Source organism: Physcomitrium patens, chromosome 22 (genome assembly GCF_059467195.1).
Source record: "Physcomitrium patens ecotype Gransden chromosome 22, ASM5946719v1, whole genome shotgun sequence".
Classification (NCBI taxonomy): Eukaryota; Viridiplantae; Streptophyta; class Bryopsida; order Funariales; family Funariaceae; genus Physcomitrium; species Physcomitrium patens.
The window spans coordinates 10,280,828-10,352,916 of NC_143431.1; the positions used below are offsets into that span (position 1 = coordinate 10,280,828).

The 72,089-nt window shown below is 31.7% G+C and overlaps 3 protein-coding genes across 11 annotated transcripts; 1 reads left to right on the plus strand and 2 right to left on the minus strand.

Annotated features, from left to right (window-relative positions):
• The first annotated feature begins 16,957 nt into the window (after window positions 1-16,957).
• LOC112274868 (uncharacterized) lies at window positions 16,958-18,080 on the plus strand. 2 transcript variants are annotated; one of them, XM_024504692.3, is made up of 2 exons: window positions 16,958-17,250; window positions 17,391-18,080. In XM_024504692.3, exon 2 carries the CDS (start codon window positions 17,475-17,477, stop codon window positions 17,805-17,807), a length of 333 nt encoding a protein of 110 aa, XP_024360460.1. In that variant the 5' UTR covers window positions 16,958-17,250; window positions 17,391-17,474; the 3' UTR covers window positions 17,808-18,080. The 2 variants fall into 2 exon arrangements, with proteins under 2 accessions (XP_024360460.1, XP_024360462.1); XM_024504694.3 differs by having other exon boundaries at window positions 17,030-17,255.
• A 5,398-nt stretch (window positions 18,081-23,478) lies between these two features.
• On the minus strand, window positions 23,479-26,088 carry LOC112274926 (uncharacterized). Of its 2 annotated transcripts, XM_024504784.3 has the most exons (3): window positions 25,403-26,088; window positions 25,189-25,254; window positions 23,479-24,993 (listed from the first exon to the last, which is right to left on the minus strand). In XM_024504784.3, the coding sequence occupies exon 3, from the start codon at window positions 24,967-24,969 to the stop codon at window positions 23,749-23,751; it is 1,221 nt and encodes a 406-aa protein (XP_024360552.1). In that variant the 5' UTR covers window positions 24,970-24,993; window positions 25,189-25,254; window positions 25,403-26,088; the 3' UTR covers window positions 23,479-23,748. The 2 variants fall into 2 exon arrangements, with proteins under 2 accessions (XP_024360552.1, XP_024360551.1); XM_024504783.3 differs by lacking the exon at window positions 25,403-26,088 and having other exon boundaries at window positions 25,189-25,312.
• Window positions 26,089-48,047: 21,959 nt separating this feature from the next.
• LOC112274774 (autophagy-related protein 11) lies at window positions 48,048-56,886 on the minus strand. 7 transcript variants are annotated; one of them, XM_090246004.1, is made up of 12 exons: window positions 56,690-56,886; window positions 55,118-55,204; window positions 53,484-54,639; window positions 52,872-53,289; window positions 52,286-52,589; window positions 51,580-51,911; window positions 51,019-51,394; window positions 50,593-50,670; window positions 50,092-50,390; window positions 49,697-49,920; window positions 49,323-49,533; window positions 48,048-48,791 (listed from the first exon to the last, which is right to left on the minus strand). In XM_090246004.1, exons 3-12 carry the CDS (start codon window positions 54,383-54,385, stop codon window positions 48,396-48,398), a joined length of 3,540 nt encoding a protein of 1,179 aa, XP_090102130.1. In that variant the 5' UTR covers window positions 54,386-54,639; window positions 55,118-55,204; window positions 56,690-56,886; the 3' UTR covers window positions 48,048-48,395. The 7 variants fall into 7 exon arrangements, with proteins under 7 accessions (XP_090102130.1, XP_090102132.1, XP_090102129.1 ...); XM_090246006.1 differs by having other exon boundaries at window positions 56,707-56,789; XM_090246003.1 differs by lacking the exon at window positions 56,690-56,886 and adding an exon at window positions 55,604-55,741.
• Window positions 56,887-72,089: the final 15,203 nt, after the last annotated feature.

Consider the following 72,089-nt stretch of genomic DNA (forward strand, 5'->3'; position numbering starts at 1 on the left):
CATTCCATGCCCTGGCAGCTGCTCATTACACCTCTGAAAACAACACGCGCTGACCCCTTGCGAAGAAGATGGCTTGAAATTGTTGGCAAGCATGAGTGAGGCTTACTCTCTTTCTTTTATTCAAAATCGGTATTGAAATTAGGGTGGACTTTGGACAATTGGTAAAAGGAGCAAGTAGGAGGAAAATATTGGTATATTGTGTTGTAAAGTGAGTACAAAATCCAAGGAGGATTCCACTAAAAGATGTCATTTGTATTAAGGGAAGAAGTTGATGGTTCTACCTATGTTGTTGTCGAGTTAGGTGAAGGTTACAATTAGTCATACATCATGACATTGGTCTTTATGGTTGTTTTTGTATTTATTAATTTATCACATATCAATTAATTAATTGTACATCATGACATTTGTCTATATATTTGTTTTTATGTATAACAATGTGTTAAATTTGTATGGAAATTTTAGTATTATATGTATTAAAATTAAATATGGTAAAATTAGACTACCTTCTTTTTATTTGTCAAGTTTTTGCTTTTCTTTTGCATTAAGTCTTTTTTCTTTTTAATAATATTTATAAATCATTAAAATTTTATATATTAAATTATATATAAAAGAATGTTAAATAGATCCAATCTTTTAGTAAATCATCACAAATTGACACATGGATTATTTAGATCTTATTCATCATTAAAACCATCATCCATATTTGGATTAGCATAATCATGATTTTTAATAAATATAGTTGATACAATCATGAAATATGACCAATAGCAACAATTACCAATAGCTACCATTAATGGCTATTTTCATTTATCTTGCCTCGTTTCATCAATAAGTCTTAATATACTCAATCTTCTATTTGTTAATCATATACTATAGTTTTTTTTTTTTTTTTTTTTTTTTTTTTGATATTATGTGTAGTATAGAAAAGAGAGAGGAAATTGTATATTCTATATTTATTTGTATTTTTTAATAGAAAATAAGGTGCACATATTTGCATCACTATAGGGATATTTTGAAAATATAGAAGAGATGAAAGATAATATAGATATATTTGCATATAGTCAAGGATGTATTGTTTACAAATGTTGCTCTAAGAAAGATCACATTGATTTCAAGTGTGATAGGATAAGAGTTAATTGTAAGCAAAATAATCATATTTATTGACAGAATAGTGCAAGTCGATTGATTGGATGTCTATTTGAGTTGCATGCCTATTATTTGCAAGATAGCATACAATGATACTTAAGATTTGGAATATTCTTCATAATCATGGATCTTTTGCTTTTCTTTTAGGTCATTTATTTGCTCAACATCTTCAACCAATAAAGATGTTAGGGACATAGTCCTTAGACCTTTCTAGAGACAAGTTTCTAAAACCTTCTAGAAAGAAGTCTCTAAAACTTCCAGAAGATTTCTTGAATATTTTCTTAGAATATTCTTTAAAGATTCTCTAAAGATTCTTTGAAGATTCCCTAAAGATTCCCTTAGAAGGCTCTAGAAGATTCTTAGAATATTCTAGTAGATTCTAAGAAGTTACTTGAGAAGCTTCCTAGCTCTTGGGTAGTTGCTCGAGAAGCTTCATAGTTCTTAGGAAGCTTCTTGATGCGCTTCCTTAGAACCATAGGCCAGTAGTATATATAGGAGTCGAGGCTGAAGAGTTCTTCAGTCTCGACAACACATCTCTTGGAGTTCTAGCTCACCTTTCTGGTGTTGTTCTTGTACTCATCTGTTTAATCTAGTTCTGCCACTTCTTCTTGAACTTCTTATTAGATTTCAAGTCTGTATTTTGTGTCCGTGACAGTTTGTCGAGACTACACTAACTTGAGATATCAGAGCTAGTTCTTTCTTAGTAGAGTGTGGATTACCCCTCTTCTTGAAGGTATTCTAGCGCTTTAGGGGTTGCGGATTACCTTCCTCTAAACTGATATTTTCTCAATCACAATATCAGAGCTTAGTTCTTTGAGGCAGAGAGTGGACTATCCCTTTCCTTGGAGATACTTGAGCGTTCTAAGGGTTGCGGATTACCCTCTCTTGGACTGATATTAATTCCTTCTTTTTGTTTAGCATAGCTAGTAGAAAAGACTGTTAACATCGATTTCAGAGCTTTGCCTTCTTGATAGAGTGCGGATTACCCCTCTTCTCGAAAGCATTGAGGCATTTTTAGAGGTTGCGGATTACCCTCCTCTAAAACTGAAATCGTTTAGTGTTTTTTTTTTCCTTTTCTCCGAGTAGGTTTTAGTGACAGGTAGTACTACAATTTTCTCTAAGAGACTTAGCAATTTCTTCTTCTCTCAAAATTTTAATCCATCTATTCTCTAAATATGGAAGTAGACCAGGTCATAGACAGTGCATCTCCACAAGTAGACAATAGAGTGGCAACTCTTGCAGATCTTCAAGCTCTTATGAATAGTGTACAAAAGGAGATTGCATTTCTTCGCAATCCAAGTAAAGAACCTCAAATTGATCTAGTGACCGAAGAAGCTAGATGCGAAATTTATAGCCTACAACAAGAGATTATTCGACTGAGAGAAGCAAGACATGTGTCACATACGACCCCTATAGATACTTCAAGGATTAGTACGAAAGAACCAAAAGCGAGTATGCCAGACAAGTTTGACGGAACAAGAGCCAACTTTCGAGGTTTTGTGCAACAAGTACGGCTTTACCTACGCCTATACCCTTCTCGTTATCCGAATGGATTTACCCATGTTGCTTTCATAGGTACTCTTCTATCAGGAAATGCTCGCTCTTGGTTTGCTCCACTATTGGAGAAGGATTCTCCAATATTGTACGACCTAGAGGCTTTCATAGAGAGACTTACTGCTGCGTTTGGAGATAGCGATCGAGAAAGAGTGGCTGAAAGAAAGATACAAAATCTGCGACAAGGATCACGTTCTGCTGCAATCTATGCTGCAGAATTTCAACAGCTTACATGTGATCTTGATTGGAATGATAAGGCGTTCATGACACGATTTCGATATGGACTGAGAGATGATGTCAAGAACTTATTGATCACCATGCCTAAGGTGGATACTTTAGAAGAACTTATATCTCAGGCAATTATTTGTGACAATCGCCTCTTTGAATTACGACAAGAATGACGATCAGGTTGGAGAAATGATGGAGCATTTGCTACATTTTCAAAAGGTCCAGAGAATCACTCCACAAATCATGAACCCATGCAAATTGATGCGGTACGTTTCAAACCCCTCACAGCTGAGGAAAGGAAGCGACGGTTTGAACAAAACTTGTGTTTATATTGCGGAGAAGCGGGCCATAAAGCTGTAGATTTTCGGAAGAAACAAAAGCCTCAAACAACAAGACTCAGGAGTACAAGCATGCAGGAAAACAAGGACGCCCAGCCACAATAGGGACCGTGCGGCTGGACATCTCAACATCCAAAATTAATCAAGGTCCCTTTCTCTCAGCTCAACCTTCAGATTGTTTTATGGTACCTTTACATCTGGGTATTCAAGAACTACAAGTCGATGCTTTATTAGACTCGGGTGCATCCGCTTGCTTTATAGATGAAGAGTTTGCCAAGCTTCACAATATTTCTCTTGTAAAGAAACTTAAGCCTGTCCATGTAGAAGTCATAAACGGACGACCATTGTCTTTGGGCAATGTTATCCATGAAAGTAAACCATTGAAGGTACGCTTGAAAACCATGAGAGCAATATTGTGTTTAATGTTATCAAGACCCCTTCATGTCCTATCATTTTGGGACTATCTTGGCTTGATAGATATAATCCATTGATAGATTGGAAGTTGCGGAAAGTGACATTTCCAACAGACTCCTTGAAGGTGGAATCTGCCAAGACAATGTCTAGAAACAAATCCTTGTTTATAGGTGCAAGGGCTTTCATGAAGGAAGCCAAGCAAAATACACCTCTTGTCATCTTCGCAACTCCGACTCGAGAAGATGCAACTCCGACTTTGGTTATTCCAAAGTAGTATGAAGAATTCAAAGTTGTCTTTGAAAAGAAGAATGCTGATATGCTGCCAGAGCATCGACCCTATGACTGTGCCATTGAATTGCAAGAAGGAGCACAACCCCCTTTTGGACCAATCTACAATTTGTCGCAGATGGAGTTGACTGAGTTGCAGAAGTACATTTATGAGAATCTAGCCAAGAACTTCATCCGTCATTCGAAGTCGCCAACTGGGGCACCAATCTTATTTGTGAAGAAGAAGGATGGCTCACTACGGATGTGCGTGGACTATCGAGGTCTCAACAAGGTGACAAAAAAGAATCGCTACCCACTGCCTTTGATCTCTGATCTTCTAGAACAACTTGGGCGTGCAAGGATCTTTACAAAGATTGACCTAAGGGGAGCTTACAACCTTGTGCGAATTAAGGAAGGAGATGAATGGAAGATAGCGTTCCGAACAAGGTATGGCCATTTTGAATACAATGTCATGCCATTTGGTCTTACTAATGCTCCAACGGTCTTTCAACACATGATGAATGACATCTTTTGAGAGCATCTAGACGATTTTGTTGTCATCTATCTAGATGATATTTTGATATTTTCTAAGAACGAGGAAGAACATGAGAAGCACGTTCGTCTGGTACTCAAAAAACTATGGGAGCGAGGACTCTATGCCAAATTGGAGAAGTGCTTATTTCACCAAACTGAGATGGAGTTTTTGGGATTCATCGCGACTATGGAAGGATTGAAGATGGATCCAAAGAAGGTGGAAGCAATCATGTCTTGGGAAGTTCCGAAGACGGTTAGGGACGTACAATGTTTTCTTGGATTTGCTAACTACTATCGGATCTTCATCAAGAATTATTCTCAAGTTGCTGCCCCCCTCACTCGGTTAACATGTAAGGACAAGCTCGAATGGGGACCTATCGTAGAAAAAGCATTTCAAGATTTGAAGATGGTATTTACTACAGCTCCAATCTTGGTACATCCGGACTTTACAAAGGCCTTTTATTTGGAGACAGATACATCGGATTTTGCTTTGGGAGCTGTACTTTCACAGATGGGCGTAGATGAGAAGCTCTATCCAGTTACGTTCTATTCTTGAAAATTCTCTGCTGCTGAGATCAACTATGAGATCCACGATAAGGAACTCCTTGCTATAGTAGATTCTTTCCAAGAGTGGCGCCACTTTCTCGAAGGAACTGCACATCCAGTGACCGTATATACGGATCACAAGAATTTGGAGTATTTTATGTCGACTCGAGTTTTGAATCGGCGTCAAGCCCGGTGGAGTATGTCGCTATCCAGGTTCGACTTTGTTATTACTTATCGGCTTGGGAAGCAACAAGGGTTGTCCGATGCATTATCAAGGAGATCATATCTCGCGCCAAAGGCTGGAGATGCAGCATTTGATCAACAGTGCACGACATTGTTGAAGCCAGAGAAATTTCGACTCAAAGCAGCTATTGTACTAATTGATGCTGACTTCCTCGACCAGGTACGGGCCGCAACCATTGAAGATTCTCTAGCCCTTGATATCAAGCAACATGCTAGTGATGATAAATTCAAGATGGAAGGAGATCTAGTATATTTCGAAGAGCGGTTGTATATCCCAAAATGTCAAGGACAAGAACTCGATGAAAGCTAAAGAGTAAGTGAGACTTTTCTCAAAAAGAAATAGGACAAAATAGAAATATGTATATTAAGAAAGAAACTGGAATGGCTATTGCCAGAATACAAGAAAACTAGAGACCCTTGAAACTAGACTAGAAGCAAGAAAGGAGTTGACAAGAGTGAAGAGGGCTTCACTCTTGCCTCTATATATACTATCTAACTAGAAGCCACGTGGCGATGTTCTATAAGACCTCCAATATATGTTGACTTTCTAGGCCACATGCCTTTGATTGCAAGGCAAGTTTTCTATGGATGGACCACGTAGTTAGCTTGTTCTTTAAGCTTCCAACATGTGTGGCACATGGCTAACTTGTTGACCAAGTTTTTAACCTAAAAGTCAACTATAGACTCCTATAAAGTCAAAGCAGCGTCTATGAAGCTTCTAAGAAGCTTCTCTAGAAGATATTACACAATTAACGTATTTTTATCTACTTTTACATACTTTTATCTATTCATATAGGTAATTATATGTATGTCCGTGACATTACCCCCCCTTCTAGGGACGAGTTCCACGAGGAGCGGTGATTATATATTGAGAAAATCTAATATGCGGCGAATTATATTTGCTACATACTCTGATCTTTGTTCTCTTCGAAGATAGTTGATGGGTCCTCTTAGCCATCGATAGTGTCCCATTCCAGGGCGAGAAGACCACCTTGTTATTTGATCACTGTTGAGGCCTTCATAACTTTCTTCAAATAATACATTTGAAACACCATCAGGAGTCGTTCCTATCTCCAATAATATCACCAAACATCGAGAATCTCTTCCAAGGTCGTGATACCAAACGCGTTGTATCTCACCATCTATTCGAGGAAGAACATGTCGTTCTTGAGGATCTTCATCTCGGTTGCGTCGTCTTGAAGGTTGTGACAATCGCAATGTCTCATCCGGTAAGTCAGCAAACGAAGGTTCTTGAGTTGAATCCGCTCGTTGTTGGCTCTCCATCTAATTAGCGTCACAAATGCAAAGAAGTTACAAACAAGGATAGGAAATTGAATGTTATCTTGCCTCAATCTTGTCTCTTTTATAAGAGAGGTTTTCATCTTGGTTTTGATGGATGTCGTTGATGAAAAACTTTGACTTTAGCTGATGCATTTGCTAGATTCCTGGATGGCTCCCATGTGCGCTCACTAATATCATATCCGCGCCAATGAACAAGATATTCTAGCTTATTTCGGCGCCGCCTTGAGTCTAATATCTCTTCCACCTCAAATTCTTCATTATTATCTACTTCTATAGAAGGCGGTGGCATTTGTCTTCTTCCTTGTATATCCACTGTCTTATATGGTTCAAGAAGAGACACATGGAATACAGGATGGATCTTCATTGACTCCGGTAGATGTAACCGATATGCAACTAGGTTGATCTGTTCAGAAACAGAAAAGGGGCCAAGCCTACGATAGTCCAATTTGTCACAAGGTCGAGTGGTCTTGATATTGCGACGAAGTAGCCATACCTTATCACCCACGTTGAGTTGTGGTTGCTCTTTACGATATACATCTGCATTTATCTTTTGTCGTTCTTGAGCTTTCTTCAACTGCGCCTTCATTATTGCATGTAACTCTGACAACCGATTTGCCATATCTTCTGCTGCAGGATTATCAACTTTTGAAAAATCAAAAGTATCAAGTCGTGGATGATAGCCATAATTGGCAAAGAAAGGTGTTTGTTGCGTGGAGGAATGTACCGTATTATTATAAGCAAACTCTGCCAATGGCAGAAGGTTTGTCCAATCATCTTGTTGGTAGTTGATGGTACACCTTAAATACTATTCCAAGACTTGGTTTACGCGCTCTGTTTGTCTATCAGTTTGAGGATGGAAAGCTGAAGATAGCTTTATGTCCACTTTTAAAATCTTGAAAAGAGTCCTCCAGAATCTCGACACAAATTGAGTTCCCCTATCCGATATGATATCTTTAGGTAATCCATGATAGCGATAGATATTATCAATGAAAAGCTTAGCTGTTTCTTCACATGTGATAGATTTTGTACATGGCATAAAATGTGCCATCTTGGTGAAACGATCTACTATCACAAATATAGAATCATAAGATCTTGAGTTTGGAAGATCTGTGATGAAATCCATAGAAACAGAAGACCATGGTTGTTCTGGTATAGGTAATGGCTGAAGAAGTCCGTAAGGTCGATGTCGAGGAATTTTTGATCTTGAACAAATATCACATGATTGTACAAAGTCTTTGACTGACTTCCACATTTGTGGCCACCAAAAATCTCTTGATATGAGTTCCAGAGTCTTATTATATCCAAAGTGCCCTGCTGCTGGAAAGTCATGACGTGCTTGAAGAACACGCAAACGTGCTTTTCCTTCTGGAACATATATTCATCCTTCAAAATATAATAGATTATTCTTGAACTCGAACTTAGAAGAATCATGAGACTTGGAAGAATTATTCTCGATATCATGAACAAGAGGGTCTGAGGACATACTGGACTGGATTTGCTTGAGAAAAGTTGAATCAACAGTCAATGTTGATTTCACTGCTCGGAGATGAAATTGCTCCGGTTTCAAGAGGACCGTTCTTTGTTGCTCAAAAGCTGCATCTCCTTCTTTTGGTGCAAAATAAGAACGTCTAGACAGGGCATCGGACAAACCTTGTTGTTTTCCTGGCCGATAAGTGATAATGAAGTCGAATCTTGACAAAGACATACTCCAACGAGCTTGACGACGATTCAACACGCGTGCTGACATGAAATACTCGAGGTTCTTGTGATCTGTATACACAGTGACTGGACTAGAAGCGCCTTCTAGATAATGACGCCATTCTTGAAAGGAATCTACGATCGCAAGAAGTTCTTTATCGTGGATCTCATAATTGATCTCAGCTGCTGAGAATTTTCTTGAATGAAAAGCTATCGGATGAAGTTTGTCATCTGTTCCCATTTGTGATAAAACTGCACCCAAGGCAAAATCCGATGCGTCTGTTTCCATAAAAAATACCTTGGAAAAGTCAACACGATATAAGACTGGTGCAGAGACAAACGATGTCTTCAAGGCTTCAAATGCTGCTTCCGCTTCTTGATTCCATTGGAATTTATCTTTACTAGTCAAGCGTGTAAGTGGAGCTGCAACTCGTGAGAAGTCTTTGATGAAGATCCGATAGTAATTGGCAAATCCCAAGAAACATTGGACATCTCTTACAGTCTTTGGAATCTTCCAATCCATGATTGTTTGGACTTTCTTAGAATCCATCATAAGACCATCATTTGAAATGATGTATCCTAAAAAGTCAACTTGAGTAGTGTGAAATACACACTTTTCTATCTTGGCGTACAATCTTGTATCTCTAAGTTTTTGTAATACTTGACGAACATGTATTTCATGTTCTTCAACATTCTTAGAATAAATCAGGATATCGTCTAAGTAGCAGACGACAAAATTGTCTAAGAATTCGCGAAATACATCATTCATGAGATGTTGAAAAGCAGCTGGTGCATTCGTGAGTCCAAAAGGCATGACATTGTATTCAAAGTGTCCGTACCTGGTTCGAAACGCAGTCTTCCATTCATCTCCTTCTTTGATCCGTACTAGATTATATGCTCTTCTTAGATCTATTTTTGTATAGATCTTAGCTTGATTTAACTGGTCAAGGAGTCCTGATATCAAAGGTAATGGATACCTGTTCTTGATTGTGATCTTGTTGAGTCCTCGATAGTCAACACACATTCGTAAAGATCCATCTTTTTTCTTTACGAATAAAATTGGAGCTCCTGCTGGAGATTTTGAATGACGTATGAAATTCTTCGCTAAATTCTCGTCAATATATGTCTTGAGTTCAGCCAACTCATCTTGCGATAAACTGTAAATTGGTCCAAATGGTGGCTGAGTTCCTTCCTTGAGATCGATTGAACAATCGTATGGGCGATGCTCAGGAAGAATATCTGCATTCTTTTTCTCAAAAACGTCTTGATAATCCTGATATTGACTTGGAATGCCACTTGAAGTCTTTACGCTTTCAGAAATAGGTGCAGCATAAATAGCAAAAGTTGATCCTTCTTTTGCTGCGTGTATAAATGCTTTTGTACCTATAAGTGCGGGTTTTACTATACTAGACTCATGGTTTTTTACTTGATTAATAGAACTGTTACTAATGCTCCGAGGAAAATCAAGTTTACGAGAAATCCAATCTATTCGAGGATTATACTTTTCTAACCATGATAAGCCTAAAATTACTGGATTAGAGGGAGATCTAATTATATTAAAAATTACGCAACTACTATGACCATTTATTACTACATCTACAGGAAGTGTTTCGTGAGTTACATCTCCAGAAGACAACGGACGACCATCTATGACTTCTACGTGTACAGGTTTAGTTTTTTGTATTAATGATATTCTATGACATCTAGCAAATTCTTCATCTAAAAAACAAGCTGAGGCTCCTGAATCTATCAAGGCAGAGGCTTTGTAATTATTAGGTCCTAAACGCACATCTATTATAAAACAAGGAGATGGTTTTGAGGAGAGGATAGGACCTTCATTAGAAGTTGTACAAGATTCCAGCCGCACGGTCCCTATTGTAGCTGGACGTACTCGTTTTCCGACATACTGTCTTCTTTGACAGCCGTACTCCTCATTTTGTAGTTACGTCGCTTCTTTGGAAAATGTTGAGCAGTGTGCTTAGGTTCTCCACAATATAAGCACAATCCTTCTTATCGACGACGAGACTTTTCTTGCTCAGTAAGAGGTTTGAAACGTACCGCATCAATTTGCATATCCTCTACTTCTGAAGGTATGTGTTGAGGAGACGTCGGTGTTGCCATTGAATTGTAGTAACGTTGAGGCCCACTTGTGCGACTCTCGGATCGAAATTCAAAAAGTCGATTGTCGCACTTCACAGCAAAGTCAATTGCTTGACTCAATGTTTGAGGATCAAGTAAATTAAGCATCAATTTCTTTACCTCATATTGTAATCCGTAGAGAAATTGACTCACAAGTGCGGCATCATCCCACTTGATATCAGTTGCAAGTTGTCGAAATTGCGAAACATATAATGTTACTGATCGATTGCATTGTCGCAAAATACGGATCTTGTTGGTTGCAACACGAATTGCATCATGTTCTCCAAACATGGATCGAAACTCCGCCAAAAAAACCTCCAGATTATCCAATATTGGATCTCGTCGTTCAAGAAAAGATGAAAACCATGACAATGCTGAACCTGAAAGAAGTGTACCAATGAATCTAACTTGTGACCCTGGAGTTGGATAGCTCTGGGGTTGAAGTTCAATCACTAGTTGGACCTGATTGATGAATCCTCGAAACTTGGATCTGGTACCATCAAACTTCTCGGGCAAGGCAACTCTCGGTTCTCTAACACTCGAAGGGTGTTCCATTCTGGGAGAAGGGACATGGTTTGGTGTAGATGTTGAAGCAGCCCCAATCATCTCTATATCTTCACTTCCTACCATTCTTGTTGCTCCTTGTGGTGGTAAATTGAGTTGATGCATCGCAAGCATTAACTCCCTCAATTGTTCTTGCATCTGTGCCATTGCACTCTTCATTTCAACAAGCTCTACCATAGTAGCACTTAGAAAAGAAAAGATGTCTAATAACGCTCAAAACAAATAGAAGAGAGGAATTGATAACAAAGAAAATACTAAGAACAATATCAGTTTAAAAGAGGGTAATCCGCAACTTCTAATGCGCTTATGTCTTATCAAGAAAAAGAGGTAATCCACTCTTAATCAAGAAAAGACAAAGCTCTGATATTGTAAGTGTACTCTTGTCAATCTGTCAAGGACAAGAACTCGATGAAAGCTAAAGAGTAAGTGAGACTTTTCTCAAAAAGAAATAGGACAAAATAGAAATATGTATATTAAGAAAGAAACTGGAATGGCTATTGCCAAAATACAAGAAAACTAGAGACCCTTGAAACTAGACTAGAAGCAAGAAAGGAGTTGACAAGAGTGAAGAGGGCTTCACTCTTGCCTCTATATATACTATCTAACTAGAAGCCACGTGGCGATGTTCTATAAGACCTCCAATATATGTTGACTTTCTAGGCCACATGCCTTTGATTGCAAGGCAAGTTTTCTATGGATGGACCACGTAGTTAGCTTGTTCTTTAAGCTTCCAACATGTGTGGCACATGGCTAACTTGTTGACCAAGTTTTTAACCTAAAAGTCAACTATAGACTCCTATAAAGTCAAAGCAGCGTCTATGAAGCTTCTAAGAAGCTTCTCTAGAAGATATTACACAATTAACGTATTTTTATCTACTTTTACATACTTTTATCTATTCATATAGGTAATTATATGTATGTCCGTGACACAAAAGGGCCAACACGACTCCGAGTTCTTCAATCTCGTCATGACTTTCCAGCTGCGGGACATTTTGGATTCAATAAGACCTTGGAACTTATTTTCCACGATTTCTGGTGGCCTCAAATGTGGAAGGATGTGAAAGATTTTGTTGTATCTTGTGACATTTGTTCAAGATCCAAAAACCCTCGACATCGGCCTTATGGACTTCTACAGCCATTGCCTATTCCGCGCCGACCATGGTCTTCGGTTTCCATGGACTTTATTACGGATCTACTACCATCGAATTCATTTGACAGCATTTTTGTTGTCGTAGACCGGCTTACAAAGATGGCACATTTTGTCCCTTGCAAGAAGACATCGTCAAGCGAAGACACAGCAAGACTCTTTCTTGATAATGTGTATCGATATCATGGTCTACCAGATGATATCGTATCGGATCGAGGAACCCAGTTTGTGTCAAAGTTTTGGAAATCTCTTTTTGAAATATTGAAGGTGGATATCAAGCTTTCTTCAGCATTTCATCCTCAAACGGACGGCCAAACAGAATGGTTGAATCAAGTTTTAGAGCAATATTTACGTTGCGCCATCAATTATCAACAAGATGATTGGGTCACATATCTACCGCTAGCCGAGTTCGCATATAACAACACCCTCCATGCGTCAACTCAACAAACGCCATTCTTTTTCAATTATGGATACCATCCGAAGCTTGACTTATGGAGTTTGTCAACGATTAACAATCCGGCAGCTGAAGGATTGGTGAAGGAGCTTTCACAGCTTCAAACTACATTGAAGCTTCAATTGCAAACTGCCCAAGAATCTTACAAGGCATCCGCGGACAAATTTCAGAATCAGGCACCTAAATTCACGATTGGAGACAAAGTTTGGCTGCTTCGACGAAATATTAAGACCAAGCGGCCATGTGACAAATTGGACCATCGGAGATTGGGACCATTTGTTATCCAGAAGCAGATCAATCCTGTAGCGTATCGTCTGGAGTTACCAGCTACTATGAAGGTACATCCTGTCTTTCATGTTTCTTTGTTGGAGCCTTATCGAGAATCGTCTTTTCCTGGAAGAGTACAATGTCTACCACCTAGCATAGAAATAGAGAACCACGAAGAATACGAGGTGGAAAAGGTCTAGGATTCACGGCAAAGACGGGATAAATTAGAATACTTTGTGCATTGGAGCGGTTACGATATTAATGAACAAACATGGGAGCCGGCCGAAAATCTCGCGAATGCACCACAAAAGGTACAGGAGTTTCATCGACGATATCTTGAGAAACCCAAGCCGGTTCGACGATAGCTTCTTACTGAAGCTTGCTCATCCAGAAAACAGAAAAGAGGAGAGAGCACCACCAAAATCCATAGTTGATGTAGTCATTCTCTCCAAGATAGCGTAGAACTTTGTTAGTAGCCCAAGTTTGTTCTTATTCTTTTAGCCTTTGAATATGGATAGCCAAGATACTACACTTGTCATGTCATCTCAAGCAACTAGCTCACGAAGACGACCGCGAGATGAAGAACCGCCTTCACCACGACGACGTCGAAGGATTCCAAGCAACAGATCGCTGGTGATTGTATTTGAGGTCGAGCCTGCCTACAATGATCAGCCAGAAGGAGTGTTTGTAGGACAATTTCACAATGAAGACACGGAGGTTCATGCTTGGTCAGAAGTTGAAGGCGTGGGCCACTACCGTTGGCTTCAAGGACCATTGAATCACTTGCCTCGTGAACAACAATTGTAGTTCATAGCAGAGGTTATGCGACAGATCTTCATTTTCTTGCATTGGTATTGACTGACGATAACATTGCTTCTCGGAGACCTCGAAGCTAAAGAAGGAGGTGATGTTAGGGACATAGTCCTTAAACCTTTCTAGAGACAAGTTTCTAGAACCTTCTAGAAAGAAGTCTTTAGAAAATTCCAGAAGATTCCTTGAATATTCTATTAGAATATTCTTCAAAGATTCTCTAAAGATTCTTTGAAGATTCCCTAAAGATTCCCTTAGAAGGCTCTAGAAGATTCTTAGAATATTCTAGTAGATTCTAGGAAGTTACTTGAGAAGCTTCCTAGCTCTTGGATAGTTGCTCGAGAAGCTTCATAGTTCTTGGAAAGCTTCTTGATGCGCTTCCCTAGAACCATAGGCCAGTAGTATATATAGGAGTCGAGGCTGAAGAGTTCTTCAGTCTCGACAACACATCTCTTGGAGTTCTAGCTCACCTTTCTGGTGTTGTTCTTGTACTCATCTGTTCAATCTAGTTCTGCCACTTCTTCTTGAACTTCTTATTAGATTTCAAGTCTGTATTTTGTGTCCGTGACAATAGGACATTGCCATGTAGCTCCTAATTAAGAGTATATATGGAGGTAAGAGTGAAGCCTTCTCTACTCTTGTCAATACCTTTCTAGTCCTTAGTCTTGTTTCAAGACTTTTTAGTCTTTTTATTTTTGGCAATAGCCATTCTAGTTCAATATTATATCATCTTTGAGTGACTTTCTAATTCTTTTTAGTGACATAAGAGTATATTGAGGATTTTCTTTCTTCAAGATTTATGTCTTTGACAAATGGTAACAAAAAAAGAGAGATGAATTATCTATAGTTAGATACAAAATAAAATAGTATAGATGCAATAATAACTATAAGATTGCTCATTATCTATGTAGATTTGTATTATTGTTGAATAGGTAGTTATTTTCAGAATGTAGATATCTAATGTATAGTATAAACAATGATAGATAACTATTGAAAAGGTGGTTCAACAGGTAGAATGGATGAATAGTCACGAAAAGTAATTATCATTCGTAATATAGGAGTTGGTATCTCGGGGTAGTATAAGGAAGATGGGAGAGAGGAAGAAAAGGCCAAACTGATAATACTGAGCCGGGATAAGTTTGGTGCTATCTCTTCTTCTTAGTTTTTTTGTTTCTTTTATGTTAGTATTGATTCTAATGAAGAGAATCGATTTAATGAATCAATATTTGATTTACGAAGTTATTTATGGATCATTGTTTATCAATTGTTATGAAAGATTGATGATGTATGGAAGTTTCCAATCACTGTTTATTGCAAGGTTGTGAGTTCAGTGGAGAAGAATTGTAACCAAAGGAATTGTCTCGATGAAATTTTGTGGATTGGAAGTTATTCGTTCCAGGGTTTGGATTATGCTTGTGTGTTTGTGAATTACACAGGGTACTGAAATTGATGTCGTGGTTGTTATCATATTGATATGAGAGAGTGGACAATAGGATGAAAAGTTAAGTGTTCTTCGGTATTGTAAGCATTCAGCAGTAGCAGTTAATTGTGTGATCCTAACAATTGGAGCTAATATACATGGTCTTTCCCTGTATTCAAATTCCCCTATACGAGTTTATTCTGGGAGGTTTCTTCCGGAATAAGTAAAATGATAATCACAATTATCATAAACATTCATTACTAGGGTTTTATCAAAGTATTCAAAATCTAAGTTTGAGAATAAAAAGAGAGGAGGAAAAAAAATAAGTTTGAGGCTCATGGATAACTTACAATTCAGACATGAAATTTAAATATAAAGAATAAATACCATGTAATAGCCATCAATATTAAAGTTTCAACATCTACAATGCAATAAAAAATAATATGCATATCACTAGAATATAAAATTTTTGATGAATCTTATACTAATAAAATCCAATTAGACTTTATCAAGTCTATACAAGCACAAATAAACATTGCAGGTAGTCTATAAGGTCCTCAGGCATTATAATACATTTTGACCAATTTAAAGATAAGAACATCAATTGTTTGAATAATTATTACTACAAGCCAACTGATAAAATTGCAATGTGCTATCACCACTAACAATAAAGCAAGTTACAAAAAAACCAAAATTTAAATTATTCTAGCTTATAACTACGAAATATGAATCTCATTCAATATATGCATATAGGATATTAAAATAAAAACAAAAAAAGGACTAAAATAGCTACTAAGTGTAGAAGTTAGGACTATAGTCCTTAGGATGCAAGTTCCACATTGCCTTGTGATCTATTCTAGCAAATGATGTGAGTATTGACAAAGATTGAATATGCAAAAGATAAAAATTAAGAAAATGTTGCGTTACAAGCAATATATATATATATATATATATATGAGTAAATCTGAATAGACCTAAGTAGACCTGAGCTACAAAGTAAGAGCAAGGCAATGAAATTTACAAGTAGATTAGAATAGAACTAAGTAGATCTAAGCGACATACTAAGAGCAAGGCAATAAAATTGTTTTGAGTTGAGTCTCTTGCTCTCTTTTAAATAAGTAATTAGAATTTTTTTAGGAAAGCATTTGAAAATGGAGGCAACTATAATTATAACAATAATGGAAAATATAATAATTATAATAAATATCCTTGGTTTTCATTGGTTATAGATATAATAATAGAAAAATAAATCTAAAAGTAATTATTTTTTCATAATTATGATGATAGGTAGGTTACTTTAATAAAAGATAAGATCTATTTAATATTTTTATTTCTATTTATATATTATATTTAATTATTTATTAAATAATGACTTATTTTTTGAGAATTAATTATGCAATTTTAGAAAAAAATTCATAAAAGTCTCTTTAAGTTTTGGAAAGAATTTTTTTTTTTTTTTTTTTTTTTTTTGATTCTTTGATGGGTCGGACAGAGTACTCTGCAGATGCTCGGTAATCGATTTTGTCTTGTCCCTCGACTGGACTTCGTAGTGATGTATCGACCAGCTCGGCCAGGGCTAGGATCAGCTTTTGCTGACTCATCCCACCGGTCTAGATTACTTCATCATGTAAGTTGGTGAAATCATCTGTCGGAATGATGTGGGGTGCATCGGTGTTTACAGAATTGGCTGATTACGGTTTAGGGTGTATGCGTTGGAGTTACTTTGACAGGAACAGTTGTTGTGATCTGCTTATGTGTCGAGAATGGTGCGGCCTTGAGTTCATGGACGAGAATGGCGGTTGGACATGTCTGCAGCCTTAGAATTGATGAGAGTGGGGCCCGAATCATGAAGGTTGGTAGCTAGCCAGAAACAAGCTGGCTACGCTTGAGCAGCGGACGAGTTATTGTTGAGACCTGGTGAAGTTTCTCGTCTGCATGACATGTGCAGCAAACTGAGTTGCAGACTTTGGCACGCAATGCAGGTGCAACTGCTAGTTGCAGAAGACCTGGTACTACACGCAGAGTTGAGAAGTTGAGGTTGCTGCGCAGACCTGCTTTACCACTCATCTAGTCCTCTTAGCTGCACTTGGTCATCATCGACAAGCCAATTTGCCGGAATCAAATCCTCGAGACCAAACCACAGCGCTACACACGCCCGGCAAGAGACCGAAATCAGTGTGTAAGGTTACAACTGCCAATTTTAGTGATTAACTCCGGCATTGGGCACATGCATTGCCTTCCCTGAATTGTATAGCAATGTCGGCTAATTTTGGATACAAACAACGCGTCGTTTTGTGGCACTTGTGCTCATTTTTGCAGGCTCGCTGAATGTGACACTGGTCTCGAGGATAGCGCGTCTCCTGGTTCTACGTGAATAGAAAAGAATTTGATAACTGCCAACTGATGGATTACTGCAAGAAGTATGTCGATGACGTGCTCCTTCAAGTCGGAATGCTGGTGTCAGCAGCAGTTGCCGCTATGTCCTGGTGCCTTTCCAATTCTGCTAACGCCACTCTGTCCACCTACATAACATGCCTGCTCCCGGCGCTTCTCATCATTGTTCCAGATTGGACATACTTCATGCGCGGACCCGGAGATTGGTCGGATGTCGTGTTCGTGGAGCCGGTGGTAGGTTCAACGAAGCAGATCCGGAGGCTCGAGTTCGAGCGAGATATGGAGCTGATAGCCAACGGGACTTGGCAGCTGCAGGATTCCCGCCCCCGCCGTTTTCGATGACAGTGAAATCGAAAGTTGAGCAAATAAATCTCGCTTAAACACTTTCAGTGTCTTGCAAGTTTTTCAGTAACCAAGTGACGGAGTAGAATTATCCTAAACGAGATGAGGTTTGGGGTTTCCACTTCACTTGCTGTGCTGTTGTTTGTGAATTCAGTGAGCTCATTCTATGATCTTATCTGTCTTCGAACAACTGAATACAAGCCTTATCAGGCTGTGGGTCAGTAGAAATCCTACGACCACGTCCATGAAAAAAATATTACAGATTTAAAAGTATTTCAATTCTCTCCTCCAGACTCATTCTTGACCAGCTTTCTCTGGCTCCAAAAAAATTCCTTCCTCCAATTATTCAAGGACCGGATAACCCGCTCCAAAGCTTAAGTTCAAATAGTCACCACACAGACACCGAAACTATTGACTCTTTCCTTCGAATGAATGGTGAAAATTTTCACTGTTGTGGAGGTATTCTCGACCCGCCTCCAAATGTTATGTTCATGCTGTTCATCCAGGCTAAGTCGGGGATAACAACAACCTCAGTCCTCAGAAGGACATCGGCATTGAAATAATGCACTTCGACAAGCTTCACACACAGAACGAGGAATTGACTAATTTGATGTCTTCCGGTTCGTCAAGGTAGGCAAAGTTGGAGTCACAAGAACAATGGTAATTCTCAATCCACTGTGCAGTTGGAAAGTATCTTTGAGTTTCAGTTCCTATAACTTGTTGCTGGCAAGAGATTAAAGTTTAATGGCTAAATCACAAAAGGTGTATATGGATTCTACACCTTTTGGTCCCACTGTGCAGAATAGCTCAACCTTATTAATCTTACATCAAGACTTCAAGAGTTTGGCGGTGTCACGGACCGACTGGGAACAGTGTGGATGATAATACTTGCCAAATACATGTGCTTGTCAAAAGCAATATCTCGGACTTATTGTGCTTGGATTCTATACCTTTCATGTATGTATGTCTATCCTACCAGCTTGGTTAAACAAAGTGATTAGCAATGATTTTTTTTAAGAATGAATATTTTATGTTTAAAATATCTTTATAAGTTTTTAATTTCCTCTTTCTCTAATTCTTTTTAATAACTAGTTTTGCTTTTAATTCATGTTTACATTTAAAATTTTCATACTTTCTAGAATCTTGTTTTACTTGAATCGTGTTCAAAATATGTTAACTAAATTATCATTACATTGTCATTTAATTGTGATGTTAAGTTTTAATCAATAATTTAATAATTTTATTATAAATAATCTATGAAGAATTTATATTCTTCCAAAGATTGAGGATTAAATTTTTTTAAAAAATCTATTTTAATATCCCAAGTTACAACTGTTTTTAGTGACATATGACTTTTCATCACCTTAAAATAATTAAAATGAGTTTCATTTGAAATTTTTGGTTATTTTAAATTTTTATCATGAGTATTAATCTTTTTTATTTTATTTTTTCATCAAAAAATTTAAGATATTTAGGCATCATTCTTGTGTCAGACTTGACTATCTCTATCTCGATCTCTATCTCTATCTTGACTAAAAGAATATTTATAGTATTTAAATTTAAGCTTTACTTGTATAATAAATGCTTTTGTAACCAAAAAATTTGACAACTTGTGATTTTTTTTGTCAGATTAATATAGTCAAATCTTTCTCTCTTTATGATTTAAGTATGTAAATAAAAACATTTGATCAATGAAAAAAATATTTTGGGTAAATCAATTCAAAAATCCATTAAGATTTTTAATAAATGTAATAGAAATAATTTTTTAAATATATAAAATGATTATTTCTTATAAATTTTTTTAAAATTATTTTACAATTAAATTAAAGTTAAATTAAAATTAATATTATTCTATAAATATATATTTATATATATATATATATTATAAAATAAATAAGATAAAAAATAAAAAATAAAAATAAAGCAAGCATAGAAATAAATTATCATTTTTAGAATTCAATTATTTTACCAATTAAAAAAATTAAAGTATATATATAATTATAGCATCATTTTTGAGTTATCTTTGATTAGATTTTATTTTTATTAAGTTAATTTTACAAAGTGAAATATATGTAAACATATGAGATAAATTTTTGTACTTAAAACATCCAATACCTTGAGTGAAAATGCTCATTACTACAAAGGTAGACACAGTAAAAAATGATGATTAAAAAAAATGTTTCCAAATAACATTTCAATTATTATATTGAATCTAAAATAGTACTTATGTATATAATTTTTAAAAATAATATTAAATTATAAATTTTAAAACTATTCAATAGAAGTTAAAAATATTTATACTTAATTCAAAATAATATCTTTCTTTTAAAAGAACTATAATTATATCAAATAAGGTTTTGAATCTTTGTTTATATTTTAGCTAATAAAAATATAAAATAGATGTCATAATTTTTTATATAATTTAATAAAAATACAAATATTTAAGAAACAAGTATATTGCAAGATTATTGGAAGAAAAAAATAAAAATAAAAATAAATCTTTATAATTGAACTCTACTACTTATGGTATTTTAGAAAAAATATTTAAATTTTTATTTAATATAAGTACATCATGAATGGTCAATTTTTTTATAAAGAGATTGAATTTGAGCTTTTATGTGGGATTTAAATTGTACTAAAAATTGACAAAGTAACTTCTTAAAAGATTTGGTGAAATTAGATAAAATATTGTTGCTATTGTCATATATGGCTTGTATGCTAAAATATTTATAATAAAAATAAATCTTATTATTACAGAGAATTGATAAAAAAAAAATAATAATAAAAATTTGTGCAAAAAAAATAAAGTCATGTCATCTACAATTGTTAAGATGTATCTTTTGAACCTTAAGACAAATACTAAATTCTAAATTAAAAATCAACATCATTATATTAAAGACATAACATTAAGACTATTATTATCTTTTAGGAGAACTAGATTAAAACTTCTTATTGAAAAATATTATTAAAAAAACTTCTTAAATGAATGTGAGTCACTTTTTGTTTTTTAAAAATCTAATAAAAATATTATATTTTATTTTATCTTATCTTATTTTAATGCCAATGTTAGCTATATCTTGTTAGTCATGTATATACATAGTGCTCAATCTAGTTTAAAAAAAAATACCTTTCTTAGTTAGTTGGGTTATTCATAAGACCTCTATTTTTTCTTAGATTACTCTTTTAGATTGGTGAAGTTAAAAATAAATCTCCTTTGACTAAAGCCTCTTAATATTAGCTTCTCAAATAGAAAATTTTTATTAAACTTAAATCTAGGATGCATGTATCAGCAAATCAAGAAAAAAGTGGTCTATTGCCTTGGCAATTGGATTATCTAACTTTAGAGGAGTGGTTCTCAATGCTTAACAATTGGCTTATTATATTGTTCTTACAATGTTTCATTGTAAGAAGTCAATAATTATTAAATTAAAAGCTATAAAGAGATTAGAGAAATTTTTTAAATGAAATAAGGTCCTTAAGCTAGTAGCATATTCAAAAGCAATGACATGCTACTTCTCTTTGTTACATAGTTATTTTTGTTGTCTTTTTTACACTATTTATTTTAATTTATTTTATAATATTTTCTTTTCTTTTCTTTTTCTAATTATTTTCTTTTCTTCAATAATTCTTAAGCATCTGTAGTGATATAATTTTCTTATTAGTAGATTGCATAAATTTTCTTAAATTTAGACCAATAAAGTACAAACAATAGAAAATAGGTTAGAAATTTTCAACTTATATGAGAACCAAATCAATAGTTTTAAGACAATAATAGAGAAGTGAGAGATATCCACCCTAATTAAGAACCAAAGAACTTAAAGTCCAATTTAGAAAAAATTAGGTCAAAAAAGTATGTAGTTGCTAAAAAAATAGTGCTTGCCATCTATAATTAAGTTAAAATAAGTAACCACAAAGGCCAATGATTACAAGGGCGTGGAAAAAGAAAGAGAAATCAAATAGTATCAAGTACTAAATGTAAGGCCAAAAGTATTATCATTATTGGTGTTGATGCAATAGTTCTTTTTAAAATAATTATAAGTATAAGTTACATTCTAATACACTATTTTATCTCTCTTTTATTTTTTGTTTTAAATTTAGTCCTTACAACATCTATTAAATTTGAGTTGTATGCAATTCAACTCAAACTTGTAGTTTAAGCATAATTTCTTTTAACATAAATTCTAACTATAATTTTTTAACTTCAATACAAAGAAGAGTGTTTTTAGATTGATACTTGGAGATCAATTTTCGACAAAAACAACTATCATCTAGTATAAATTTAAGGTGACTAAAAGTCTTCTCTAAACAAAAATTGAGTCTAGAAAAAAGCTTTTAATCTATAAGATTTTACACCTACTTATGTCTAAAGTATTAGAATTAAGACTTTAGATCTACTAAAAAAATGTTACATTTTATTTTATAATAATGAAATGCACTCATCTAGATAGTTCTATTCATTGATTTTTTATTAGATTAATATAAAATCTGAGATTAAAAAAAACTTGAGCTAAATTGAAGCTTTAAAAAAATTATTTATCTTTTGGTTTTGCTGTTATATTGCAGAAGTCTAAATCTTACAAAATTTAAAAGAAATGGGCTTACATTAAAGTCAGTATATAATTTTTGGTCTTGGTTAATTACTTCTAATGATTGTGTTTCTTTAATAAAAAATTTTAATTATTAAAGAGTCTTTTGATTTTTTTTAATAGGTAACATAATTGCCATCATAATAAGTATTAAATTTTATTTTTTTGTTAAAATTTTCATTAATAAAACATATTAACATTCTAATGTATTAAATTTCTTTTACAAAGAAAAATCATAGTTTTTAATATATATTAGAAATTTACAAAACAAATGCAAGATAGAAAGGTAAAAAAGATTTTTTTTAACAAAAATAAAAAATTACTAAAAGAAAAATATTATTGGTAAAAATTACTATTAGATATTTGTTATTATTATAATTTAAAACTTCGCATTTTTAAAAACTAAAAAAAATAAAAAAATCATTCATAAAAATCTAAATATCTATAAATAAAGATAGCATTAAAATATTCTCAAAGAAGCAAGCTCTATTCAAAAATCACATATAAAAGATCAATTTTTAGAATTTATTTATGGCTAATTTTAATTTTTTTTTTAAATTAAATATTAGTATCTAATAAAAAATTATAACTACATTGTACTTATATTATTTGTACATTCAACTTATTTGGTGTCACATTAGAATAGAAAAAAAAAAAAAAAAAAAAAAAAAAAAACTTTTAATAGATATTTTTTTAGTATTTTATATTTTATCTTATTTTAAAAAAAATAAAAAGAAAGAAATTGGTGTGATATGTTATTCTAAATAAAAAATAAAAATTGTGTAAATTAAAAAATTACTTAATTAATTAATCAATTAAAAACATTTTTTATAATTTAGACTTTAACATAGTTTTGATTGTTAAAACAGAAAGATATTTTTGTCTTCTAAGAAGAAAGAAAGGTATGACAAGAGAAGAAGTTTTTAGGACTAAAGTATATATTTATAAATTAGAATATTCAATCTTACAAAAACATATTATCCTACAAACTCTTTATTATATATAAAGAATTATGTACACAAATATATAAACATCTATCTATCTATCCAAATATGCATGGACATCCATTAACATGAATATATATATATATATATTCATTAAAATATACAAATAAATGTACAAATATGTATACACATAAATATATGCATTTGAGAGATAACTAACCAATCTAATCAGGCTACTATTTTTTACTCTATTTCTCTCAAACTTTTATAACAATCTAACCAGTCCATATTTGATAGAAACTTGGCATAAATACATATCATTTTGTAACATGTTACAAATGCACGTATTGTTATAAATAAACACATTAACAGGAACATGCCCCACTATGCTTTTTTCACGTCTTCATCTGGCTAGAGATACGGTAGAACAGCTCCAAAACTTGGCTGGAAAGAATAACTTAAAGGGTTCAAACTGTACAAAAGGGTTTTGTTGCCGAGTGGAGGAGGAGTTGGTAAGCACTGGTAGTGAGAAATGTTGACTGCCTCCTCACTCATATCATACACATCTCCAGTTCGCTGAACTGTGTTGAAGATGCAGAGTTTGTTTTCCTGCACTGGGACACATGTGAATTCTGGATACACTAATAAAGCTCGGGTTCCTCGTCTCGATAGTGTAAGTCTCCTGGTCCATGAGTATGTTTCTTCGATCCCCAAGTCAAGCCTGTCGATGCAGTGGGTGACAGTCCCGCTAATCTCTTGCTCGGAGAAAAGGTAGATGAAGCCGTTGCACTCCACAAGCTGGGCAATAGAGAAGTGAATTGTCAAGTCAGTGTGCATACGGCGTAACCTGAAAAATGGACAATGCCAGTGTGCTCGCCACTTGTTTGTTCCCACATCGAAAGCCAGAATTCCTTTACTTTTGTCCACCATGAATCCTGTGCACAGCAACAACTTTTGCGTCTCGCAGTAGACTCCAGTCTGATAATCGTTCAAGGAGAACTCCTCACCCGGGACATCCCCAACAACTTCCCATCGTCTTTTGACTGAGCAGTACACCTCTGTTTTTTTAGAAAGGTGTCCTTTTCCAACTGCCGCACTTCCTACTGCGATCACTCGAAAATCTGGTCTTCCAGGTGTAGTTACCTGCAGGGATATGACAACAGGGTGGCGCCGATAGTTTAGAGGAGGCAGTTGTTGCGCTTCTCCTGTTAGGGGGTTGAAGATGTATAGCTTCTCGGGTTCAGAAGCCTTGCCCATATTCGCACAAATGAGACTATGATGACCAGCAACTAAAAAGTCTTTGAACAGTTCAGGATCCGGCGCTGGAATCCGGTCGGTGAACGGGGGTAACTTGCACCAACTGCGACACTTCCAATCAAATCCCCACAAGTGCCACAACTTCTTTTCCACACAAAACAGCAAAGGACCGAGAGTGCACTCAATTGGGCGAAGACGAGGGCGCAGTTGCTTGAAGCTGTCGCGTAATAGTACATCCCGGAAGCTCTTGCAAACTCGGGCGGCCTTGAACAGTTCGGTGAGATCCAAATGGGCCAGAATCAAACCTTGTATATCTGGAGGTAAGGAGTTCCAAGTTTGCCCAATATCAAGGTCATTGGGAGATATCCAACTCATCTACTTCAATGTTTTCCTTCTTATCTGCAATCAAATAGCAACCAAACAATTAATTCGCAAAGGCGAATCACAGACATGAATACATGAATAAACTACAAGCGCAAAGAAAATGAGCTCTAGTACATTAACATGATACTTCAAAGGATTTTTCCAAGAGTTGAAAAAGCCAAAATCAAAGGACTTTTCTATGCAGAAAATTCTCGCTTGAATCGTTCTTACATAGAGTAGCTTCCGGTCGAGAGCTGGAAGCAACATAGTGAAGTCCTTGCACTGGAACTTGTGATCCTGTTGTCACGAATGTCTTACGCTCTTCAGTAGGTCCGGACGATTTGCAACACATCCTCAAAACTCGCAAAGGAAAGGCGTCTTACAGACATTAATACGTAAAACTTGTAAAAGACTGCAAGATGAGAATTAGTACAGACAATCTTACTCTCTGAAATCCTCATTTCGCAAACACGCTGTCAGTGTGTCCACCACATCAAAGAATTCTGATTCAATCTGTTAGCTTCACTGTCAAGGTAATGGTGAATACCTAAACAGAGAATTTTATTTAATACCTTTCTTGTGAAAATGTTAAAGCAACGTGCAGACGACGTCAAACCCAGAGGCCCTGTCCCTATTTGCACAGATGAGACCATGATACCTCACAACCAGAAAGCCCTTATACAAGTCAGGATCCAGTGCTGGAATCGGGTCTGTGAACGGGAATAACTTGCTCCATCTGTAATCCTTCCAATCCAACCCTCACAAGTGCCACAAAACTTCTTCTCTTCATAAAACATTTAAAGACTAAGAAAGCATTTCCGTTCGACAATGAGCGAGCTCTTGCTTGAAGCTGACGCAGATTATTAGATCCCAGAAGCTTTTGCAAACTCGAAGAACCTTGAAGAATTCAGTTAAGTCTAAACAAGTCAGAATCAAATCTTGTATTTCTAGAGGTAGGCAGTTCCAAGTTCGCCAAGTTCACTTGTAGACATCCCAACTAAATCGACTTCAGTGTTCTCTTTGTAACCTGCAATCGGTCAGCAACCAAATCATTAATTCATGGAAGTAAGGAGCTCCAAAGCCTCGCAAAGGAAAGACGACTCATAGACATCAATACATGCGGCTGCAAAAAGACTACAAGCTCAACTGAATTAACCAAGTATTGGAATCGAGAATGAAATCATCATTTAACGAACAAAGTCATGTTGGTTCTGAAACAGCGACCATAATCAAGGTACTTTCCATTGCACTTACGTGCTCAACATATTCTTTGAAGGACAGTTTCTGTCCGTTGATTGCTTGCAGCAACACAGCTCAGAAGTCCTTACACAAACACTTGTTGAGAATGAACTACGCTCTTCAGCGGCTACGAACGAATAGTAATACTGTTTTACTCTCAATTTTCTTTTCTCGCATTTACTCTAAAATGCGGGTTACTTGAATACAAAGGGTAAGATGAGATTCGCATACAGTCAAACGGACAGCAGACTCCGTGCTGTCTGAAATTGAAGTGTTTGTTTTCGAAGTCCCCAATTCGCCGACAAGCTGCAGTGGACCCTCCTCATCAAAAAATTCTGATCCAATATGTCAGCCTCACGCTCCAGGTAATGGTAACTCGGATCAAGCTAGAGAACAATTTATACCAATTTTTGAAATATTTTTCTTGTGCCTATGTCACCTGAAAACTAGACAAATCAAGCGTCCTTGCCACTCGCTCGTCCCCACATCGTGTTCCTTCTCTGCCGTCCACCGTAAAGCAACACAGCTCAGTAATCCGCAGGCACGGACAAACCACTGTATTAAACATGGATTAAACAAAAAATATTTCCGTGTCGAAAAATGGAAACAAGCAAGCAAACAAATGAGAAGAATTACGCCGTGTGACCATCAAAGAAAATTTCTATGTATAAAATTAAAATAGGTTATTAAAAAACAAATAATAGAAGTTTAAAACTATATTTGTAATAAAAAAAACTATAGAAAAAACAAAAGAATCATAAATATAGATAGATTAATCAATAGAGTCTTAGAAAAACAATAGATACAATTATTAAAAATCAAAAATTTTAAAAAAAAATCAACTACAAGCTACATTGATATCTATAATTAATGTGTAAATTTAAATAGTATGTATTTTTAATTAATATAATATATACTATTCATATGATACAAGCTCTTTAGCTATGATCTGTAGTATTCAAAGAATAATATCACTTTGAGGTAAAGATCCAAAAAGATGTGGATTCAAATTCCATTATTGATATCTTTGTATTTTCTTCCACTTAACACACTTTGTCAATATTTCTTCAAACAAACTCTATGCATTGCTTCTTTTTTCACATGTTGAATTATTCCAATGTTATTATGGATTAATAAGAAGTCCATTTTTGCATTCTTAAGTTTGTACTCCCCAATTGTCTCCAAAGTCAATTTCAATGACAATGCTCTACACAAGTCTATTTGAGTCATTTTTGGTATTAGCTAATCAAACTGTTGCAAAGATATATTGGTAGACAAAATATTCTACAAGTTTTATATTTCTTTCTATTGTCACATGCTTCATATTCAAGTTTCTTATATATATGCTTAAGTCTATATGATTTATATAACGACCATTTTTTTTCAAATTTATCTAAAAATAATCCTTATGTACCTTATTCTTATCTATATTCCATCTAAATTAATACAATTCTTTCAAAGATATGATACTAGGAAAGAAAACACTAACAAAAAAACCTCTACATGCATGAGACACCTTTATGTAATACCACCCTATTGCCTCCTCTAATAAAGGTTTGTTAGTAACACTAAATTTTCATCATGTACTTCAAGAAGATCCATCTAAATCTGAAACCCTTGCAAAACTTTTTAAATAAATTGGAATTTTAGAAACCTTCTTAAGTTTTAGTAATTGAAAAAATTAAAGTCTATCATGCTACATATGACAAAGAAGGTTGCAAGATATTCTTTTGTCATCTGTAGCATATACCAAAGCAAAATAATTCTAATAACATATTGACAACCAATATAATTTTCAATAATACATTAACAACTTTTACTAGAATTACACTTTATTGTGGCTAAATACAAATTTTACTTTGATGGTAAAATAGTACCATCTTTTTATGTATATAAATAAATTAATTAAATATATTAATTATTAATCGAAATATATATATATATATATATATATATATATACATACATATATATACTAGATACTTAGTCCTTGAAAATCCTTAGAAGAGGCAATGCTTCTTGATCATGCTTGATGACTAATTAGTGGGACTATTAGAGCAAAGGGCAACAATCCTCCTTAATCCCCTTGCAATTGTCGTGACTGTCAGATTCTAATTGCAATCCAATTGGTTATAGATTAGATTGTATTGTAGAATTTATTATTATTATTATTATTATTATTTACTATATTAATTATTTCTTGTTATACAAGATATTATCAATGGTATATAAATGTTCATTTATATTTCTCTTTTAGATACTAAAACTTATTAGTTTTTTTTTTTTTTTTTTTTTTTTTTGTTGATTGTAAGGTGAATTTTGTCATAAAATCAAGCATGCTAGATGATTTGTACAAGTCACTTGGTATGTATATAAGTTCCAAAAAATTAAACAAAATTTAAATTTATTAAATTCTTACATGGTGTCACCAAGAAATGAATTGATGATCTATTTTATCTTAAAAATGAATGCTTCTACTCTTAATAGCTTAATAACATTATTAATATGTTTGTCAAAAAAGTTAGACATGATAAAAGATTTAATGTGGATTTGTTGAGATTGGCTATTGTTTAATTATCTTGCACTTGTAGTAACAACATAAATTTTATTTTTTTAATTTCTAGTAAATTTTTGTATTTTTTTCTTAGAACAAATGCAAAGACCTTTGACATGACATACAAGGCAGACTTGGAAGGCAAGTGATCTTACTAGTTAAATTATCTAAATTGAAAGAAATATAATTTTACAAATATTGCAAGATCTAAATACTATTAAAGTGTGAATTTGAATAGTATATAATACACTATTTAAACTATCATATTATTAGCATATTTTATCAATTAATATGATATACACTATAAATTATTCATTTATGTTCCAAAGGCTCTTTACAAATAGTATGATACATGCTAATTACAAATATTAATGTAGTTTTCTAAACCCGCTCAAATAAGAGAATGATTTATTGAAGGTAGTCATGGTAGATTGAATAGATTTTAGTGTAAGTGCAAGTATTTGAAAATGGCATCTTTAGAGCTAAGTCAATTTATTGCTTGAAATTACAACAACTTTTCTAAGATTATTTAAATCAATAGTATCTTAGTTTGCGTGCATTTATTTATAAGAGTTTTCATCTAGCCTTGAGTAGCAAAGTCACATGTTTTGTTGAATTTTTGGATAGTTTCTATATTGAATTTTGTATTAAGTGTGTCTTTGGAAGATTTTTTTGTATTTTAATTATAATTATTTTCTTTCTATCCATCTATCTTAATTGTTACTTATATAAAAAGTATCATAATTATTTAATGTTTTAATAATTATTAGAAAAATAAAAAAATATATTAAATACATATGAAAAAATTTAAAATAAAAAGATATAGTTTATATGACTCTTTTAACTTTAATATTTTTCTAATTATACCATAAATGGGACTCATTTGTCTATTTTACTCAATTTCACCTATACTCCTACATACTTCTTTTATATTAAATTTTAATTTATAAATTATATGTATTATATTTTTTAATTAAAATAATAATACCTAAATTTTCTTGACTTAGTAGTACTTATCACATTGATTATTTATAAAAAATAAAAACATGAAAAATACATATAATAAAAATATTATTCTCTATACTAATTTAAGATTTTTTCTATGCCTATGCTTATATTCACTCCTCTATATGATTCAACCATCAAGCATAAACACATTCCTCTATCAAAAAATTCAAATGCTTCTATAACAAAGAAATTGCATCTACAACTAATTAAATATCTCAAAACCATTAATGTGAATCTTACAAATAATTCTTCAATCTACATTTATATATTTTGAATAAAGAATTGATATTCTTTACTTTGATCACAAATCATTATAATATATTTAATCATTAGGTATTTTATTAAAAAAAAATATGTATAAAACTAATTAATAATGCCATAAAAAATTTAAATATGATTTATAAAAAATATAAGTTATTCAAAAAAATCATTCTTAAATTTTATTATAATATAAAATTACTATTTTATAAAGATACTTAACTTTATTTTATTTTCATTCAACTAATATTTAATTAACTAATATTTAATTTTTAATTGATATAAATTATAAATCACTTTTTTAGTAATAAAAAAATTAAACAAAACACTTCAAAAATAACCACTCAATTCTACAAAAACTACTCACATTAACTTGCATTCATATTGTAATCCATCCAATCTACTGTATCTTTACTAGACTACTTCTTAATCTAATTGAATTCACATAATTGTGTATTTATTCAAAGAAGCAAGCAAGGCATAGCAACCTTTATTGACTACAATGATGTTGCTACTTGTATCAACAAAAGTAATATACAAAACTCAATTTATTATATGTTCCATAAATCAATCAGCTATGTGACTTTATAATTCAAACCAATGTACAAATATTTATTAAGAAATACATACAAATCAAGCTACTACTAGTCCAAATTATCAACAAAATCTTGTTGCGATTTCAACCACTTAGTCAATTCAATTCTAAAGATGCTATTCTTAAATACTTGTCCTTACATTGTAATCTATTCAATCCAGTAGATCTTTATCAAACGACTATGTAGTTTAATCAAGTGCACATAATTGCCTATTTTCTAAAAAAAGAAAACTAAGTACAACAATGTTTATTGACTAATCTTATAATATTGTTATTTATACCAAAGAAAGGAATTTCATGAGGTGTGGGCATGCATGTAAGAGAGAAGGCATAGATCTTTCTATAATCACTAAGAAAAGCAAGTAATTATGTTTGAAACTGAATGAAGTTTTATTAGCTTGGATTTTATCATACTCAAGATGAAAATGAGATTGATAGTAAGTTACTATTTGTGAGACAAATGAAATACTAAAAAAGATATCCATTGATCTAAAAATGTATATATCATGAATAACTGTCATCATACCAAAATCCTAGTACATGCTTCTTTTGCAAAACCATTGTATGTTATCAACTCTTGAAGTAGTAGCATGTACCACATTATAAATATTATCAAAAAAACATTAGATTAAGATGGTCTTATCAAAGAATAGATCTAAATTCATCCTACAAAAAGATTAATACCAATTTCATTTTTTTTATTATAACTCTACAACACAGAGTTGATTCGAAATGATTGAATACTACAAATAGGTTGCATCTTAATGCGATATTTTTGGATCACTTTCTCATCAAAGCAATACCAAATACAATAAGTGTTGAAGCCATAAATAAAAGTAAATTCATGAATTGGTTAGCAAGGAACTTGAATTGCAATTAATTACAAGTTAAAAGAAAAAGGCAACAATTGCTAGTAATTTATAAATTGAGAGGTTCTACCATAAAAAAAGATGAGTTTCAAAGAATGGTAGAACTTTAAAACCATTAATAAGTGATATTATAAATAAAAAATATTATTTCATTATCAAATAATTTTAAATAAAATTGTATTTAAATAATTATATAATTATATAAGTCTTTATTTTAGCATTTTATTATTAATTTGATACATAACATCTATTATTTATTATATAAAGAATTAGTAAAAGAATATTTTAATTTTTATAAATTATTTTTAAATATTTCAAAAAAATCACTATTTATAAATATAATTAATAATTTTTAAAAAATAGAGAGGTTTTATATGGATTAAAGTTGATACTTATACATTTTAGGATTCTATCTACAAAAAACTTTTTTTTATTGCAAATACATTGTTTCTTGTCTATAAAACTTAATATTATTAACTTCAACTCTTCTATCACTTTTTTCCTACTCCTTATACCATGTAAAATTTTAGGTTCACTAATTTGTACCTCTACTTATTTTTTCTTGATTTTTTTGGCTAATTCATTTCTAAAGTTTAAGATCCCAATCTTCTTTCCTATGTAGTTTTATTTTTATATTTTTTATATTTAAAACAAACTTAATTTTAAAAATTAATGTTTTGGTATTTTTAAATTCTTTTTTCTTTTTCTTTTTTCTTTTTTCAAGTTGGTTCTTGTAATTCTTTTATATTGTCTTTTATCATGAAGATAATAATTATCATATAAATTTGGTTGCAATGTATTTTTTTATTTTTTTTTAAAAAAAAATAAACTCTATTTTTTAGAGAGTCTAGAAATTTTATATTATTATTATATTTTTATAGACATTAATAATAAAAATAAAAGCTAGATCTTTTCAAATTTGGCAAAAAAAAACTTTTAATGATAATACAGACCACCTTAAATTCTAAATTATTTAAGTTTTTATTAACCTTTTGGTTTTATAAATCTTGTGGATTGTTAAATCATACCGTATCTTAGACTATCCTACCTACTTCTTTATGCTACCAAAACTCTAAATTTCAAAAATAAAAATAGAGATCTAATTTAAAAATAAATAGAAACATCTATATAATTTACATTTCTTACTATACCATTAGAATAACAACCATTGCAATAGTAACATAAGACAATTCAAATCTAAAAGAAAATCTATTAAGATCATTTAGTATATCTTTGTAATATTAAATCATAATTATTAAATCTTGTGTAAACAAATATATCCTTGAATAATTTGATTTTTATTAAGTAAAAACTTAAATTATATAGATGTTTCTATTTTAAACTCATCTAGTTTGATTTAACAATTCACAATTTCAAACTAGATGTTCTAGGTATAATGTGAAAGGAACCACCTTTAATTAGTTATTTTATGTTCTTAGTATAAAAAAATTTTAAATAATGAAAAATTAAATTTGTAAAAATAATAATCTAAAAAAGCTTAATCTATTCTTTTAGAAATTTAATAACTTCTAAAATAAAATTTGTTCAAATTTTTAACTAAACTATTAGAAATAAAAATATAAAATATAAAATATAGGTCAACTTAAGACATAAAATAAATATATCAAGTTTTTTAGAATCTATTTATAATTAAGAATATAAATTATTATTCTAATAAATTTTAATATAAAACAAATAATTTATGTACAATTATATTATTTTTATTTTTATTTCAAATTTTATTGATGATTTTTATTTTAGTTTTAATTATTTAAATAAGAAAAAGAAAGAATTTATATTTATATTTTTAAAAATTAATATTTTAAGCTATAAATTGTTTAGAAATCTAAATGAGTAACTGTAATTGTAAGTATTGAAAACTTACAAAAAAAAACTTCTTCTTAAAAAATTAATTTATAAGTAGAAAGTTAAGTATATAAACTTATAAGAATATTTATGTCATTAGAATTATAGATTCTAAAAATTAAAAATAAATTACTAAAATAAAAAATAAATAAAAAAGTATAAAAATTCAATACGATCATATGATTCTAAAACCTTAAACTTAAAATTTTAAACTCTAAAATTATGTCCTATGACACCTTTGTAATTTTAAAATCTAAATCTGAAATCCTAAAATGTTAAATTTTATAATAAAAAATACATATGATTTTCACTAATATCTGTTTTTAGAAGTAATAACTACAACATTCTTGAAACCTTATGTTTAATCAGACCATACATGAAAAAAATCAAAAACACAAAAAAAACAAATTGACAACATGCTTAAATAAAGACCAAGTTCATTTCTAGTAATGTCTACTACTTGCATCTATAAATTTTTTATATAAATATAGTAAATATTCAAAATAGGTAATAATTCTATATATCATAGACTTGTAGTTGTTTAAATTATTAAACATACATTACTAAAATTTTAAAAAGTAATATAAAATAAGAATAGTAGACTCTAATTATTTTTATATGTAAAGCTATTTTAGAAAAATTAAAAATTTCATCTTATAATATTTAGAAATCATGAAAATTAAAAATATGAAATTACTATAAATATATAAATAAATAAAACTAAAAAATATTAGTGTTTTTAGTTTAATATTATGATAGATTTTTAAATTAATATGATTGGATTCTTATTATAAGGATTATGGTTTTATTATCTTAATAAAATAAACTTTAAATATGATAGTAACAATAAGCAATAGATCTATGTAGATACTTAATCTATTTTTATTAATATATAAATTTTTACTTTTTTATTTTTAGAATAAAAACAAATATAGGCATCTTTTTAGTTTTAACTTGATTTTATACAGATAAAATTTATAAATAAAATATTTAACAATAAAATATTATATATAAATATATATTATTTATTTTTAAAAATATTTATAAAATTTTATATTTCAAAATAATATTAGCAGTAGTAAATTTTATATGCAATTTTCTATCTATAATCAATTTTTAAACAAATTAGAATTTCTACATAAAATACATAGACCATATTATAATAGTTACAAACTTGGATGTTTATACTAATAATAATTTAATGTTAGTATTTTTTCTTCTCTTGAAGTTATCATAATCAAATTTTAAATAATATAAAACTTTTATATGTTATTTTTAATGGTTTTTCATTTTATATAAATATATAAATAAAAATTTAATTTTAAATTATACTAAAATTTATTTTTTATAATTTTTATATTTTATTTTAGTTATTTTAATTTTTAAAAAAAACCCCCCAAAAAACCAAAAAACCAAAAATATATATAATTATTATTATTAAAATATGTTGTAGCAAAATCCTTTCAAATGTTGTAGAAGTGAGGCACCAAAAATATCCAAAAATAACACATTTTCATTCCTATAAATGATTAATAGTATCAAATTATTGTTTGTTGTTTTGCTCAATTCAACTGAAGTATCTTTGCATTAGAAGTCACTTCCTTCCTTGACAACTTTTTTTTCTCAGTTTTACTATCTTGTAACTTTTCAGCACAAAAATTCCAATCTTAAAGAACTACACTTTAAATTTGTACTTCTTTTAGATTACATATTGTAAGTTTGAATTCTATTATCTAGGATCCACCTTGTTCGTTATCCAAAGATAATGTAATTAATTTATCTTTGATATATTTAAGGAATTAAACTCAAAATGTTCTTGATCCATCTTATATAGATTTTAAATTATAGTAGAAAGTGTATTGCTTTCTAATTGCTACATCCTTCTAAATCATTTCAATTTTTTCTTTTTCTTTTTGGAACATTTATTTTTGGATTTTTAAATAAATATTGAGTTGACATCAAAATATCTTTGTAGCTCCAAAAGGAATAAGTGTACACTTCTTCTCTACAAAATAGGTCATACAAGCTACTTCATTTAGTTTAGTACTATAATAACAATATCAATCCAAGTTCTAATTTCAAATTAATGGTGGAAATTGATTTGGATAGATAAGTTAAGGACTTTGTGATAGCTACAATAGTTCTTTGAGATGTTTTTAGTCTTGTAATTAATTAAGAATACTTCATTGATTCTACATCTTACTTTATCAAAATTCCATGCTCTCTCCACTTCTTATTTTGCCACTCTTTGAAAGCATCTTAGAATTTCTATAACTAATATAACCATTAATAGCTTAGACAACTCTACTTCTTACTTCAATAAAAATTCATACCTCTTCTATCTTTTATCTTGGTATTCTTCAAAAACAAGACAATAATTTAATCTTACACTCAATTACCTTGTAATCATTGAATTTTATAATTCCAAGGCTACCTCAAGGTTCTTTTTAGTAATCCTTCTTAATTCATCAAGACTCTTTATATTTCTTGTATTTCTCAACATAGATTTTTTAGAAGCACAGTAAAATGTAGGTAATGTAACTAATTACAATATGACATGAAAAGATCCTTTCAAATGTTATAATAGTGATGCCAAAATATCTAAGAATAATATGTATTTGTTCTCTTAATAATTAATTACAAGTCATGGTTGTCCAACTCGGGTGAAGCTTATGTAGTTCTTTGTTAAGAAGAAGTTACTTCCTTACATGTCAACACCTCTTTCCTTCTTATTATAGTATCTTAAAAAATTTAGGTATACAAAGCCAAATCCTAAGGCCCTATGGTTTAGGTAGATTCATTACATTTTTATAGGCAGCAAAATCCTTTCCACATAATTTGGTGCCACAAGCTTTTTTCAAGCCTCAAATCAACTAAGTCTTATTGGAAGCACAACTTGAATATGCATGATCCTTCAAATCTCAGTTCCAAACTTCAAATGATTTGGAAAATATGGAACCCCAATTCAAAACATGAATTTTTTATTGGCAATAGATCCCACTCCATCTAATCACATACCATAATTATTACAAAGCTTCAATTCAAGTTGATATGGTTTTTTTAGAAGAAAAAATTTAATTTGCATCTATTTTCAAAAGATTAGGATTAAATTCATCATAACATCCTTAATTGTGTTCTTCAAAGTCATAATATCAAATTGGTAGGGCAACAAATCTTTATACATATAAACATTTACCAACTCTTTTGTCTTCACTTTAAATTAAATAATCTTAATTTCTATTATATCACAATGATTAGATCTATCTTCCAAAGTATTTTTAAAATCTAAATTAAAATATTGAATAAAGAAATAAATTAAAATATATATATATATATATATAGTATAAAAATATAGAAATAATTTAATATAACTTTATCCATAAATAAATAAATAATCTCAACCAAATGAGTCCATGAGACCTCTTATATTCTTACTTTAAGATCTAAAGGTGGCAGCCACATCTCCACCCTTGAGCTTCAAAGAGTCTAAACTAAAATCCAGGACCTTCATCAATCCAAGAAGCAAAACCTGAGATCAAGATTGATAGCCATCAAATGAGTTTCAAAGATGTTTTTTTGGCCAAACTAACTATATCATTGTCTTGAAGTCATATTTTCTAGTAAATATTGCATGTTAAGATGCCTTAATACTTATGAATTTGTAATACTTATAAAGATTAAAAGTATAATAATTTATATTGAATTTAATTTATTCCTAAATTACTTCCAACTTAATTCTATTTATTTACAAAATCTTTGTTAACATAATTAAATAAAAGAAATTTTATAACTCAAAAATAGTAATAATAAAAATTAAAATTAAAATTAACACTAATTTAACTAGTAATCTATTTATTATGGTCACATAAGAATTTAAATCTATTATTTATAGATTATAGTTTTAATATATTTATTAAATACAAAGATTAAATTCTATCATGTATATATATATATATATATATATATATATATATATATATTATAAAAATATAGAAATCCTAAACCCTAATAACAAAGATTAAACTCTATCATATTTTTTTTTGAATTTTCAATATAAATACTATTTGGTTTAATAAAATAAGTAGATATGAAGAAAAAATTTATCCTTTTATCCAAATTACAAGATGGTCTCAATTAAGAGTTTCTTGTAATTGGTGGTGTGAAATGAAACAAGTAATTAATAAGAAAAAAAGAAGAAAAAATACAAAACAAATGAAATAAATTTATTCAAGCAAATACATACTCTAAAACTTAGTCATAGTTTGTTCACTAGATTTTCATCTAGTAAAAATTAAAATAAAAGCTAAAATTTATATTTTAAATATTTAATTTTATTATTTTTTCAATGACATAAGAAACATAAAAATCTAGTTTATTATGAATAATTTATGAAGTTTTAAAGATATCAATTAAATAAATAAAAATATTTAGTAAAAATATTTTATCTTAAGGATGATTTATTTATAGATCAAAGATTTGAGCCTCATCAAGGCTCATATGTAGTGTATAAAGGTTTCTAAAAAGGCCTTGAGGCCTTAATCTTATCTTCCTACCTACATTTAAGGTGCTACAACCCATATGGAACTTATGTATCTCTCTTCCTACAAGGACTAGATTAGTTGTTAGTTCTCCTATTTTTTTATTGGTAGAACGTATATTTTTATATTTTTTTACTTCACCATGGTATTTAATAACATAAAAATAGCCTAAAAACCTTGTCTAACCTTCAAACTTTTTTCTATTTCTCTATAATGGCTCCCAAGGTGGTAAAATTTAATTTTACCAAAATCTTGAAATCTTCTCTAAAAATTCTTTAAAATTTCGGAATAAATTTTAAATAAACTTTAAAAACATCTTATAATATTTTTATAATATTATTATCTATTTAAGGCTATATTTTTTCTATCTCGATAATTTTTTATAGTAATAAAATAATTTTATATCCACTAAAAATCCTATTTTATATATAATTAATTAAAAAGACATAAGGTTCTTTCTCATGCTTCTTTTAACTACTTAACTAGTCATTGATAGGATTTTTATAAGTAATACATATAGATAAGAGACTAATAAAGACATTGATCTTAATAACTAACTCTTAATACTTAATACTTAATAATAAATAAAAATACTAAATCAACTAAGATAATTGTTTCCAAGACTTATTAAGATTCTATTTTTATAAAAAAAAATTAATAAGAATTTTATAAATTATAAATATTTTTGAATTCTAATAAATATTTAAATAGTCAAAAATATTTTCTAAATTTAGTATTTTATGATTAAATAACTTAAAACTATATTTTTAATCAATCCACCAATTAAGATCCATTGGTGGGACTTACAATAGGTCTTATCAAATTTAATTCTATGATATTAAAATATACATATTTTGATTTAGTTAAAATTTTAATAATTTTATTATATAATATTCAATAGTATTGATAGCCAAAATATTAGATGTGACATCCGTCCTTGTATTAATCTCTTAAATTTATATATCAAATCAAGCCATAACCTTATTATCATATTTTTTAATCTCCAAACTCTTTATCAACTATTTCCAACAATTATATATTGAATTCTACAAACTATTCTTCCTACTTTAATATTATATATCAAATAATAGAATTTTAATTAATACCTACTTCAAAGGAAATAATTTGTTTAAATATAGATAGTCTACTAGGTAAAAAAAATCAATAGAAGAATCAACATATCTTACTATATATATATATATATATATATATATTAGTTTAAAAAAAATCTTAGTTTTAAAAGATTTAGATTAGATTTTACTTTTAATATTACCTCTATCTAAAATTGAAGATTAAAAAAAGTTATTGTTTTAAATCTTCAAATTTACAAATTAGAAAAGATTTAATAATAAATTATAATATTATAATATTATAATTTAATAAAGACCATTAAAATTTAAAATTCAATTTAATTCAATAAAATTTCTTTGAAACTATAGAAGAAAAATTTAATTCTCTTAAATATAAAAATATAAAAAAATTATTATGAATGAATAGAATATTTTAATAAAAAATTATATATAAAGTTTTCATGAATATCTAATTGATAAATATTTAATTAATATAAAAGCTAAAATACTATGATGTATTATAAAAAATTATTTATAGCATATTAAGTAATTATTTTAGATATTTTATTATAAAAATACTTCAAGATAGATAATTCATTGATTAAGAAATAGATTTCAAAAAAAAATCTAAATAGTAATTTCAAAAGATTTATGTAGTTTAGTTGAAAACCATGAAAAAGAATTAATATTTTTAAAGACATTGTATGGCTTTGAAATAAATAGGATACAATTAAATTATATACTTAATAACAAATAATAAAATTTAGTGTAAAGAATTTATGATTTTATTTGACTTGTATTTAATAAAGTATAATGATCCATCATTGGCATTTATATTTTATATTGATAAAATTTTAACTAGTAATAAGAACTTTAAGTTTATAGTTACATATAAACAAGAATTTTGAAGATGATAGAAGGTTAATAATTTAGTCGAGTTACAATTTTTAAGAACCAATATTTCTTATAATCAAAAAAATAATATCATACTTTTGGGCTAAAGAGAATATTTGATTTCAGAATTAAATACACTAAAGAAATTGCCAATCCAATAGAAATCTCTTGCTTTACTAAACACTTGAATGATGTTCTATCAAAAGAAAATATATTTAAGTTTAATAAAAAAAATCATAATTTTTTTTTTATCTTATATTTTAAAATGATATAATGTAACATTGTATGTATTTTTCAATACTTAGATTTGTGAATAAATAACTCTTTGTTCATCATTTGTGAAGAATTTAGCATATATTTTGTAAAAATAATAATAAATAAATAAAACCAATATCTTAAAATCTTAATAATTTTATAAATTATTTACTTTATGATACAAATTAGAAAAGTTGCCCACATAAGTAGAATTAATCACTACTTTTCTACTAACAAAGAAGTATAGTAGTATTATTGCTTAGTAAAAAAAAATTGTTGAAATTCCATCTTATGAACTAAAATATTCAATGTATAGTAAAATTGAATTAGCCATCAAAAATAGATATTTAAACCTCATTTGTTGAAAACTCAATGAATGTATTTTTATATTTCTATTGTTAAAAGATTTTATTTCAAGTTTTCTACCTTTCATTCAATTAATATTGAAAAATACACAAGTTATGATTTTAAAAAATTGTTATTTTAGCTCTAATACATGTCATAACTTAGTATTACATGTCTCTCTACATCAAACACAATGAAGTTGAAGAAGAGGAATTTAACATTACAAAATTGAGATTCTCATGTACATTTGGACTATACTTTTCACGGATATATACATATAAGCCAATAATTACATGTATAAATAGATAGAAGTAAGTAAAAGTAGGTAAAAGTAATTTAATTCTATAATATTTGGTATGAAAGCTTTCTAGAAGCTTCATAGATGCTTCTTTGACTTTATAGGTGTCTTGAATTGACTTTTTGGATTAAAAACGTGGTCAATAAATTGGCCATGTACCACACATGTTGTTAGCTTGAAGACCAAGCTAACTATGTAGCCCACACGTAGAAAAACTTGCCTTGTAAGTCAAGGCATGTGTCCTACAAAGTCAACACATATTGGAGGTCCTATAGAATGTCGCCATATAGCCCCTAGTTAGATAGTATATATAGAGACAAAAGTGAAGCCTTCTTCACTCTTATCAACTCGTTTCTTGCTTCTAATCTAGTTTCAAGGGTCTCTAGTTTTCTTGTCTTTTAGCAATAGCCATTCCAGTTTCTCTTTCAATATACATACTTGTTTATTTATATTTTGTTACCTTTCTTTGAGTGAAGGCTCACTTGTCTAAATTTCTTTTTTATCGAGTTCTTGTTCTTAACAGATTGACAAAAGTACACCTACAATATCAGAGTTTTGTCTAATCTTGATTAAGAGTGGGTTACCCCCTTTTCTTGATAAGATATAAGCATATTAGAAGTTGCGGATTACCCTCTTCTAAATTGATATTGTCCTTAGTATTTTCTTTGTTCTCAAGTCCTCTCTTCTATTTATCTTGAGCGATATTAGACATCTTTTCTTTTCTAAGTATTATCATGGCAGAACTTGTTGAAATGAAGAGTGCAATGGCACAAATGCAAGAGCAATTGAGAGAGTTAATGCTTGCGATGCATCAACTCAATTTACCACCACAAGGAGCAACAAGATTGGTAGGAAGTGAAGATATAGAAATGGTTGGAGCTGCTTCAACATCTGCACCAAATCATGTCCTTTCTCTTATGGTGGAATGCCCTTCCAGTGTTAGAGAACCAAGAATTACCCTATCCGAGAAGTTTGATGGCACTAGATCCAAGTTTCAAGGATTTATCAATCAAGTGCAACTTGTGATTGAACTTCAACCCCAAAGCTATTCAACTCTAGGATCGCAAGTTAGATTCATTAATACGCTTCTTTCAGGTTCAGCACTATCATGATTTTCATCTTTTCTTGAATGACGAGATCCAATATTAGATAATCTAGAGGCTTTTCTCGTGGAGTTTTGATCCATGTATGGAGAACATGATGCAATTCGTATTGCAACCAATAAGATCCATATTTTATGGCAAGGCAATCGATCAGTAACATTGTACGCTTCATAATTTTGACAACTTGCAACTGATATCAAGTGGGATGATGCTGTATTTATTAGCCAATTTTTTTATGGATTACAATATGAAGTAAAAAAATTAATGGTCAACTTACCTGATCCTCAAACATTGAGTCAAGCAATTGACTTTGTTGTGAAGTGCGACAATCACCTTTTTGAATTCCGATCTAAAAACCGACTTCAACGTTACTATAATTCAATGGCAACACCAACATCTCTTCAACACATACATTCAGAAGTAGAGGATATGCAAATTGATGCAGTACGTTTCAAACCTCTTATTGAGTAATAAAAGACTCATCGTCATCAAGAAGGATTATATTTATATTACGGAGAACCAAAGCACATTGTTCAATATTGTCCAAAGAAACAACGTAATCACAAAATGAGGAGTATGGCTATGAAAGAAGACAATATGTCAGAAAACGAATTTGTCCAGCTACAATAGGGACCGTGCAGTTGGAACCTTGCACAACATCTAGTAAAGGTCCTATTCTCTTCTCAAAATCATCTCCTTATTTTACATTAATTATTATTTTAGGACCTAAACATTACAAAGCCTTTGCCTTGTTAGATTCAGGAGCCTCGACGTGTTTCTTAGATGAAGAATTTACTAAAAGACATAGCATATTTTTAATAAAGAAAACTAAACATGTTCATGTAGAAGTCATAGATAGTCGTCCATTGTCTTCTAGGGATATTACTCATAAAATCCTTCCTATAGAAGTAATAATCAATGGTCATAATACCTTTGTAGTATTTAATATCATTAGATCTCCCCCTAATCCAATCATTTTAGGTTTATCGTGGTTAGAAAAATACAACCCTCAAATAGATTGGATTTTCCGAACTCTTATTTTTTCTAAAAGTATAACTACTAGTGTAGTTAATCAAGTAGAGAGTCATAAGTCCAGTTCAATTAAACCCGTATTTATAGGTACAAAAGCTTTCTTGCATGCTGCTATGAAAGAATCACCATATATTATTTATGCCACTTTTGTTTCTACTGATAGAAAGACTTCACATGGCATTCCAAGCCAATATCAAGAATTTCAAGATGTATTCAAAAAAAAGAATGCGGATACACTCCCGAAACATCGTCCCTATGATTGCTCAATTGACCTTCAAGAAGGAGCACAACCGCCATTCAGACCAATCTACAGTTTATCACAAAATGAGTTGACTGAACTCAAGGAGTATATTGAAGAAAATCTAGCCAAGAATTTCATATGCCATTCCAAATCTCCGGCAGGAGCTCCAATTCTATTTGTGAAGAAAAAAGATGGATCATTGCGAATGTGTGTTGATTATTGAGGACTCAACAAGATTACTATCAAGAACAAGTATCCACTACCTTTAATATCTGGAATTCTTGATGAGCTAAATGAAGCTAAGATCTATACAAAAATAGATCTCCAGGGAGCATACAATCTAGTACCCATCAAAGAAGAAGATGAATGGAAGACTGTGTTTTAAACTAGGTATGGTCATTTTGAATACAACGTCATGCCTTTTGGACTTACAAATGCATCAGCAGCTTTTCAACATCTAATGAATGATGTTTTTTGAGAATTTTTGGACGATTTTGTGGTCTGTTATCTAGACGACATCTTGATCTATTCTAAGAATCGAGAAGAACATGAACTTTATGTTCGTTGTGTGTTACAAAAATTAAGAGATGCAAGACTCTATGCCAAGATAGAAAAGTGTGTATTCGACACTACTCAAGTCGATTTCTTAGATTACATCATTTCAAATGATGGACTTATGATGGATCCTAAGAAAGTTCAAACTATTATAGATTGGAAGATCTCAAAAACAGTAAGAGATGTCCAATGTTTTTTGAGATTTACCAACTACTATCGAATCTTCATCAAGGACTTCTCTCGAGTTGCAGCTTCACTTACACATTTGACTTGTAAAGACAAACTCCAATGGAATCAAGAAGCGGAAGTTGCTTTTGAATCTTTGAAGATAGCATTTGTTTCTGCATCAATCTTGTATCGTGTTGATTTTTCCAAAGCATTCTTTATGGAAATAGATGCATCAGACTTTGTTCTGGGTGTGGTTTTATCACAAATGGGAACAGATGACAAACTTCATCCAATAGCCTTTCATTCAAGAAAATTCTCAGTAGCAGAAATCAATTATGAGATCCACGACAAAGTCTTCTTGTAATTATGGATTCTTTTCAAGAATGGCATCATTATCTAGAAGGCGCTTCCAGTCCAGTCACCGTGTATACGGATCACAAGAACCTCAAGTATTTTATGTCTGCATATATATTAAATCATCGTCAAGCTCGTTGGAGCATGTCTTTATGATGATTCGAATTCATCATCACTTATCGGCCAAGAAAACAACAAGGTTTGTTCGATGCCTTGTCTAAACATTCTTATCTTGTACCAAAAGAAGGAGATGCAACTTTTGAGCAACAAAGAATGGTTCTCTTGAAGTTGGAGCAATTTCATCTTCGAGCAATAAAATCAACATTGACTATTGATTTAACTTTTCTCAAGCAAGTCCAGTTAAGTATGTCTTCAGATCCTATTCTTCATGATATCAAGAATAATTCTTCTAAATCTCATGATCATTCTAAATTCGAGTTCAAGAACAACCTACTCTATTTTGAAGGATGCTTATATGTTCGAGAAGGAGAAGCACGTTTACATGTTCTTCAAGCTCATCACAACTTCCCAGCAGCATGACATTTTGGATACAATAAGACTTTGGAGCTCATATCTAGAGATTTTTGGTGGCCTCAAATATGGAAGGCAGTCAAATATTTTGTATAATCATGTAATATTTGCTCAAGATCAAAAACTCCTTGTCATCGACCTTTTGGACTTCTTTAACCATTATCCATTCCAGAACAACTATGGTCTTCTATTTCTATGGACTTCATCACAGATCTTCTAAGCTCATGTTCTTATGACTTTATATTTGTGATAGTAGATCACTTCACCAAGATGGCATATTTTGTGCCATGTACAAAATCTATCATAGGTGAAGAAACAGCTAAGCTTTTTATAGATCTATCGCTGTCATGGGTTACCAAAGGATATTATATCAGATAGAGGAACTCAGTTTGTATCAAGATTTTGGAGAACCCTTTTTAAGATTTTAAAAGTGGATATAAAACTATAATATAATATAGAAAAAGGCAATAATAAAGAGTTTGAAATGGAAGAAGTCTTAGATTCAAGGTGGCACCAAAATAAATTGGAATATCTTGACCATTAGCACGAATATGATATTAGTAAACGCACATGGGAGCCAGTAAAGAATCTTGCAAATACAGCAAAGGTGGTGGAGGCTTTTCATCGACGACATCCATCAAAATCAAGATGAAAACCTTCTTTATAAAAGAAACAAGATCTAGGCAAGATATCATTCTACTTTCAATCCTTGTTTGTAGCTTCTTTGTAGTTGTGACGCTCAAAAGATGGAGAACCAACAACCAATGGATTTGACTCAAGAGCCTTCGTTTGCTTTTATGCCAGACGAGACACTACGATTGTTTCAACCTTCAAGACGATGCAATCGAGATAAAGATCTTTAAGAACGTCATGTTCTTCCTCAAATAGATGACAAAATACAACGTGTTTGGTATCACGACTTTGGAAGGGACTCCCAATGTTTGGTGATTTTACTAGAGGTAGGAACAACTCCTGATGGTGTTCCAAATGTTTTATTGGAAGGAAGTTAAAAAGGCTTCAACAATGATCAAATAACTGGGTGGTCGTCCTACCTTGGTATGGAACACTACCGATGGTTGAAAGGCCCTATCAATCATCTTCGAAGAGAACAAAGATCAGAGTATGTGGCGAATACAATTCATCACATCATAGATTTTTTCAACATATAATGACCGCTCTTCGTGGAACTCATCTCTAGAAGGGGAGGTAATGTCATGGACATACACATGTAAGCCAATAATTACATGTATAAATAGATAGAAGTAAGTAAAAGTAAATAAAAGTAAGTTAATTCTATAGTATTTGGTATGGAAGCTTCCTAAAAGCTTCATAGACGCTGCTTTGACTTTAAAGGTGTCTTTAATTGACTTTTTGGATTAGAAACGTGGTCAATAAGTTGGCCATGTACCACACATGTTGTTAGCTTGAAGACCAAGCTAACTATATAGCCCACACGTAGAAAAACTTGCCTTGTAAGTCAAGGCATGTGTATTACAAAGTCAACACATATTGGAGGTCCTATAGAACATCGCCATATAGCCTCTAATTAGATAGTATATATAGAGACAAGAGTGAAGCCTTCTTCACTCTTATCAACTCGTTTCTTGCTTCTAGTCTAGTTTCAAGAGTCTCTAGTTTTCTTGTCTTTTGGCAATAGCCATTGCAGTTTCTCTTTCAATATACATACTTGTTTATTTATATTTTGTTACCTTTCTTTGAGTGAAGGCTCACTTGTCTGAATTGCTTTTTCATCAAGTTCTTGCCCTTGACAATACTTCAACTTCTTTGCATGTTCTTTGCATGTTCTCTATGGATCTTATTCAATAATTATGGTATATCTAAATGAATATTGTTCTAGTACTAGAATAGACCATGATAATTCTATTTTTGTAAAGTTGCAAGCTGATAGTTCTACAAGAGATGTAACAAATGAATTGTAGGTGACTCAAAGTCATGTTGTATAAATTAAAAAGAAGAGATTGTCTAATCTTTGAACTTATAGTAGTGGTAAACTACAAGTTCTCACAAATGTATAGAAGAGAATATGTTTCAAAGCTGCTACATTAGGAGGTATTGATGTTGTAACATAGGTTGTCTAATATGTGCATAGAAAATGTCAAGTTTCTATTAGTATTGATTTGGTAAGAAGGGTTTTATATGTTGTTGGGCTTAAATCAAAAGTGAAGTAGAAGAAGCCAAAATTGAACCAAAAACAAATTAAGGAGTGACTTAAATTTGCTAGACACCATGAACATTGGATCATTTGTATTATGAATATATTATCTTGTCTAATGAGACACAAGTAAATTGATTTTTCTCAAATGGTCATAGTTGGTGCTGGATTCGTGATAGACAATCTTATGATTTAAGACAATTTTAACAGACAATAAAATTTGGTATAGAGTTACATGATGTTCCAAGGCCTTGGCATCATTTGTAGAATTGAATGAAGAATAATTCAACATCAATACAAAGAAATCTTGTAGAGATATTTATTTTATACTATAATGGCTTATGATCTCCATCCCTCCCATTTAATTTTTCAACATGATAACAATTCCAAACATACAACAAAAAATATCCACCAATAGTTGAAATCACAAAAGTTTAGTGTTTTTCAATGGCTTGTATAGTCTCTTGATCTAAATCTAATTAAGCATCTTTGGATAAGGCTAAAACGCCATTTTAATCAATATCAAAGTGCTCCAATATGAATTTTAGAGTTGTAGGAGTGTATTGAGGAATGTTGGACTTCTATTGCACCAAAAGAGTGAAGAAGATTGTATGAAAGCATGCCAAAACAAATTCAAGCTATTTTAACTAGTTAAGGTAGGTGGACAAAGTATTAAGTTGTTTTATGATGGACAATGCCTAAATGAGTTACAAAACATAGTTTTTGTTGCACATGATTTTCTTGTACATATTTATGTAAAAGAGACATTTTTTCATAAAAGTATAGCCTACTCAAATTATTATCTTATGCAATTTATGATTTGTGGTGATCTGTTACCAATTTCTTGACATTGTTGAATCAAGAATTATATAAATTAAACTCAGTTTTACTACATATTGTGTAACTATTGCTAACACCTTGAAGAAGTGCCTAGAATAATTTAACATAGAACTCAAGGTAGAAAGACACAAAGACAATTAGGGCAAAGGTGATGTGTGAAGCAATGAACATGGTCATTACTCAAGTCACATAATGAGTTGATTTGAGATTTAGGTAGGCAATTTACTATTCCCTTGGTTGATAAGAATAATATTTAGTACACAGATCTTGCTGAAAATCCAGCGCACTAAAGAAGCACTAAACATTTTGACATTTATCATTTCTTTATGTAAAAAATGTCCAGTAAAACTCATACAAAACCAAAGGCAAGTGCAAGAAAATATCATAATATCTACAAATGCAGTACCAAGTTCATGACACAAAACAATGTCCTGATTTGAAGAGGCATACGCCCATGAAGTTTCAACTTTCCCCTCTACTTCATGTCTTATTCACACTTGAGCGAGATGATGTTGAGAACAAAGACGTAGCAACTACCCTTCACTCAATCCAAGCAACTGAAATTTACCACAAGATCACCGTTGTCTGCTTTACCAATCTATCCCCTGTATCGTTAGCCAGCTGCATAATCAAGCCAAGTTAGTTTCTAGGTCTACAAATCAGGAACCATAGCAACAGTCACAATATAATAATCTGTACCTAACGGCAAGCCGTAGGGGTTGTGAGAAGCCTTCGCTCGAGCAGGAGTCAACATTGTTCCAGCTCCAAGTTCAGTTCCCTGTACGCTTCCATCTGAACTGCCAGCCAAGAGTGGTGGAGGGGGAGGAGCAGGAATGACAACCTTCCGATCGATGTGAACTATCTGACCCACAACATATGGCGACCCACTGGGAAGTCCCTGCTCTTGGAAAAGAGCAATAGATTCTCCAGACAGATAATAATGAGGGCGATTGTGGTTAATGGCTTCAAAATGACCATTCGCATTTTGAAGGAAGACAGCAAGCCCATGAATCTCGAACCGCGTGAAGCAGATCTTCTCTTTACTTGCCTGCCAACCAAACCAATGAGGTTTCGTTAGTACATCGCTCCGTACCGTTAAGGTCGTCCGTGTGACCGAATCTGAGTATACTCAAATGATGATATTTGTTCGTGTACGGTTCTAATATTTAGATGTTAATGCGATTAAGTTCTTGAACAAGAAAGTGTTTCCAGAAGGTCAAAGAGACGTCTCTTAGACCTTTCCGTATAAATCGGCTATAAAAATTTAGGATATTTCAGCAACATAAAATCTTTTGCTCTGCTCAAGACACTAGTGCAACTACAGCCACAAATAAATAGAAAATATCAGTGAATCATCTACGGCTGTTAACACCTCCATTACAAATGTAATGAAAATACTCCATTATGAGCACCGATTATTAGACCATCCTAATTCCACAGTTACTGAACGCTTACAAACTTCACAGCATCTAAAAAGATATGTAATGCCATTAAAACAAAAGATCCAGAATTTGAGTAATATTTACGAAAGAGGATACCCAAATCAGTAAATTTTCAAAAGAGGTATTGCCAATTGTACCTGCTTGTCAAACTTGCGTTTCGAATAAAGATTTTTCAGAAGCTCAGCCTGATTCTCAAGATCCTTTTTTAGATGGGCTTGATTAGTCTCGGCAATGGTGCAACGTTCCAAAAGCTCACCACGTTGCTGGACCAGATTCCCGACTCTATCCGCAAGCACCCTGATTGCATTCCTAAACTCGCCGTCCTCGCTTCCATCGTTGACATTCGCACTGCTTAAATCAAAGAGGACCACAGAAAATTGTTCGGTCATTCAAAGCGTAAAAGACCTTAAAAATAATTAACCTGAATGCTCCTAGCGGACTTTAACGCACAAACACATACAAAAAACTATTAATAAATAAATAAATAAATAAATAAAGATAATGCACTCACCTAGAAAGAGAGACAGCCAGGGCACGAAGGGACTCCGCAAAACTGCTCGGATTGCCGGCGGGAGCAGTAATGCAGCTTCGTAAACGTTCCATCAATCCTCTGAGTCGAACACTGGTAATACGCAATGCGCTATACTCAGCAGCTCTTCGATCAGCTGCACAAAGGTTTGTTCGAGCCTCTTCTCTTGCTTCGTGCAGCCGGTTCTCCAGATGCGCACAATTCATCTGCAACATGATTACCAATTAAAAAAATTTAGAATTTGAACCATGCCGTAACTAAAGAAAGTGCCCTCAGCAGATGCAAACTTCAAAGAACAGATGGAGAATTGACAAAATACCATACCACACATAAGCCCCCAGCATTCTGCAGTGGCAAACTCAAGTTTACCAACCAACCTGGCATTCATTTAGAAGCTCGGCACTCTCATCCAACTCGCTAGTTAGTCGGGCAACCTCCGCTATAAAAAATTTGAGTTTATCATCGATGGCTATTAAGTGCTCGTTCTTTTCCAGCAAATCAGTTTGCAAGGCAGATTCTTCAAGCTCTCCATCCCTCAGAAAGGCATCTCCACCGTCAACATTCTTATCCAAAGCAGTACCTTGAACCTTAGCGCCAGCTAAAACTTCATTCAACTCCACATCATTGGTTCCTTGATCTTTTCCAGTGCTACCACCGTTCGGCGCATCAGGTAAACCTAAAATATTGTTTAAAAGCCGTCATGAATAATGCACCAAAGCAAATGTGCAAGGAAAACTAAATAATTAACTGATTAAGAAATTAAGAAATAAAAATCAAGACTGTCTTGCAACGATAATAGTGAGACAGAAAAAATCTCTTGGATCACTGAACACCATACTCTGTAAGAGCTACTAGATACTACAGAACATTTTATGTACCTTCGTTCCCGTCAACACCTTCTGCAGATTCCTCTTTTCTGGATTCCACCATGCCAGCATCCGTAACTGAGACTCCTCCTAAATTGGGACAAAGGATATTTCTGCGTTTTAAATTCAGCTCTTTTCCAAATAGCAGTAACTTCCTTAATACGTAAAGACTAACATAGGATAATTGTGGACCTTGTATCAGGGTCTTAAATATACAAAAAATTATAATCCAATTTTTTTAAATTGAAAAATACGTAAGTACAACATGTCCTTGAGAATGCTAATCCTAAAGCACAGAAGAAATCAATTCGCTTTTGTAGTAGTCCGAGGTAAAATGACAGGTCAAAAAGATAATGATCAAATACGGTCCCAACAACGTTGAAATCAACTACAAAATCAAAGATACTAGTAAATGAAGTGAAACGAAGGTTACAGTACCTGAAACGTCACTCATGACCTCATCTCCTCCCTCTCGAGTACCCTCTCTTCGGCCCCCACCAGAATCTGTCCTAGTATCAATACTAGCTGTAGAGTTAGCTTGCATATTGCTGACCATACCCTCGTCCATTGGTTCTGGAATTCCTACACCTCTCTGAACTCTCCCAACCCCATCACCAGTTATTCCAGAGGTCTCCGAAGAATCTTGACCCTGATCTGTCCTCTCTTGAACTTGATCGAATTCCTCTGAATCGTGACTTCGACGATGACCACGGTCATGCCTTTCTATAGAAGTATACTTCTGTAGTTGCATGTGCTGCTCAGCCAGGGTCTGTTCCAGGTCTCTTATGCGCTTCTCGTACGAATTACATTGCACCTGTCAAGATGTAAGAACTGATGTACTTAGAACCTTCCACTTCAGTAAGATACAACAAACAATAAGTGAAAGTAACAAAAACTATAAATCTAAATGTAAATAATTTTTGTCAACTTTCGTTATGTATGAAGAAATTGTTTATTTAGCTGTGACTGAAGAGCAGTGTGATCAAGCACAATACATACCTGTCGCATGGTTAACATATCTGTCAAATGTTTAGCATGTTCATCTTTCAAGTGCAGAGCCTCGGCAGTTTTCTGGGCTGCGTTTTGGGCCCTTGCACCCCTCTCCATCTCAACACCCTTCTCAGAGTCTTGACTATCACCGACACCTTCTTCAAGTTCATAATCTGAGTCTAGGTTACAAAGCATGGCTACAGCAGACGCCAGCTCTGACTTCAACCACGCATTTTCCACTTCCAACTTGCTGGTACCAGCTATCTCGTCAATTCCATTGGTATCTTCATCAGTGTCCAAGTCTTGTTCATCTTTGGTGTCAAGAGCACCTTCAGAACCCCCTGCGACGTAAAGCAATTCCATGAAAAAAATTACAGTGCATGAACGTTTTCAGAAGAAACATGAATATCTACTGTTCACTAACGAATAACCCCATGTTGATCCTCAAAGAAAAATGATATCATGATAAATCAATACAACTGCTACTCAGATACGCCAAGATAAGAGTCACCGATACATTGCAGTAAGAAATCTAACATATGCTTCAAACAAATGATAATCCTCTCTCCATGCTAGAAATGTGCAAAGTGCAAGGACATAGAATAACTTTTAGTCCAACAAGCAAGAAGACAATTAACAGATAGATTCGCTAGTTAAAAAAAAAAGGAAATAATCAATCCAAAAAAGAGGGCACTTCATAGAAGCAACTCCTCACCTGGTGATTGAGAGCCAGTGTAAGAAAGAGATCGAGACCTTCCACTCAGGTTTTGGTCGGGCCCTTTCATCAACCGTCCAACTAGGGACTCAGGAGCATACCGCTCGATATCGTTTACGCCAATGTCCAGAAGATTGGTGTCAAAAGGGGCAATATTTACAATGCATTGACTAGGATTTTCAAACAAGCCCATCGCTTGCAGTACTTCTCGCTGAATATACATACTCTGTATTCGAAGAAACTCTTCACGTCTGGCAACCTCCGCTTCCCTCTTCCTAGCCAGCTTCTCAGCCAGTTGTCCAGCCTGTAGTATACTCCGCCACCTTATCGTCAGTACGATTTCATGAACTTCATGCTACATATTCCGTAAATCCAAGAGACCAAATGTAAAAGCAAGTAGACGCCACGAGTGAAACCAAGTAGGAAAATAGATTCATAGAAGAAGCGCGATAGTAACTGATCATTCCATCAGATGCAACTACTGTGAAGCAACATATCAGACCTGATACAAAATTAGTGAAATGATAATGATAATAATAATCATAATAATAGGTACTTATGGCGTGAGAAAGACAAGAACGATTACCTGACCCATGTAGAGCTTCATGGATGCCTTACGTCGTACAACCTCAGCTAAGCATGCCTTGTATGAAGGACCAACCCGCCTAAGAAGCTTCAACTCTGAGAAATGATCGCTTTGACGAGCCATTGCTTCCTTGAAGACTGCCAGCTGGTTGCGCATGCCCCTTATATTAGACTGCAGAGCAGCTACATTCTGAAGCCGAGTATGAACGCACAAATTCATTTGATTTTTACTTTTTTTACTATGCTCTAAAAGGTTATCAAGTTCCATATCACATGCTTCCAATCGGGGAAGGTGGTTTTTATCGTGAACATCATACATTGGGCCAAGAGCAGAGACCGCATCATGAGGGCGTAGATTTCCGGAATATTGACCAGAGACACAATCGTCCACGAGCTTCTTCACAGTGTTGACATCCTTGCTGAAACACGGAAAAGAGAATTAATCCAAGAAATACATATTCTTGTTAGAAATTATATTCCTGCATTGAACTAATCGCCAGCCGAAATTCAGCTTCTAATACCAGAAAGAGGGATTCTAAACTCCCTGGGTCGCACAACCTTTGGGCACCGTTTAAATGTTGTAAGTGCAATAATTTAAGTGCTCGTTACTAACCTGAGAGATTGAACGATGCTAGATTGTTCTTCAGTGAATTGCATGTGATCATCGATAGTCTCCTCAAGAACGTGAACATCCACAGCTGATGGAGAGTCGGACAAATACTGTACATTTCGCTGTAAATCTACGTAAAGAAGCTTCAACTCAGCTACCTTGGACCCAAACTGTTTGTGGGAAAAGTTACATTGTTCAGCCCTTTCCCTAAGACTCGACTCTCTTACACAATGCAGTAAAGTTTTTCGGGTTTCGGTCTGAAGACTAGGATGCAGTTTGCACGCCCGTAATCGTTCTAAATCGCGCTCGAAATTTGCTAGCAGGTCCGAATGCTGCTTGTGCTGACGTGCATAGTGTCTCAAAAATTCTCCAAATTGATTGTCTATAACCTTGTAATAATAAGCAATGTTCCCCCGCGCAGTCTGAAGAGCCATTTCCTGAACCTGTTGTTCCCGGAGAAGCCGCCTGCAAATATCGAACTTCTTCTGGCTTGCACACAAAATCGCGTGGCCTTTTTGAAAGTGGTATTTGAATTGAAGCTCGTAGGACGGAAGAGCTTTCAAGGCAGGGTCACTTGCATCATCCAGAGGATGTCCTCCGGGCAGACTTGAAGGAACAGGAGGAATTTCCAACAGGGGCACCTCGGGATCTTCCGAAGGAGGAGGTGGACAATCAGCTACAAGACGTGAACGGTTATAAAGAAACACATGTCGACTGTCATCGGGAAGCTTGTAGACTCCCAGAGCGTTGTCTGACTTCAAACTTGTGTCTCCACAAAGCAGCATTTGCTCATGAAGAGGTATTCCAGTGAGAGAGACGAGAAAGTTCTGTATAACTCCTACGTTCGTAACAGGCTGGCAGTCGAAGTCAAAGGACTGACCGTTTTCAGCCACATGGATCAACATCTTGACGTGACTGAACAAACCCTTTCAATACACAGGATTTGCTCTCGCCTGTATTCCAAAACCAATGGAAATATAACTGGCAGATATGTACAAGACTATTTTATTCCACCAAATCTTCCTCTCTCTCGTTCTATCTCTCTCAATCGACAAGAGAAGCTACTGTCCGGGCTCTGCTGATTCTCAGCGAGAAGCTCCATGCAAACTGGCCGACCATATCTTTCTGGATGTGCAATGAAACCTCACTTCGTGATCACCTGCGAAGTCAATTACACGGGATCAACAATAAAACTTGATCGACCCTCTGTGTAACAACACATCCCTTCTCTCCTCCGAGAAAGACCTGAAACTTAAACACTGGATTCGCCAATCACCTTGACCCTACTATCTTGCTTCAATCAAGACAACGAGATCATGAGTGACACATCCATGATCTCCACCATCACTTAGGCAACACCTAATTACTCAAAATCTAAGTAATGCAAGTGGAGAAAAACGTCGGGTATTCTTAGGAAGGCTGTCCAACTCTCCTCTCAAACTCTATCCTCCTACCTCCAACCCCTCACGAAGGCAAGGTCATACTTCAGGGAAGCCAAGACAGTACATATATACAAATTCCTCCTCAAATGAGAGAGACTGGCTCCTGCTCGAAAAAAAGTATGAGAAGAACGTTCATGAGAAAACAAAATCTTCCACACCACAATGCTCACTCAAAATAATTAAACGACTAACGACCTGTAGTAAACTCCATGAAAATTACTGGGAAAGGTCAGAGTTTCGCCAGACGTAGATGTTTGGATGCATAGATACGCAAAGAAAAATCTGATCACAATTAGAATAAAAAGTAAAGGGTTACTTTCAAAAATTCCAAGTATGACGAACAGAGATAGTTAGTACGAGACCGAAGGATAAAAATCGGGAATGCAGTGATTGTAAAGCTTAAGAGCAGTATAGTTCAAATGTATGCATTCCAGACGGCATCTCAATGAAAATCAAGATATCAGACATCAACAAGGAAAATTGGACAAAGAAGGTAAATTGCAGGACATCTAAATACACAAGGTGCAGGAAGCAACAACTGCACAGAACAGTTTCTATACACTGACCTACCTGTTCCTATAACAATCCACTAAGACACTCCAGAAAGGCAAACAAACTATCTGAGAACAACATACAGAATCAAAGAATAAACAAGTAGACAAGTGAACCCAAAAATCACACCAGGCTTTAGCGAGGGTAAAAAGAAGCATTAAACCGTAGCTCCCTCTCACGCGAATTCCCAAGTCGTCAACCACTCTCCCGCCGATCGTTTCGAAGACATGACAACAGCCTCTAAATTCGCATCAAGGAAGATGCGGCGGCACAAGGAGACTAAGAGTGATACACAAGCATACTGCGAGTTAAAGCTACCACCTAACTCCAGTCATACTTCTAAAAATTGAACAAAATCGAAAGTTCAGGGCACCGTACACGGACATCAAACACTAAGTGTTGAAAGAATGTAGGATGAAAAGAGTCACGCAAGCTAAGGGCAATGTGCGTGCAACTTTGCACCAAAACAATAATTACGAGCAGCACTGCATGATCAAACCACAAAATCACTCGAACTCTTCTCAACTCGCAGGCAACAGCCAGCAATTGCGCAGATATGCAATTGGCCAAACGGTCAATGAACGTGCGAATTGCAGTTATTCACTTTTTCTATTCTCCATTTTCAACCACCTCTACCCTCCCTCCACGTTCCACGCAAAACCGCATCAACAACATCTCACAAACCTTCCTTACAACTTCCTACAACCACAATCCCTCCGACCAACCTTCCAGTTCCACAAACTCATCATGCTCCCGTCTGCATGCTTTCCACCCTACACTCACCCTATCACATCCACCAAAAATTACACGAAAAATACCTAATGCCGTAACTCGAAAAAAAAAAAAAACTCCATCAGAAAACTCTCCCAACCGACACTACATCAGACCGTTCCTTCCTTCCCTCCGCTCTCATCCTGCACCCATGACAACCACCGCCTCCTCTAACTCCTCTTTGCCTCCCTCCCTCTCTCTACCAACGCAAAATCCGCATCGTTCCCTCCCTCACCCCCCTCAAGTCTCTCCCACAACAAAATACACTGCCAGCCTTCCCCGGTTCCTTCCTTCTCTCTCTCTCTCTCGCTCTCTCTCTCTCTCGACTCAACCTCTTGTCTGAATTCTACAGAAAACGGTGGAGGAAATAAAATTGAAAACCCACGCAGCAACATAAGAAAACTGAGCTTCTTCTTCTTCTACGCCAGAGGAGCATCAGCAGACCTTGTATGTATCCTCACCGCACAAAGTGACATAGGCGGTGCAGCACCATAGCTGAAATCTCTCTCTGTATGACGTTAACTAATGCGAGGGAGCAAGGCACAAACCACACGGTACTGAGGAGGAGGAGAAAGAGAAAAAGGGGCGTAAAAGGAAGGACTGTCGAATGAGAAATGTCGGCACCGATGTGGCTGTGTTTTACCCACATTCGTTGAGAACCACCACTCTCCCACACATTACATAGGAAAGGCAAAAGGAACTTTTTATTACTTAACTTGGGTGTGTGCGTGGCAAACAGTACCTGCTTCCTTACACTAATCTCAGACAAACCCACCAAAGTCTTTCTGACTTTGCTTGCTTGCCTGAGGGTTTAGAGTTAATCTGAACTGAACTAAACTCAGTGGGATCGACTCCTTCTCTTACTGCAATTACTACGTCTCTCTCTCTCTCACTCTCTTTGTCTCTTTCTTCCTCCATTTTGGATACTTTTGACTAGTCACTTTCATTGACTGTGCTCATTGACGTGTGTGTGTCGATGAGCATCTGGGTTCGCAAACTCCCCTTAATGCCAAGAAACTCTTGCAACATCTTGACCTTCCACAACTGAAACCCAAGATCTGTGCATCTAAGGGGGGTAAAATTCACCTTCTCTCTCACGCACGCACACAAAAAACTTAACAAAAAAACGAAAAAAACAAAACTGTTTCTTTCTTTCTTAATTTTCCTTCTTTTTCCTTTTCCTTTGTTTGTTTGTTTGTTTGTTAGTTTTTTTTTTTTTTTTTTTTTTTGGTGGGGTACTGCCCCTTTCATATACTGTGAGGGATTGATGCAGCTGGTGATGGATCTTGTCATCAATAGGAGAAGGGGGGGCAGCAGAGGTGAACTCCATTGCACGCTACATTCACATCTAGTGTAATCTACATCATAGCAAAGGACACAAGAAGTTGTACACATGTATGCATACATATTAAAAACTTGGTTTGGAAGGATGGAGTTAAACTTTGTGTACAAGACATTAGATCTGTGACTACCTAAAAGAAAATAAAAGTAAATAAATCTTTTATGAAATATAATTTAAATAAAATATAAATGTATGTTAATTTTTTATTAAATAATACTAGATAAAGAGATTTTAAATGATCATTTTACATATAAATCAAATTAAAATACATAATATATTTATTTATTGGTGAATGATAAACGAATTGAATTTTTACTAAAGTAACCCATTCTATTTTAACCATCGTTGCATCCTTGAAGCCCCCATCTCTATTCCTAGTTGTTATTTGTTCCCAACTGATGCTAAGGACGGAAGTGGGGGACTCAGAGTGGGGGTGATGGTTGGCAACATGGAAATGGAGATGGGGTTGAAAGGGTACAATGATGGTTTAAACATGTGAGTCAATTTAGTAAAAATTTAGATTGCTTTATTATTTCCTTATATATATATATATATATATATATACTACTTTGATAGAAACTTTTTATTTTTTCAATTAATCATGAAGATTCAAACAATAAAATATAATAGAAGTTTTGCAATACTAATACTTTCAAATGGTAAAAAAATCACATTAATGAATACATGATTTAAAATCTTGAAAATATAATCTTTGTAAGCATTTATTTTTAAGTTTCTAAGATTTTATTGAATGTGTTTCATGATAAATTAATGTCTTTAATTAAGTCAAGAATACAAAACTTGTGAATATCTTATGTTTAGAAGAAATCAAATATATATATATATATATATATATATGAACATATATTAACCATAATTAAATACAAGTACTTATAATTAATTACATATTTGGATAGTTCAAATTTTTTAAAATTGCAGATTCTAGAGTTGGATTACACACTCATAAAATGACCATGTTAAATCCAGCATGATTTTGTCTCCATTATGTAAGGAAGCATAGTAAAAATATACAAATAAATACATTATAAATGTTAAAATTAACAGAAAAACTGTATGTACAATTATCATAGTATATTTAACACACATCATCAAAACAAATCACTAAGAAACAATTATTTTCCTTCTATTATTTTTTAAGCTTGAAAATTAGTTTAAATGAAATGAAAGAAAGCAGCTAAATAAAAACACATTTAACCAACAAAAACAACAACAACAACAACAACAACAGTGTTTTTAATTAGTATTGTTTAAATTGTGAAATTTAAAAATTTATGTATCTATGTTTATATTTTTGTTAATTCATTATTTTCATTGTGCAAGTAATTCTAAAAACTCATCAAAAAGACATGCAAAATAACAATTTTAGGAATACCTCGAAATACAATTTCAATTAAAATTTGAACAACAATTATATGAACAATTTGGAGAATATAAATACATTATAAATTTTTGAGGACTCTTATTTTGTAGCCTGATATATATATATATATATATATACGACAGGTGCAAGTATCATGATAATGTGCATAATAACATCTTCAATACAAATAAGAAATGTGTAATATAAGTTTACAAATGCCAACAAATTAATCAGTTTCAGTCATCTCCTTACCATCATTTTCATCAACTGCAAGTAATCTTGAGCATTGCTTGAACCTGACCAATCACTACAAACTTACTTATTTTGCAGCATCTCAAGGCAATCTTCAATTACAAATAAGGATATACAAAAGTGAGTGCACCATTAACAACAAGCTCTAAAACCTATGGGACAGGCACACAATACAGCAAGAAAGTGTGGGTTCAAATTTCAGGAAATGGACTCATTGGTGTGTGGATTTGGACCCTTTCTGAGCACAGAAGAAATTGAAGTGAGTGAAATGCTTAACTCTGATTGCACTAGAAACAATAGTCTTGAATTATCCTTGGTTAATTTAGCTGTTGTTGTTGTTGTTGTTGTTGTTGTTCTTCTTCTTCTTACTCTTTTTCTTTCTTTTTGTAAACAGTGGTGAATGACTCTGTCTGTTTGGATACACACCCAGATGATGGAAACCCAACACTCTGCCCCTTTCTGCTCATTCTGTATTGTGGAGTGGTTTGCAAGGTTTGTCATTTACTGCCCTGTGTGCTGTCAGAGGAGGTTGGGAATCTTCTTCCCAGCCCTACATGCATGGTGACTCACAAAAGGAGGGATATCTGGAAGTCATATTCCTCATGTCCTCTTTACCAAGCAAGTGAACTGAAAAAAGAAAAAAGAAAAGAATAAATGCGATCTCATATAGCTTGTAAATATTCTACTAAACTGTCCTACCACAACACAATCAGTTTCCATTCTATTTTTCATGGAATCCTTGGTATTGGAGTGTTATAGGGGATTCTAACTTTCACTGCATAATAATACAGCTGTTCGCAACTGCAATACTATAACAAAAATGGCATACAACGGAGATTTCACAGCTAGTCAGAGAAAGAAAGATATTTTTTCATTCATCACTACTTTGTGTTTGTTCAGAGTCCCATGAGTTTACCTTCTAAAACCTTTCTACGTTAAAACTGTATGGAGTGTTGGATGTGGAACATGTGTGGAATCATTTGAAATGAGCACCACACATAAAAATACAATTTTGTTTTGGAATCTGTCATTGCAGTGGAATTTACCAATTGAAGCACACAGATGCTCCATCCATGCATACTTCCAATTCAAACATATATATATATATATATATATATATATATTCAATTAAGTACATATATATGTCCGAAGAAAAAAGAAACAATATTTTTTTTGTTCATGCCTGATGACTATTTTCTTTTTATAAAATACTTAAAACACGAGAAGACTTGCAGATAGACAGATAGATACACTTGCACAGCATCACTCCCAACCAGTACAAAGCCTCATTCATCTCTCCTTGGGAGAAACCGATCTGCCATCCAGTTAAAGAGAAAAAAACAAAAACAAAAACAAAAAAACATAAAACAAAACAAAACAAAACTCGTGGTTTCCTCCTCCAATACGATTCGTCTGCTGAGAACTAAATAAACAATTTCGTAGACTGGAGCAGTTTTGGAGAGGCTCTCTGACAGCATCCAACATTCCACATTCAATCCTGTTCTAGATCCAAAAGGCGATTCAATCGCGCAGCAGTATCCACAGAACCTTCTCCATTTTCCTGTCCACAAACCCACAGTGAGCGCGAGATCGTTCACGACAGCTCGCCGGGAATCGGCATCTTCCCCAGGACTCGCGACTCAAAGGCCTCACGGATACCGAGTGAGTGAGTGAGTGAGCGAGTGTCCCCACAAGTTGGAACTGGCGGTCCCAATTGCAGCGCCCCCGATTGTTGTGGACTAATGAGCGGCTGCGAGGGAGGACCACACAAGGATTGATAGTTTGTGGGGGGATCGTTGTGGGCTGGCGTCGACGCCGATCCATGGCCATAGGCAGGTCGACGTTCTTCATTCCGTCGGGACAGACAAACAGACAGACAGACGAGCCAGCTCGGATCGAGGACCCCTAGAGATAGCTCCCCCATTGGGCAAACCCCTCGTTTCCGCCACGTCGGATCATCCCCATGCCATGTCATCGTCGCAGACACAAATCCTTCTCCGGGTCCGGTGCGGTCCGGTAGCCCTGACCGGTCGTAGCCGGTTTCCTTTTAAAATTTGTGCCATTGATAGGGCAGAGAGAGCCTTTAATCGGGCATTCTCACACTGATGTCTGATATCTGCACTCAATAATATGTTCACATGTTGTGCTGAGAGAAAAGCGATTTCTTACTTTTCCTCTTCAGCTTTTTTGGAAAAGTAACAAAGCATTTTAAAGTGTCTGCTTTAAATATGTGAAGTAGCCTCCATTCGTGGTGGATGAGAGTTTTGAGAGTGAACATGATTTTCACTCACAATTGTAGATTCAATCCTATTTATTTGTGTTTATAGTTTCAAACGATTGAGATTCATTTGTTAACCACAAAGTGTGTGTGTGTATATATATGTGTGCATATGCACACTCACACACTGCTCTATCAGCAATATTACAGGCAACACACACACAAAAAAATAAATAAATAAAATGAGCAAAAAGGTTATTGCCTGTGAATTGTATTCTAAAATTTGAAATATTATTTAAAGAAATAATCATAAGGAAATTCGTATGAATATTGGGTAATGTTAAGTTTTAAAAATAACTTTCTATAAAAATAAAAATGCAAAGTGATGTTACCTTCTAGATAGAAAAAAAAAAGAAAAAAAAAGAAAAAAAGTTACACAAAAAAATTATTATTTTAAATATTTATTGAAAAATAAAACTATTATAAAAGGTAATGTCATACATAAAAAAAATTCCAAAAAATAAGACTCCCACTAGGTAATATTTATTAATATATGTATATATAGAGAGAGGGGAGTGTTAATTAAATCCATGCTTTTATTAAATAGATCCACCCTTGATGAAGAATATAGTAATTATGATGTATGTGGTTGGTTTTTATTGGTTGCAAATTCAATAGTGCAAAAATGAATGTAGATGTCATTTGTTTTTTGTTTTTCATAACAGTTGAATGGGTGGGTAAATTTAGTAAAAACCTGGGTCTATTCAACATTCCATATAAACATATATAAATATACACATATGCACTTCAATCTGATAATTGTCACTATGGAAAATACTAGTATTTTTCCAAATTATCTCATGCGCACATAGATATATTTAATTATTATTATTGATATTATTATTAATTGTTAGGTGAAATCCTAAAAAGTCATACAATGAACGTGGGTGGGTTCCAATGAATGATGAAGCAAGTCCCTTTCATCCAAAAAAGGGCTCTGTCCAGTTCAACTCCCACCAACTGATGAGGCCCATTCGTGGTGGACAGTCCTTCCATCACACATCCCTTTCCCATAAAGCATGAATGACAATCATCCATCCAACTCAAATGAACATTGTTTTCCGACATTCATTATCCAGATTGGAAGAGGTAGTGAGAGTGATGGCATACGACTGATGGATGGACCCGTGCTACGGGATGGGCTTTTATGATAACCACGTTCCCGATATGTTCTACACCAAGGAGCAGACTTCCAGCAGATCTTTTATAATTTTCCTGCAATCTGGACCCCTGCCCTCGAAGGGGCGGGCATCGGGCATTGTACAGAACCCCGTGCCCCCAAATTGTAGCCTATGGATGAAGTTCATCTGGATGAGTTTCATCCAGATGGCCGTGTCCATCCAAGTGCTCTTCCACACATGGAGATGGTTGACCGGAAACAAAGATCATTGTATTCATCCACGATTTCGAGGATGGATGATAAATGACGACGAATGGATGTGGGCATTCTATTGTCGATGTGGGGCGCCTCGAACTCGGAGCCTAGGCATCTTCGTTCGAAGATGTTATTCTCCGCACCCTCTGTATATTATGGGAATCTGCACGGCCGACTTTGACGTCCATCCTTCCGCAGCTTATCGAATATTGATCTTCAATGTCATTATTCATTGCTTATTGGTTTCGATATTTTTTACCAACTGCTCACAAAAGAGTGATGGTGTTTTACATACATGAGAAATGTTTCCTCGTAGGAAATGTGTTGCAGATGAATGGAGAGGACTACACCAACAGAGTTGCAGTTGCATATTCTTTGATGTTGATAGTGATGTGCTCACAAAGCATAGTGAATAATGTTTGATCGTCCACATGTTTGTTACAATAAAGACCTACAGGTTACTAATAGTGGTAACCTGTAGGTCTTTATTGTGATTTATTAAGTTTTAAGTAAATGAGTCAGAATTAAGACAAGGATTGTGATTTATTAAGTTTTAAGTAAAAGAGTCAGGGTTGTAAACTGTATGTCAAGTTGGTGTACGGAAATCCAATTTTAGTAGAATAGTAGATAGAGAAATACATTCAATGTGGCAGAAGAACTGAAACACTAGAATGATGTATGTATGTATGTATGTATGTATGTATCTATATACTTCTTTTGTATTCCTCTCTATTAAAAAAAACATTGGATGCATTTGACTTTAATAATTGATTAAGCTTCTAACGTTTTCTTTCTTTAAATCCTCTCTTCTAAGTAGACCTACTTGATATGATTTTTCCAGATAACACTATTTAATGGTACTGTCAGCAAATACTTAAAAAAAACAATTTGACAGCCAATTAGTGTGTCACAATGTGTTGTTGTTGTCACAATGTCTTGTTGAGAACTAAATTTACTGACTGAATATTTACTAACTAAAATCTATTATTGAATATACATAGTTATTTATGGATTTAATCTGAGGTGTGTTTATAATAATAACTTTATTTTAGAAAACATTGATTAAATAAAATATTACTTTTGAAATATAAAAATTAAGAGAAATATGTTTTAATATCAAATTCAGGTATTGCAAATATTTCAAAACAAATATTATCATGAGAGATCAATACTGTCATAAACAATTTATATGGTTATTCTTTTGAAAGTATTGGATTTTTATTTTCACGTTTTACTCAAGAAGTAAATATAAAATTATGAAAAAAATGTGACTTGTCCAAAATTTTCACTAATATTGAATTCTTCATGTTTAGCAAACAGAGAAAGTATTACGATTTCCAAAATCTTACACATGATTAAATGTTATATTTAAGTATACAAAAGAAAGAAAGAATAAAAAGGCACAAAAAAAATCATTTGGTTTTCACTTGATAAGAAGTTTGTAATGCATAGCTTCAATTGGGTTCTAAACTGGGGTGTATGGCATATGTAAGGTTGGTATCACTTTCTCGTATCACTTGGTTTATATATATCTTTTTATTTCTTTACTTATCAGTGAAAGCTAAAACTTGGTGGCAGCATAAATAAATGTAACAATCAATTTGTGGTCTCAGTATTTTGAATACATTTTCCATCAAAAGAATTTTCGAATTACATTAGTTTTTGATATAATTAAAATTTACAAATTATCTTTATGTATCAATTTACAAATTTTCATTAATTATTTTTGAAAATTATGAGAATTCATCTTGAGAATAAGTACATAAAGAAATTTTCATAATTAGTTTAAAAAGCAAATACCCATGAACACTATAAGTTATAGTCCAATAAAAGAAGGAATTCATTTTTTGTTTTTAACATGGAATCTGCGAAAATAGCCTGGTAGTAATAAGACTGAAGTCTTCAATACGTCTTACAACTCAATAAGGCAGAGATGGGTACTTATGATTGAATGGACACTTGAGGTTTAGAAGGATTTGATTAAATTATGCTAGAAAAATTCTTCATAAGAACATAAAAATACGAGTGTACCTATAGGGACAGAACTACTATTCTGCTTGTATATTTTTTTAATTGGTAATTTAACGCCGATCTTAACCTCTGATTACAACTCATTTATGATATAAAATTTACAGTAAACTATTTAGTTAAATTTTGCTTACAGCTGAATCAGTATGAATAACTGTGATATTGCATAATGTTATTATTTTTTGAAGATTGAATATTTAAAACTGTCCTATTTCTTGTTATTTATTTATTTCTATTCACATGCATGCACACAATCATAAACATGACAATATTAGAGAAATGCTATAGTCACAGGATTTATTTTTTACTTTTTCTTCTTAACAAGAAAACAGTTATTCTTTATTTATAAGTACGTGCTGGAGAAAAAAAATGTACAAGAAACTGAATGCAATAATATCTGCAAATCTTATCCTTCACAGAGTTTAAAAAAGGACGTAGTCTGCAGAATGTACCAACAAACCAGATTTTAGTGCAACTCATCCATTCACTGAAGACCAGGTGTAGTTTACCTAACAGAACATGTTGGGCAACCAAATGAGTGTGTAATTTACGGAGTCATACAAATGTGGGTATCTACCCGAAATGCCCAATTCTAGGCATAATTTTCCAACAGGTTTCCAAAAACGGACCTCACTTGGGACGTGGCTTAATTTGTTCAGTTTGATCACCACCTTTCTTTGTGACTTGTACACGTGGCGTAAGTCCCAGGCTGACGTGGAAGACCGTTAGTTTTCCGTCGCAGGTGGCTTGTTCTCAAATTTTGTTACCATTTTGGGAGCATTTAAAAGGAAGTTGGTGGAGATGTTGTGCGGTATAATGTAAGTTAAACTACAAATATCTGGATATCATGATATAAATTTATCAGCGTTATTACATTTGCTATGATATGGTAGGATCCATTGATTGTTCAATTGCTCATTTAACATATTTTTAAGAATATATTTCAAAGTAGAGCTAGTGAAACATTATAAAATGATTCAATTTTAAAATTCAAATATTATTGTCTTACTAACCTTGGATTAAAAGAGTTTAGAACTTCTTTTTACGGTAGCTTGAACAATGGATGATATCTGTATAATAATTTCAGAGGATTGAAATCTTATTTTTCTGCAACCAAAACAATAAATTAGATAATTATGAAAAGCAATATGAAATAAAAATGTACGGTTATATATATATATATATATATATATATTAAAAAAAAATAAACCCAATTATTTTCTAGTAATATTTTTTATTATTTTTATAACAGTATTTACCTATTATTACAATATAAATATAAAATATGTCAATATATATTATTTTATTAGAAAATGATCAGATGTAGAAAATATCTATTGTTAGAAACTTCTTATAATGATGATCTTCAAATTATCTTAATTTTATGTTTAAAATGGTCATCAAATGAGTCTTTATACTATCTTAAAATCATATTTATCCATTAGTAATATTATTTATTAGTAATATCTTATAAAATTTCAATAGAAGCTTTGAATTTGGCCAAAAACAAAAGACAACCTCTAAATTATCCAGATCATAAGATAGATGCAAACTCATCAACCTAGTGAATAAATATTGACTTGATTATAATAAAACAAGACATATTTAGCATACATATTTCAAAAATCTAACAAACAAATATATTTCTATAAACAATGTAGTATCAATTATTGCTATAAAAAACACTCATTTTTCTAGAACAACTACAAAATATGTATTTACCGTAAACCCTAAACCTGGAAAACACAAATAAATGCAACTATTTTATTTTATTTTTTTTATTTTATTTTTTTACCAATTAGAACAAAAAATAAACTACGATTATTTTGGTATTACTGCCACCACTTATGATGAATTTATTTCACAACATAAGTTGCAATATAAACACTAATACATGTTCATCTGTTAATTATTATAATAAGTATAATAAATGACCAAACACAAAACGTTCTTAAATAGTGGATGTTGTGCAATTATTATTATTAAAAGAATGTGTGATACATATTGAAGTATATCTTTATATCAAATAATATAAAATTATTTGTTTATATTATTATTTAAAGAATAAAATAATGAAAGATATCAAATTTAATATCTATAATAATTCTTAAAAGATTGTATTTTACTTGCATTGAATTAAGAACTCAACAAAAATTGGACTATTTTACTTAATAGACTATAATTGAAAAGGTGATAAGGTAATATAAAATTAGAAAAATTAATCTAATGTAAATTATAAACAACAATATTTCTAAGATTTTTTTCTATTAATGTGATTATTTAAAAAAATTACAATGTTATTATAAAATTATCTTATTATATGATTTCAGATTAAATTAATAAATAAGAAGTTACATTGTTTTAGATATATAATTTTTACATTTTAATTATTTAAAATATGTTTATAGTTAATATTACTTATCAAAAAATGAAATTCTAGTGCATAAAATATATTACATAATTTTAATAACAATTTTAAGAATCTATATTTTATGCACTTGAATATATATATTTTTATTACTTTAATATTTATACATATTTTTTTACAGAAAATTAGTTAAAACATATATTCTAGTAAATTAATCAATCAAGTTTTTGAAGTAGTAGTATAAAAGCCTAGAATCCGAGATGAAAACTTATCTGCAATTTAAGTTATTTAAAATTTTATAGATTAATTTTCTTATACATTAATTTATGATTTATTACATGTCATTTTAACAGTATGTTTGCTATTTACGATTTAAAAATAGTAATTTTTGAATTGGTGGTGAAATAGTGATAGTTTATCTATCTTATTATAGATAGATTGATAATAAATTAGATTAGATTATTAATAGATTATTAAATGTGCAAATCTATAAAATAAATAAATATCTTTAAAAAGATATTTGTTAAAAGATCATTTAATTTTATTCTTATTGTACATATTTGCCTTACTTTAAAAGTAAATTTCTTCAAATATATAGATTTCAACCATATTAAATCTATTAGAATTCTAACCTATTTTTTAAAAATTTATTCTAATATAAAAGATATTTATTTATTGCTTATTTAATATAATATCATAACTAAAAATTTCAGAATTTATTTAAAGATTTTAATAAATTATCTATATATATCTTATGAAATTTGTAATTTATATTTAATAATAGAAAACACAAAGTACAATATTATTAACTTTATTAATCCATAAACAACTTGGGTAAAAAATCTAATTACAATTAAGAAAAAATAAATAGAAAAGAATTATACCAATCAATAGATGTTTAAAAAAATTGACAAATAAAAAATAAGATCACGAAAAGTATTAATTATTATTTTATTAATCATCCATAACATTCTACTTAATTCATTTAGCATAAGATATAGCTTACATATGTCAATATCACAATAACCATCTAAAAAGAAGCCTACTTCAGCAATAATTAGCAATATTTAGATAAATTTACTAAATTTAATAAATAATTTTTATTAAATTAGTTTTAGTCAAAATTCGAAATGACACAAAAAAGAACTAAATTTTTAGGTGGGTAAAAAAACTACTAATACAAATTCATCTTAAGTCTATTCAATTGCAAGCACTAATTTTTCTTCTTTGATACCAACATTCATAATAATAAGTTTTCAAATAAAGATTTTGATCCAGTTTCTTTTTTAAAATTATGTAAGAAGCGAAAAAAAAAAAAAAAATCCCTGAATTTTTATCCAAAACCTTTATTGTTTTAATATGTAATTTTTTTTTAAAAAAATGCAAAGCATTGTGGTAAGATAAGACGAGGATTTCTTTAAAAGAAAAAATCATGAATTTTATGTCAAAAAACATTTTGGCTCTTAAAACTTGATGAAGTAAAAAATTCTTTAATAATACTTAAGAGGTATTAAAATCCATTTGAATGATTCCAAAACCAAGTACAAATATATCTGCAAGGGCTGCATTCACACCTTAAAATTGTCAAAGATATAATTTTAAACAAACTTATTCAAATTTATAAAATAAAATAAAAATAATTTCTAACTCCAGAACAAGAATAAAGTTAAATATATATTTTTATTTATTAATTAAAAAGATAATCATATTACTACTTTCTAGTTTTTGATCTATTCTATGTCTAAATACTACTATTTCTAAAGAATCATATTACTATTCTATGTATATTTATTAATTAAAAAGATAATCATATTACTATTCTTTAGAAACTAAAGAATCTTGAAAAAAGATAATAATATAAGAAATAAAATGATAAGATTAAAAAGAAATCTTTGTTGTAACTCTATACATATTGACTAAAAAAAAATACCAAGTAGGAGTTCTTTGAAGATCTTAAAGTTTTCTAACTAAGTGTCTAATTTTTAGAACTTTTCCATATTAATATTTTAGATGTAAAAAAAAGGTTTCTAAACCTACATTAAGCATCCAATTATATTTTTTAATCTATTCTATGTCTAAAAGCCTTTTTTTTTTATGTTTTTAAGGAAGATATTGTGTAGATGATCTACTTCTATTTCTATTTTTCACTTAAATTTTATTTGTAACTGTAATAATATATCTTTCAAGTAATAAATGATGTACTATACAAAATCTAAAGGGAACATACAATACTCTAGCAATGAAATGTAGTTAGACTCCTTTAAGGGTTATATTACTACTTTTGTTTTGAAGTAATGGTGTACATTGATATTACTTTAATAATAATAAAGATAATTTTATCTTCAAATATAGTTAAAAAATTATTTATAAATTTATAATTTTTTTAAAAATTAATTATAATAATTTGATAAAATAAATAATAAAATAATAATTGATAAAAAGTAATTTTTTAAAAATAGTATTAAAATTAAATAATAATTATCGTGTAATTTCTAAGATGTCACTTTTGATTACAAACTGAATCCTTTAGTAATTTAAAAGAAAAAAGTTCTTAAGAATTAATATAATTTTTGTTATTGTATAACGAAAATTGGATTTTATATGGTTATATGTTTCATTTTTTGAGTAAAAAAAAAATTTTTATTGGCATTTTATGAAGGTATAGATAGAAAAGATATTTATAAAAAGAAATTTAAATAATGATTCTAAGAAAGATCAAAATATTTTATCAAAATACTCTTCCATTTGATTTTCGATTTTTTCTATTAGGTTCATTTAAGAATGGAATTAAATAACTAATTATAATAATGACTATAAATTAATCTACATTAAAAATAGAAAATTATATTATAAAAAATTAATAGTAAAAAAATGATTATCACAATAAAGTAAAACCTATAAAATGTAATAAAATTTTACTTATGATGATTCTTAAAATCATATTATTATTTTTATTCATTTTTATTCTTGAATATAAATAGATAAAAATCAATAGAAAAATATGCATAAAACAGAAAAAAATTTCAAATAATATATTTAATCATATTAAAAATAATATAATAAAAAATGATAAAAGAATAATCACTACTAATTACTGATAATTCATAATAATATTTATAGAGCTTTAAATTTTATATTAAAATAAATTCAAAATAAAAAATATGAAATTTAAATATAAAAAATTTCTATAAAAATAAAAATAAAAATATGATTTAAAAAATAATTTAATATTAAATAAAAATAAAAATAAATATAGTTTTTTAATTATTATAAAATAGTCAGAGATGTTAGATTGCCAAATTTATTTGAAAATAATATCAAATATGAATTCTTGAATATATCTAAAACAATCAAAGGTGTAAGATTTTTAATATAATTTGGCAATGATGTCTAATTTAAGTATAGTTATATAATTAAGGTAGTTGTAGGTGTGAAGTTTTCTAATTTATTGAACAATGATGTCAAACTTGAGCATCATGATATATCAAAGATAGTTAAAGATGTAAGATTGCCTATCCATTTGGCAATGATGTTAAGCTTGAGCATCTTACTATGTCTAATTCAATCAAAGATTTTTAGTTGCCAAATTTATTTGATAATGATATCAATCTTAAGAACCCTTGTATATCTAAGGTGGTCAAAGATGTGAGGTTTCTCAATTTATTTAGCAATTTTATTAAGCTTAAATACAATCCCATATCAAAAGTAGTAAAAAATTTGAGGTTACTTAATTCATTTGGTGATAATATTAAGCTTAAAGATTATATTATATCTAAGGTAGTTAATGTTGTGAGATAGTCCAAATTATTTAACAATGATATAAACCTTTATCACCTTGATATAGACAAAGTAATCAAAGATGTAAGGCTATCCAATTCTATTGATATAAATATTAAACTTTAGCACCTTATTATATTTAAGATAATCAAAGGTGTAAAGGTATTGAATTCACTTATCAAAGTTGTTAAGTTTGAATAACTACAAATATTAAGATTTTTTAAAACATATAAGACCACTTAATGATTTTGGAAGTATTATCAAGTTGTTACAATTCTTTAAATTAAATTAAATAATTTTAATCATGTTAAATATTCTATTTTATTTGATAATATAAATAAATTTAAACACATTTTAAATCTAAATTGTACTAATATATTTATTTTAATAAATATTTAAAAATTATTTTAAAAAATTACACTTTTTTAAATTATAAGACATTTAACATCTTAAACTTTTTCAAATAAAGTTTTCATAAAACATACATAATATTTTTCTGATATTTTATTTTATATATTTAATATTTTATTAAAAATTTATAGTTTTTTTCAATTTAAAAAGTCTACATAATTCTCTTAATACAAAATTATTAGTAATCCAGCTAAATAATTGAAGTGCTGAAAAATTAGTACTCGTAATTTCAACAAACTTAATAAATAGATTGTTGTAACATAATCATTTATACTATAAAACATCACATTTTCCACAACATATATTTAGAATTTTTTTTACTAATAAAGAATTTCATAAATACAAATTTTTTATAAAAATTAAATAATAAAAAATAAATCTACATGAATATACACCTCAATACTATAACACTATTCAAATTACATCAAAATTCTATATTTTAATCTTTGAAAAGCTAATTTTTTTCTATTATTATAAATTTTTATCTTACTATTTAATATAATTAAATATATTATATTTTTAAAATTTTATAAGATGGCTCTATATTCATGTTATATATTTTGGTCTCTTTATAATTTTTAAAATCAATTTAAAAAATCTTTCTATCTATGTCTTATAGTTGATTATGAATT

Excerpts from the sequence above, each read along its gene's own strand:
- LOC112274774 (XM_090246004.1), bottom strand. The coding sequence starts at position 54,385 with ATGTTGATCCATGTGGCTGAAAACGGTCAGTCCTTTGACTTCGACTGC. Across the intron at positions 50,671-51,018 it reads GGTCATGAGTGACGTTTCAG|GAGGAGTCTCAGTTACGGAT; the intron begins GTACTGTAACCT and ends GTCCCAATTTAG. Across the intron at positions 49,921-50,091 it reads AGCTTCTAAATGAATGCCAG|ATGAATTGTGCGCATCTGGA; the intron begins GTTGGTTGGTAA and ends ATCATGTTGCAG.
- LOC112274926 (XM_024504784.3), bottom strand. The coding sequence starts at position 24,969 with ATGAGTTGGATATCTCCCAATGACCTTGATATTGGGCAAACTTGGAAC.
- LOC112274868 (XM_024504692.3), top strand. The coding sequence starts at position 17,475 with ATGGATTACTGCAAGAAGTATGTCGATGACGTGCTCCTTCAAGTCGGA.